The 71678-nt window shown below is 41.2% G+C and overlaps 3 protein-coding genes and 2 long non-coding RNA genes across 7 annotated transcripts; 1 reads left to right on the forward strand and 4 right to left on the reverse strand.

The window, feature by feature from the left end:
- The first annotated feature begins 2634 nt into the window (after positions 1 to 2634).
- Positions 2635 to 3530, forward strand: LOC115197912 (uncharacterized). Its single transcript, XR_003879107.1, has 4 exons — positions 2635 to 2875; positions 3006 to 3239; positions 3366 to 3426; positions 3507 to 3530. It is a non-coding gene; the product is annotated as an uncharacterized LOC115197912 (long non-coding RNA).
- A 3123-nt stretch (positions 3531 to 6653) lies between these two features.
- LOC115198385 (uncharacterized) lies at positions 6654 to 8432 on the reverse strand. The gene is made up of 3 exons (XR_003879221.1): positions 8269 to 8432; positions 7870 to 8149; positions 6654 to 7752 (listed from the first exon to the last, which is right to left on the reverse strand). It is a non-coding gene; the product is annotated as an uncharacterized LOC115198385 (long non-coding RNA).
- Positions 8433 to 9567: 1135 nt separating this feature from the next.
- LOC115198387 (ubiquitin carboxyl-terminal hydrolase 47-like) lies at positions 9568 to 16540 on the reverse strand. Of its 2 annotated transcripts, none has more exons than XM_029760291.1 (12): positions 16414 to 16540; positions 15602 to 15696; positions 14521 to 14617; positions 14280 to 14395; positions 12247 to 12317; positions 11988 to 12119; positions 11787 to 11873; positions 11507 to 11635; positions 11138 to 11266; positions 10931 to 10968; positions 10779 to 10813; positions 9568 to 10090 (listed from the first exon to the last, which is right to left on the reverse strand). In XM_029760291.1, exons 2-12 carry the CDS (start codon positions 15684 to 15686, stop codon positions 9759 to 9761), a joined length of 1251 nt encoding a protein of 416 aa, XP_029616151.1. In that variant the 5' UTR covers positions 15687 to 15696; positions 16414 to 16540; the 3' UTR covers positions 9568 to 9758. The 2 variants fall into 2 exon arrangements, with proteins under 2 accessions (XP_029616151.1, XP_029616150.1); XM_029760290.1 differs by having other exon boundaries at positions 14515 to 14617.
- A 7666-nt stretch (positions 16541 to 24206) lies between these two features.
- Positions 24207 to 30818, reverse strand: LOC115198386 (uncharacterized protein DDB_G0290685). Of its 2 annotated transcripts, XM_029760289.1 has the most exons (13): positions 30667 to 30818; positions 30322 to 30398; positions 28705 to 28816; positions 28308 to 28429; positions 28030 to 28100; positions 27818 to 27946; positions 27340 to 27435; positions 27067 to 27195; positions 26705 to 26833; positions 26560 to 26597; positions 26414 to 26448; positions 25712 to 26251; positions 24207 to 25654 (listed from the first exon to the last, which is right to left on the reverse strand). In XM_029760289.1, exons 2-13 carry the CDS (start codon positions 30377 to 30379, stop codon positions 24522 to 24524), a joined length of 2592 nt encoding a protein of 863 aa, XP_029616149.1. In that variant the 5' UTR covers positions 30380 to 30398; positions 30667 to 30818; the 3' UTR covers positions 24207 to 24521. The 2 variants fall into 2 exon arrangements, with proteins under 2 accessions (XP_029616149.1, XP_029616148.1); XM_029760288.1 differs by having other exon boundaries at positions 24207 to 26251; positions 30667 to 30817.
- Positions 30819 to 47502: 16684 nt separating this feature from the next.
- Positions 47503 to 70865, reverse strand: LOC115198388 (probable E3 ubiquitin-protein ligase ARI5). The gene is made up of 4 exons (XM_029760292.1): positions 70648 to 70865; positions 59274 to 59374; positions 58412 to 58576; positions 47503 to 48411 (listed from the first exon to the last, which is right to left on the reverse strand). Exons 1-4 carry the CDS (start codon positions 70709 to 70711, stop codon positions 47956 to 47958), a joined length of 786 nt encoding a protein of 261 aa, XP_029616152.1. The 5' UTR covers positions 70712 to 70865; the 3' UTR covers positions 47503 to 47955.
- Between the last annotated feature and the right edge of the window lie 813 nt (positions 70866 to 71678).

Below are 71678 nucleotides of genomic sequence, written 5' to 3' on the forward strand. Positions count from 1 at the left end.
GGAAAAAAATGCACTGCGCCAAGCTCTCTCTTTAATCTAACTTTTAATGGTGTAAGGGTGCGTGCTGGTGGCAGGGAAGTCAGGCGCAGGAGATCAAACTTGGTATAAAACGGAGCAGTTTAATAAGTGCTCAAAAACTCAGAAAACCAAAATATACAAAATAATACAAGTGGGTACAAAACCAGTCGCACACCAGAACATATCTTGCACATAGCTTACAAACAAACCCCGACAAGGACAATGAGGGTGAACAGAGGGTTAAATACACAACATATAATTAATGGGATTGGAACCAGGTGTGACACAAGACAAGACCAAAGGAAAATGAAAAGAGGATCAGCGATGGCTAGAAGGTCGGAGACTTCGACCGCCGCCCGAACAAAGAGAGGGACCAACTTCAGCGGAAGTCGTGATAAATGGATGATGCGATGGAAGCTATCAAATCTTTCTGAATTGTTTTCGACATCCCAGAAAACACAGTTGAAAGTTTGATATGTTCAGCAAGTAAAGCATCATAATGCGTAATTACCTCTGCAAGCTCCTTGTAGTTGCCCTTGTTAATGGAACTTTCCCTCTTGTCGTGTCCTCTAAAAGCAAATTCTTGCATGCCCTGCTTTTCTTTTTTCGTTTAGCTGAACAATCAATGTTCTTCAGGGCACTGTACCCATCTTTCGACCAAGGTTCAGACTTTCCAAAAAGCAGGCAAGGCCAGAAATACAGGCGGCCTGATGAAAGGCTCCCTGTTAACCAGCTAACGTTATACTTTTGATACCAGTTGATATTGAAAGCCCTCACCTTTTCATCCTTCTTCATGAAACTCATCTCAGGCAGAGGTCGACCGTCGCTTTTAATTTGCACCTTTTCCTGTAACGGCTGTCTTCGTCGTCAGATGAAACAGAGAAGTCATCGTCGGAAAAGGTGGACCAATACGCAGCGGAGGATGTGTTCATCATTAGAATTTTAATAGAACAACGTGAAAACTGACAGCCAAACAGTCCTGTCAGGTGCAAACACTAACAGAAACAATTACCCACAAAACTCAAAGGGAAAAACATGCTCCTTATGTGTGACTCCCAATCAACAACAACGAACTTCAGCTGTGCCTGATTGGGAGCCACACATGGCCCAAAACAAAGAAATACAAAAACCTAGAAAAAGAACATAGAACGCCCACCCAATGTAACACCCTGGCCTAACCAAAATAAAGAACAAAAAAACCCTCTCTATGGCCAGGGCGTTACAGTACCCCAGAGAATGAAAGGGGTTCTTCAACCAAAAGTCCACAACATTGTCGGCAACGTTGGCCCTTCTACCATTCTGGTGGAGAAAACTGCACACTCGTGCTGGTAGCTAGCTAGCTACTGAAGTTAGCGAGGCGATTTTAAATAAATTGCACTAATTGGACACAAAAATAAAGTTCTAAAACCGAGAGAACAATTCATAATACACCTCCTCTTGTCTCCTGTAATTTGAAAAATAAATAATTGGAATTGAGTAATATCCCAAAAATGCTCAACTATCACTCTTTACTCATAACCTCTATACTACAATGTCACCAAGCCTCTCAACACATATAACCCCCATAATGCTCTGTGGCACAATCACAATACAACTCACTAGGTTCATTCTCTGATCCTAATTCTATGATTGGATGGATAACATGTCAGTTCACACTGCAAAAGCTTTGATTGGTTGGAGGATGTCCTCCGGAAGTGGTCATAATTACCATGTATGTCTATGGAAGGGGGTGAGGCCTACGAGCGAGAAGCACCTGACTGCAGTGTGCAGTTCGGGCTGGGCTCAATGTGGGCGGAGTCAAACGTTTAACCCGAACCCTTCCAGTCTCCTTCAATTTAGCTAGCTAGCTTGCACTTGCTAGCTAATTTGTCCTATTTAGCTAGCTTGCACTTGCTAGCTAATTTGTCCTGGGATATAAACATTGAGTTGTTATTTTACCTGAAATGCACAAGGTCCTCTACTCTGCCAATTAATCCACACATAAAACGGTCAACCGAATCGTTTCTAGTCATCTCTCTTCCTTCCAGGCTTTTTCTTCTCTTGACTTTATATTGCGATTGGCAACTTTCATAAATTAGGTGCATTACTGCCACTGACCTCGTTCGTCTTTCAGTCAACCACGTGGGTATAACCAATGAGGAGATGGCACATGGGTACCTGCTTCTATAAACCAATGAGGAGATAGGAGAGGCAGGACTTGCAGCGCGATCTGCGTCAGAAATAGAATTGACTTCTATTTTAGCCCTTGGCAACGCAGATGCTCGTTGGCGCGAGTGAGCAGTGCGGGTGTAATAATTGAATAACATAGATTTCTAAATTTATTTTGCAAGATACACATGGCGAGTCTACACAGCCTACACATAGTATATACAATAATGAAATGTAATGCCTATTGCTTATTTTATGCCTTTCTATGTCTATGCCTTCATGCCTTTTTATGTCTATGTGTAACCGATGTGAAATGGCTAGCTAGTTAGCGGGGTGCGTGCTAATAGCGTTTCAATCGGTGACGTCACTCGCTCTGAGACCTTGAAGTAGTTGTTCCCCTTGCTCTGCAAGGGCCACAGCTTTTGTGGAGCGATGGGTAACGATGCTTCAAGGGTGGCTGTTGTTGATGTGTGCAGAGGCAAGGAGAGGGACAGAAGGTATTTTTCTTTGATGTATAGAGACACGTTAGTGTGTTATCGGAGGGCGAGAGTCCTAAAATGCAGCAGCAGTCAACTTCATCACTGCCCCTTCTGCACATATAAGGCTGAACAATATATGGTCAACAACCACATCAAAGGTCAACAACCACATCAAAGGTCAACAAAGATCAACAACCACATCAAAGGTCATGCTTCAGTGAGGCACAGAGGTACTATTTCTTTGTTTATTGAATATATTTGACGTTCACGTTTTTTAGATTTGCCCTATTTTTTCAGTTACATCAGTGTATTCAATTACATTTGATAGCTTGTTAATTTACTCTTATTCCTCTCTTTCAGAGTTCACAATCATAAAGTGTGGCTTTAGTTGTAGTAATGTGACACACTTTCATGGTTGCTATTGCACGGCAACAATATCCAACAGAGCACAGTTTCTGAAGCACCTGACATACCATCAGCATCCTAGGTTTTTTGGGATACCCATCCGATTGTGTGATTTTCTTTTTCAAAGGAAAACATGCAGCAAATTAGACGATGGTGGTGCCTAGTTCTCCTGCAGAACTTTCCCTTGCCGTAAGTCTTGAACATTATAAAAATGTTTCATTTGCATCCTTAAAATCACTTGTTTCACTATAGCCAGACTGACCTGAATATGTTTTCATATTGAATGTATGTCATGTATGTCATTCACTCACTAAGGTCTGAAGAAGAGAGGTTGAAAGATCGAAAAAGGTGGCGATAACAACACACGCTACACACGGTAGGAGATGTCATATGATGAGTGGTATAGTCTTAAACCAATGTTTAAAGATTTAACCCCCCCTCTCCAATATATTTCAGGATGATGTAGAAGACGCCCCCCCCCCCCCCCCAGCATCCAGCTCTGCAGGATCAGGTACTGTATAGACTATTAGCTAAAGTAAGGTGCATTCTTGTACACACATCCCTAGAGGTTCCCTTACATTACTTAATGACCACCATCTGTTTTCTTTCTAGACGTTACTGAAAATAAAATGCACGGCCAACTGGGAGCAGTGAACTGGGTATGTAGTCTATAGTCTACTGTGTGTAATGCTGAAGGCTTGATGCATGGTGAACTGGGTATGTAGTCTATAGTCTACTGTGTGTAATGCTGAAGGCTTGATGCATGGTGAACTGGGAGCTGTGAACTGGGTATGTAGTCTATAGTCTACTGTGTGTAATGCTGAAGGCTTGATGCATGGTGAACTGGGAGCAGTGAACTGGGTATGTAGTCTATAGTCTACTGTGTGTAATGCTGAAGGCTTGATGCATGGTGAACTGGGAGCTGTGAACTGGGTATGTAGTCTATAGTCTACTGTGTGTAATGCTGAAGGCTTGATGCATGGTGAACTGGGAGCTGTGAACTGGGTATGTAGTCTATAGTCTACTGTGTGTAATGCTGAAGGCTTGATGCATGGTGAACTGGGAGCAGTGAACTGGGTATGTAGTCTATAGTCTACTGTGTGTAATGCTGAAGGCTTGATGCATGGTGAACTGGGAGCTGTGAACTGGGTATGTAGTCTACTGTGTGTAATGCTGAAGGCTTGATGCATGGTGAACTGGGAGCTGTGAACTGGGTATGTAGTCTACTGTGTAATGCTGAAGGCTTGATGCATGGTGAACTGGGAGCTGTGAACTGGGTATGTAGTCTACTGTGTAATGCTGAAGGCTTGATGCATGGCAAGATATAATAGTTGAGATGACTTGTTGAGTAGTTATAGATATCACTGAAAACCCCTTTAGTAATAGGGGCTTTTGTTTGCATGGTGGTATTGTGAAAGTGGGGTGTAATTTGTCTTGATCACCCAATGAGGCAATACTCTTAATATTTATTCTTCCTTTTTCTTCAAGGAAGCAGATGTTCTTCTTAAGGACACCCTAGAGGCAGCAAGATGGTGTGAACGCCAAACAATTAAAGGCACCGTTTCCCTCCCTAGTGTAATTGGGATGGACGGGGAAGACCGCATTACAACCCTTAAAGAACTACGGTTGTATGATGGCCTGGATGAAGAGGAAAATATTCTCCTCAAGGAACCATTCATGTTCTCGTTCCAGTTACAGAGACATTACAGAGACATTACAGAGACACAGTGTCTTCTGATCCCTCCAGTCTCAGCCTCCAGTATTTATGCTGCAGTAGTTTATGTGTCGGGGGGCTAGGGTCAGTCTGTTACATCTGGAGTATTCTCTTGTCTTATCCGGTGTCCTGTGTGAATTTAAATATGCTCTCTCTAATTCTCTCTTTCTCTCTTTCTTTCTTTCTCTTGGAGGACCTGAGCCCTAGGACCATGCCTCGGGACTACCTGGCATGATGACTCCTTGCTGTCCCCAGTCCACCTGTCCATGCTGCTGCTCCAGTTCCCACTGTTCTGCCTGCGGCTACGGAACCCTGACCTGTTCACCGGGCGTGCTTGTTGCACCCTCGACAACTACTATGATTATTATTATTTGACCATGCTGGTCATTTATGAACATTTTAATATCTTGACCATGTTCTGTTATAATATCCACCCGGCACAGCCAGAAGAGGACTGGCCACCCCTCATAGCCTGGTTCCTCTCTAGGTTTCTTCCTAGGTTTTTGGCCTTTCTAGGGAGTTTTTCCTAGGGAGTTTTTCCTAGCCACCGTGCTTCTTTCACATGCATTGCTTGCTGTTTGGGGTTTTAGGCTGGGTTTCTGTACAGCACTTTGAGATTTCAGCTGATATACGAAGGGCTATATAAATAAATTTGATTTGATTTTGATTTGATTATGAGATGTTCTATGTGGAGGCTGTTGACTACAATAAAATTACTGTCTGCCTCTTTTGAGGAGCAGGAGTGAAGCCATTTTTGAGGAGTGGTCAAACCTTGTTTTTCTCTGCTGTGTTAATTGTTTCAATTGTTAATTGTGTTCTGTTGTTTAGTACAGATGACGTAGAAGTCACCCGAGTCTCTGATCTCTTTACTGGAGCTGGTATAACTTCATGTACAAAGCACATTCAGCTTGTCAGTATGTCTATATGGTATAGTCTGTCTCCATTCTCCATTTTGCTTTATCTTGGCCAGGTCGCAGTTGTAAATGAGAACTTGTCCTCAACTGGCCTACCTGGTTAAATAAAGGTGAAATAAAAAAATAAAAAAATAAATACATTCTCATGAGGAAAGTAAATAGCATTATAAATCAGGATAGGTAGTAACTGTATATATACGCTCAATGAAATAATATAATTACAAAGTTATAACATTTATCAACTCAATTTTAACAGTACATGACATACGTAAGTCTGTTGTGCACTGCAACAATATCAGTAGCTTGTCTCAAATATAGCATGAAACAAAAAGTGTTACAACACATGTGCTGGTACCACTTTATATAATATTTCTTATGATATTCAAAAATGAAATATGTTTGTATTCAACGTGTGCCTTGCACAAACGTGTGTGTTTGTATTCAGTGTGTGACTGTCAAACCTCAGATGGACAAAAAAAAAAACACAGGTGGGCGGGGTCAAACGTGGAAGGAGTCAAATGTTTGACTCCGCCCACATTGAGCCCGGCCCCGAACTGCACACTGCAGTCAGGGGTACTTGCTACGAGGCTTCTAGGTTTTGTTTTGAAGTCAGTGTAGCAAGAGGAGGACGGAAGCTAGCTGTCCTCAGGCTACACCATGGTGCTAACCCAGACAGTGCTGTTGAAGTTACTGTAGACTTTCATTTTAATCAATTATTTGGTGACATATGAATATATTTAGTATAGTTTTATCTATAAAGGATAACTTTTAATGTTTCACTATGTTTATTTTTATGAAATTTCACTGAGGAGGATGGTCCTCCCCTTCCTCCTCTGCGGAGCCTCTACTGCATGGGACATACTTCCCTAGTTAGGTTCTTATTCCACACACACACACACATACACACACACACACACACACACACACACACACACACAGTTAAAACAGGCCTTTACTAATACACGCACAGTTCTATCTTATATGATCTAGTTTCTTTAATAGTTTGTAGTACACAATAGAGCAAAGGCATAAAACGGTGTATCTGGGCAGCTGCTATAGTTAGCCATACCGGCTAAGGAGAACATGTTTTCATTCTGTATTCATTTCAGTTTTTTTCAATTGTTTTAAGCACAATTTTGAAAACAGGGCCCGGTTTGTCAAAACACTACACACAATTAGCACAACCCTACACCAAAGTAGCACAACACTTCAGATCATTTGCAAAATGGAACACTTGTCAAAACTATACACGACTTCATAAGAACAATATTTTGTTACCGTACGAAACACATTTCATATGACTTCAATCTTTTTGAACCAGTTACACACTGCTGTTGCTAACCTAAAACACTTTTAGCAAGTCTAATTGTCAGTGATTAGAGTACTGGAAATGAAGTACACAGAGAAAGTGCAACTATACAAACACTACACAAGACCAATGCTGCAGACTGAGGAAAATATCATTTGGTTCTCTCCATATACCCAAATCAGTCAACATGTCAAGATGGAGAATCACAACAAAACATGTCCCAGTTTTCATGCTACTACAGTAGTGTGCATAACACTTAGCTCAGCAAACAGACAAACGTAAAATACTGTATCCAGTACAGGTTCCAATTACAGTAAATAACAATTACAGTAAATAACAACAACAACAAACATAGAAAATAATCTGAAAAAAACTGACAATATTGTACAGAAAATACTACAGTAAACATACTATACATTATCTCTTCTGGATCTAGCCAGAGAATTTCATCAACATCACAAGCAATGTCCTCATTAGCAAGACAACGCGGGAAGGACCGTCTTGAATGTTGAATCCATCCTTGCACAGCTGCGGCGTGGACTTGGTCACAGGCGTCCTCCATGGCCTGAATGAGGGGTACCTGAGCCTGGGGCTGGAGATCGTAACCCTTCCACCGCCATGCAGAGAAAAACTATTCCATAGGGTTTAGAAACGGAGAGTATGGTGGAAGGTATAGTACTGTCAACTGTGGATGGTGTTGAAACCAGTTCTGGACCAAAGCAGAGCGGTGGAATGACACATTGTCCCAGATGACAGTGTAACTCCCTGAAATACAGTGAAAGACAAGATTGTGTAGTTCAGGATAGGTCTAGTATACAGTCAATGTAAAAAAGTCATGTGTGCAGTATGCAACATCACAGTGCTAAAGTGAACAATACAAACCTCCACATACTCATGCCGCAGCCGTTTGACCCTCTGAATTCCGCTCAAAAGGCACTCGATAAAGTTGTTTCATTTGAACCTGATGTCTTTTCAGGATGCGTGCCAGTGTTGACTGAGAGACCTGATGGACATTACTGAAAATGGCATGGTCACCGATAATGTTGGCTTGTAGTTCTCTGAGCCTGATAGCATTATTGGCCAAAACCATGTTTATTATCTGTCCCTTTGTTCTTGCGTGAATATGGGCCCCCTTCCTCCTTGTCGTTCCCGACCCTCAATCCTATGTAGAGAATAATACATATAACTTACTGTACAACGTCACAGGAAGGGGTATCACAAGTGCTGATATGGTGCATACAATAAGCGGCTGATTACTGTAACTGTAGACAGATCTTTTACCTGTTTTCTTGTTGAAAAGTCCTTATGACAGATGCCACTGTATATCTGCTAAGATTTGGCTGAACTCTCAGTCCAGCCTCCCTCAGCGTCAATCCGTGGTTCACAACATGGTCCACTAGTGTTGCACGAATGTCATTTGATAAGTTTGGTCCTCTTCTTCTTTGTACACGTTCTCCTCCTGCTTCAGGTCTTCCTCGACCTCTGGCTCGGCCTCTGCCTCTTCCTCCTTCTCCTCCTCTGTGTACTCCTCCTCTCTTCCTCACTCTTCTTCTGACTCCTTCCATTTTGGTTGAAGGCAGGTGAACCTACCTGCTGCATTTTTATAGTGCTTAAACCTGATTGGTGTGTCTACAATTTAGCAATCATGTGTTTGTGCACCTGATGGCTGTGTTTAACAGATTGGCTCATAGGTGTGGTAATTTGACAGTCAGTGCTTGGGAATAATCTCTTTAGTCATACACATACCCCCCAACATCCTCTTGAGCGGGCAATCATTGCTAATGGTTTGCTAGGGTGTGCACTAATGAATACACCCCAGAACAAACATTGTACATGGTAAGCCTAAAATAATGGCATTTTTTTAATGTATCAAGTGATAAAGGACTTTTGAAGTTGCCTGTTGTTGGCATTATTTGTATGACTAAAGAGACATAATAAATACAAAATGCAAACGTGTTCTCTTTAGTCGATACGGCTACTGATACAGACTAGGCAGAATGGGCTTGTAGCCTAAAACTAAAAACTATATGTCTAATGACATTGGAACATTAAAAACTTTAAACAAGACCACTGAATAAAACTGGGTACTGGGCCCGCTTTATTTGAAGTGCATCCTATGAAGGCTTCATAAAGCACTACATAGATGCTTCACAAATGATCTATAACCGTACATCATGCTCTATAAAGATGTATAATGTGGCATAGCTGTATGACATAACCATACATTTATTTGTTCACATTGATTACTCTTTTCTAGAGCATGAAATATGGTTATAGAGGATTTGTGGCCCATTTATGTAGTACTTATAAATCCTACAGTATATGATTGCTTTATGAAGCCTTAGCCTTCATAAGATGCACTTCAAATAAAGCGGGACCTAAAACAGAATAGAATTTGTTCCAAGTGTACCTGTTTTATTGCTGAATGATAGGCTAGGCTTAAGCAGAATAGCTGGCTAGTGAAGCTGTTAATTGCCATTGTTGATATCACTTTCCCAGAGACTTTAACTGGCAGTTAGCTTGAAGTGACTTAGCGTCCTCGATGGGACGTAACAGACTCCGTCATATATTCAATTCCTCTTCTACACTCTTCAATTCTCCTTCTATTATTTTTAATTCCTTTTCTATACTCTTCACTTTCTCTTCTATACTCTCCAAATCCTTTTCTATACTTTTCACTTCCTCTTCTATGCTCTTTAAGTCCTCCTCTATGCTTTTCAATCCCTCTTCTACACATTTCAATTTCTTTTGTATTCTTTTCAATTTCTCTTCTATACTCTTCCAACTCCATTTATTCTCTTTTCTTCCTCTTCTATCATCTTCATTGTCTCTCTTGTTGTCATTAATTGTTGAGGAATGTCATCAACGGCTCTTCCATTGTTGTCTACACACGTCTTGAATTCCACATATATTCTCTCCAATTTCAATGCTCTTCTCCGTGATTCCACATTGATTATCCTCTTCAATTCCTCTTTCATTTTCTTCCATTCCTCGTTTAATATCCTCAATTCTTCTTCTATTTTCTTCCATTCCTCTTCCATACACTTTAATTCCTCCTCTTTTTTCTTCATTTCCTCTTCTCTTAGTTCATCCGGAGCATGTGCTTAGAATTACAGAGGGAAAGGCATACGTAAGTTTGACTGTAATTGGTCAAAAAGAGTTTAGATGAAGGAAGCATAGTTCAGTTTAGCCAAGCAGAAGGAACATTTAGGGCCACAAATGTAGATGGATTAAAAAGGAGCTGTTGAATTCAGGATAATTGAAGACATATAGGAGGATCATTTAAGATGTGTGATGCTACTGTAAGGGCTGACTGTATAACAAGTATTTAAAAAATAAAAAATGTTGTTATCGCTCCAATGCAGCCGTTTCTTTCTCAATATCAAATAATTTCTGGGTAACAATTAAGTACCTTACAGTGATTGTTTTAAATTAAAATGGTTAGAAAAAAGAAACAAAAATGGCTTCTTAGCAAAAAGCAATTTCTCAAGCAAGAATTTTCCTAAGACTGTCTGGGAGTGGTCTGAGTGAGGGACCTATTTGGAGAAGCCTATTGGGAGGAAAATGTAACCTTAAAACTAGCTGTTATTGGCAAAGAGTAGGGCAACCTCTCTTTGTTATTGGTCTATTTTTTCAAAACCCCACCCATGCAACACAAGCTAAAATTTCAGGCAGTATTTTCAAACAGCTCTTACATCATTTTCACAATTATTATTCCAACCTAATAGTGTGGAAATATATAGAAAACACAGGAAACATTTTTTTTTTACTGCACTGCCCCTTTAACTTACATTTCTTGTACATAAGCAGATACACACTCTGGGATCTAGTGGAAACAGAAAAATAATATTAAAACTGTAATATTACAAAAAAAGTAGTTTGGCATGATGTTCTCTGGAAAAACACACACAACCTCAAGAGATGGAAAACACTGACATTTTACCTTTCATTATTCATATGACTGATTGATTGTGGATTGGGCTGTAAGAGAGGATGCATTACAAATAGTATAAAAATATATGCAAATCATTGTGTACATCGGCCTACAGTATATTGAGGGTGGTGTCTATTGGTGGTGTTTCAATACATTTTGACGACACATAATATTTCACACTGAAACAATCAATATTCAATTGACAAGAAAACATACCTGTGTGACGTAGCTGTCATCGAACACATACCAGTTGTGATTCTGATAGGACTTGATTTTAGCTGTGTAATGTCCACCTCTTAGACTTCCCACATGGTCCACAACTGCATAGAGCTCATAGTCACAGTCCTGTTCAGAGACATGGAGTAAATCAAAAGGTCTGTCATGAACAGGAAAATACCGCCATCGTTTACATTTACGAAGCTGTTTTCGGTAGGCACCGGTGAAGGACCAATGAGAATGAGAGAACACGTAACCATCTGTTTTCCTTTTATAGTGCTACTGCCTGAATACATATACAAATGTGTCGCCTATAGGAGAAATAGTGTTATAAAGCACCTCTCCTATAAAGAAAGTATCTCTAAATACCTTCGTCCGTAACGTGTGAGGAACATCCACACAGCAGTCATTTTTGACATATGACATCCTGCGGTAGTCGAACTCAAACCTCTTGAGGAGCAGAGTCAGAATCTCTGGGGGATGTTCCATCTTACATGCCTGGAGACACAAAACAAACACACACTATCAGTCTATCAGTATAGCCATTATCTTCCATAGTCTAAAGTGTGTTATCTTTTTGAGAAGCTTTTGGTACCATTACGGATTAAGGATTTTGATATGATTGAATATTCTCAACATCACAACTCACAATGGTTGAATCGGTTTTCTCATTGCATTGGTCACAATACATCCCACCGACAGTTGAAGACTTGAAAAACTCCTCAAAACCTTCCCTCTGTAAACACACACACACACACACACACACACACACCGTTTACAAACAATACTTCCCCGCAAAATCAAAAACCTTTGGAAATGACAAAAAATACTTGAAGAATATTTTCCCTACCACACTGTAGGTTTTGTTAGAGTTTGATGGATTTTCCATTGAGAGCGGGAGAGTCCAGAATGGACCAGTTTCATCATTGGTCACATGACCTTCTGAACATCTCATAGTGTGTCTCAAATGTCCTTTGAAGATCTAAATGCACAAATATGCCATTTAATAATATAGAAGTCTTGTCATGGAAAATATTGTTTTTATACCATGTTCAGTTGCAGGTTTTTTTCTAATAACATGTCAGTATAAATAATAAATAATACTATACCTTAGACACACAAGGACTGACCATGCTTAAAATATTCTCAAAATATTCAGCAGCATCTCGTTGCTCGTATACTGATGGGTAAAAACAACAAGTCAAAACACTCCTGCGGTAGGTCATAATGCAAAAGGATATACTTTTTCATTTATATAAACTAATATCATTTATAATTGTTTACTAATGTATTTTTTACTAACATTATTTATAATTTCATTCATTCAAATGTATTAATATAATTTAACCTTTTACTGCAGTGGGCTAAATCAGGGTCACACACAGTGTTTCTTGGTAGTCTTAAACAAATCTACTTTGAAACCAAAGAATTCCCCTCACACACATGGATATAAGCTTAAAAAAGAATACACCTGTGCCATGTCAGATATAGAATTGAAATGTAGAAAATGTTTAGTTTGCGTCCTAATATTATACTTTACATACATCACAGAAGACTGAAAAAATATATACAGTGCATTTGGAAAGTATTCGAGACCCCTTGACTTTTTCCACATTTTGTTACATTACAGCCTTATTCAACAAAAAATTCTGACAAAGCAAAAATCGGTTTTTAGACATTTTTGCAAATGTATTAAAGGTAACAAACTGAAATATCACATTTACATTAGTATTCAGACTCTTTACTCAGTACTTTGTTGAAGCACATTTGGCAGATATTACAGCCTTGAGTCTTCTTGGGTATGACGCTACAAGCTTGGCACACCTGTATTTGGGGAGTTTCTCCCATTTTTCTCTGCAGATTCTCTCAAGCTCTGTCAGGTTGGATGGGGAGCGCCGCTTCACAGCTATTTTCAGGTCTCTCCAGAAATGTTCGATTGGGTTCAAGTCCGGCCTCTGTGTGGGGCACTCAAGGACATTCAGACTTGTCCCAAAGCCACTCTTGTGTTGTCTAGGCTGTGTGCTTAGGGTTGTTGTCCTGTTGGAAGGTGAACTTTCACCCCAGTCTGAGGTCCTGAGCGCTCTGGATCAGGTTTTCATCAAAGATCTCTCCGTACTTTGCTCTCTCTGTGGGACCTTATGTAGACAGGTGTGTGCCCTTCCCAATCATGTCCAATCAATTTAATTTACCACAGGTGGTCTCCAATCAAGTTATAGAAACATCTCAAGGATGATAAATGGAAACAGGATGCACCTGAGCTCAATTTTGAGTCTCATATCAAAGGGTCTTAATATTTTTGTAACTAAGGAATTTCAGTATTTTATTTTTATTAGATTAGCACTTTGTCATTATGGGGTATTGTGTGTAGATTGAGGAGGAAAATGTTTTATTTAATCCATTTTAGAATAAGGCTGTAACGTAATAAAATGTGGAAAATAGGAAGGGGTCTGAATACTTATTCTTTTTTACGTTATTTGACCCCCTTTTCTACACAATTTCATCATATCCAATTGGTAGTTACAGTCTTGACCCATCTCTGCAACTCCCCTATGGATTCGGGAGAGGCGAAGGTCGAGTGCCGTGCGTCCTCCGAAACACAACCCAGCCAAGCCACACTGCTTCTTGACACAATGCACGCTTAACCTGGTAGCCAGCTCTACCAATGTGTCTGAGGAAACACCGTACACCTGGCAACCATGTCAGCTTGCATGTGCCCGGGCCCGCCACAGGAGTTGGACAAGGATATCCCGGGCGGCCAAACCCTCCCCTAACCCGGACGATGCTGGGCCAATTGTTTGTCGCCTCATGGGTCTCAGCATGAGACCCATGAGGAACTGTAGTAACACGGCTTGCACTGCGATGCAGTGCCTTAGACCACTGCATCACTCGGGAGGTCACTGTATATATATTTGACATAGAAATACCGGATTTTAGGCATTTTCTTTTTTAAATGTTCATTAATAATGAAATTATTAAAAATATTAATACCATTCCACCCATGAGGCCACTAGGTCATTTGACTGCAGGAAAGGGATGTATTATACTTTTTAAAAATATATAATGCTATTAGAGCACTTGTATATATATCAAAGTTAGGTAAAATATATACTCTTTCTCAGCAGGATATCAACATCAAACTCACCATTTCCAATGCCCAGTATGGATAAGATGTCCTTTGTGTGAGTTTCACTTGTCTTTAAAGTCTTAAATAGGCTTTTCAGGTGAAAATCAGCAGTCTTCTGATCTTGACCACAGTGACTGTGGATATAGATGTGATATCTATAGCTTCTCGTATTGCATATTATTATAGTTTAATGTATTGATTTTTAGATTGTAATCATTGTGTTAAGTGGGACTCAATCAGAAAATGTAAATACCCAAACCTTTCCACAGCCTCTCTGAAGTCCTTAGTCATGAAGAGGACCTGCAGAACACTGTTCAAATAACAGGTTGCTCCTTGATTAACTAAGCCATTGTAGTCTAAAATAAAGAAAGAATAATGAATTATTGTAGTACCATAACTGATCCACTTCAGGATGGTAAGTTGGTGGGTGAAGATATCCCTCTAGTGGTGTGGGGGCTGTGCTTTGGCAAAGTGGGTGGGGTTATATTCTGCCTGTTTGGCCCTGTCCGGGGGTATCATCGGATGGGGCCACAGTGTCTCCTGACCGCTCCTGTCTCAGCCTCCAGTATTTATGCTGCAGTAGTTTATGTGTCGGGGGGCTAGGGTCAGCCTGTTATATCTGGAGTATTTATTCAGTGTCCTGTGTGAATTTAAGTATGCTCTCTCTAATTCTCTCTTTCTCTCTTTCTTTCTTTCTCTCTTTCTTTCTTTCTCTCGGGGGACCTGAGCCTTAGGACCATGTCTCAGGACTACCTGGCATGATGACTCCTTGCTGTCCCCAGTCCACCTGGCCGTGCTGCTGCTCCAGTTTCAACTGTTCTGCCTGCGGCTATGGAACCCTGACCTGTTCACCGGACGTGCTACCTGTCCCAGACCTGCTGTTTTCAACCCTCTAGAGACAGCAGGAGCAGTAGAGATACTCTCAATGATCGGCTATGAAAAGCCAACTGACATTTACTCCTGAGGTGCTGACCTGTTGCACCCTCGACAACTACTGTGATTATTATTATTTGACCATGCTGGTCATTTATGAACATTTGAACATCTTGGCCATGTTCTGTTGTAATCTCCACCAGGCACAGCCAGAAGAGGACTGGCCACCCCTCATAGCCTGGTTCCTCTCTAGGTTTCTTCCTAGGTTTTGGCCTTTCTAGGGAGTTTTTCCTTGCCACCGTGCCTCTACACCTGCATTGCTTGCTGTTTGGGGTTTTAGGCTGGGTTTCTGTACAGCACTTTGAGATATCAGCTGATGTAAGAAGGGCTATATAAATACATTTGATTTGATAGTATGTACATCTATAATGGCTTGATCTTGAGACAGAAACATACTTATTGCTTACCAAATATGAGGTCAAGTCTCATTTTAAACTTCTTCAAGATGCCTTTGTCACATTCTTTTTTCTTTGGATTTTCCTTGGAATTCATTTTTTCACGTCTGAATAATCAAAAAACATTATGTTATAGAGAAAACATTAAAGCCATAATCTGTTAGATTTAAATGTATAAACCCCTTGATTTGGAAAAATATATTTAGGCCTACCTTATTGTAAACACATAATAGACTAATAATACGAGTATTATTATAACAACACTATAACAATTATAACATTGTAACAACAATTATATAACTAGAACAATAACAATAATAACCACATTATAAATATAATTCTGAGTATTATCAGGCTAAATCATTTATGAAATAACAATGCGAATGTCGTACCGTATCTGGGCTTCTAGGCTACTTGGAGTTTTAATTTGATTTACAATAATTGTTCAGGCCTTTTTCGATAACCCGGCCCGTCACCCGTAAAAACGCACCATAGTTTCATTTTCGTTTTGAGGTTACTGTTGCAGCAACACTCATTTATGGACAGCGATATGGAAAATGTCGTCTGTAATGAAATCTAATTGTAGACCTCGCATATGGATTCAAATTCCAAATATTTGAAGATTCGCCACAACAATATGCACGCATACATGAATAACTTACTAGTAGCTTCAGCAGTGCTGAAATAAAGCCTGGAAACGGACAGCAGGCGTCTTACAACACCTATATCCCGGTATGATTACTTGACTTGATTACTCTGTTAGTTTCATGTACATTTTAGCACTGTAATAACACTCAAAAAACCGTAGCCTACCAACAACTTACCGATTTCACCGATTTTTCAGCTTCGAGAAAGAGAAGTGCGACATATTTGTTTTTCAAAATTTCAGTTTCGATTTAGATTCGCCTTACCTCGCTTGAAATCTACAGTAATACGCATATGTGGCCAGATGTGGCGTATTGTATCCAGGCAACAAAAAAAAATAAAAAAAATATTGAGAGTTGTTATTAATAATGTGTATCCAAACAGATCCTATTAAATTAGTATTCAAATTCCTGATTCTATGATCCCCTCTCTCACACACAAATACACACATATATATTTTTAATGAAGCACAACGTTTAGGTCAAATAAAACGTCTAAGGGAGATTATAGATGATGTAGCGAATTGTCGATAAAAAAAATCCTGAAAAATAAAACGATAGAAGAGGAGAATAGACATTTCCAATCTTCCTTCTGGATCCCATACAAGGAGAACAGGCATGAGTATTCCAGCTGCTTGTCTGTATGGTACTCCTACTGTTCCCTAAATAAAAAGGTGAGGAGGGTAGAACACATCATAGGATAACTTCACATATCAGCATTATAATCAAGTTCATTTTAATTGATTTCACATTTATTTCCCTCTTATGAAATTATACTCAATACAAGTTTCTTTGTTCAGTGTGTAACCATTAAATTAGCCAACGGTCAATTCTCAGAGTGTGATGTGTGTGTTTGTTTGTGTGGTAGTTTTAACTGCATACCTGAGCTCTGGCATACTTTCTCAGTAGTTTTGAGTTTCTGCTGCAGCACTGTCAATAATGTTAATCTATTTTTCTGTATTTTTTTAATTTTTTATTTCAACTTTATTTAACCAGATAGGCCAGTTGAGAAAAGTTCTCATTTACAACTGCGACCTGGCCAAGATAAAGCAAAGCAGTGCGACAAAAACAACACAGAGTTACACATGGGATAAACAAACGTACAGTCAATAACACAATAGAAAAATCTGTATACTGTCACGATTTTCGTATGATGAAGGAGACCAAGGCACAGCGTGTGTATCGTTCCACATTTTATTATAACTGTGAAACTATGCAAGACATACAAATAAACTACTAAACAAAATAACCAACCGTGACGAAGAGGTGAAACATACACTACCTCAAAATAATCTCCCACAAAACCTAGTGGGAAAAACAACAACTTAAATATGATCCCCAATTAGAGACAACGATGACCAGCTGCCTCTAATTGGAGATCATCCCAAAAAACAACAACATAGAAATACATAAACTAGAACCCCACATAGAAATACATAAACTAGACAAAACCCCTAACATAGAAAAAAGAAACTAGAACCAACATAGACATAAATAAACTAGACAAAACCCCCTGTCACGCCCGGACCTACTCTACCATAGAAAATAAAAGCTTTCTATGGTCAGGACGTGACATATACAGTGTGTGCAAATGTAGTAAGAAGGTAAGGCAAAAAAGAGGCCAATAGTGGCGAAGTAACTACAATTTAGCAATTTACACTGGAGTGATATATGTGTAGATGAGGATGTGCAAGTAGAAATACAGGTGAGCAAAAGAGCAGAAAAACAAAAACAAATATGGGGATGTGGTAGGTAGTTGGTTGGATGGGCTATTTACAGATGGGCTGTGTACAGCTGCAGCGATCGGTAAGCTGCTTTGACAGCTGAAGTTTAAAGTTAGTGAGGGAGATATAAGTCTCCAACTTCAGTGATTTTTGCAATTCGTTCCAGTCATTGGCAGCAGAGAACTGGAAGGAAAGGCTGCTGGAGTGCGTGCTACGGGTCGGTGTTGCTATGGTGACCAGTGAGCTGAGATAAGGCGGAGCTTTACCTAGCAAAGACTTATAGATGACCTGGAGCCAGTGGGTTTGGCGACGAATACGTAGCGAGGACCAGCCAACGAGGGCATACAGGTTGCAGTGGTGGGTAGTATATAGGGCTTTGGTGACAAAACGGATGGCACTATGATAGACCAATTTGCAGAGTAGAGTGTTGGAGGCTATTTTGTAAATTACATTGCCGAAGTCAAGGATCGGTAGGATAGTCAGATTTACGAGGGTATGTTTGGCAGCATGAGTGAACGAGGCTTTGTTGCGAAATAGGAAGCCAATTCTATATTTAACTTATATTATATATTTAGCTCCAGGTCAGTGAAGGAGAGCTCCTTATAGAGGCCGATCGGTTTCAGTTTTACCATTAGATTTTCTGGTGAGAAATCAAACCACTTGTCAATGTATGTAATGACATAGAACTTCACAAAGTCCTGTTGCTGCTTGGACCTTTGTGCTGACAATTGTTTGTCCATCAGCTGCTTGGTCTGGTATCCAAAAAAAGCTGTCCTGTTTCCGCTGAAGCATCTTCATTTTGAACTTTTGGACTTCCTCGTAAACATCTGTGATGCAGAGCGTTGTTTCCTTCAGCTTTTTTACGAGTTGGTCAAAAACACACCCCACGTTGTGGAAAAAGCACAGATAAATGTCAGCAGCTTCCGTTTTTTTCTTCATACTCAAAAATACTCTTCAGTGCCACAGGACAGGTCTCCCCAAGGGACCTGAAGTATGAAGTAAGAGCTGGCCAGCTTTGCAGGAGACGATCGGCAGCTGGATGAAGAGCGAGCCATCGTGTGCAAAAATGTTGCAGAATTTCACACCACTGAATGTCTACAAAGGCAACAAATGCACGCAGTTCCTCTCTTCGGGAAGCAGATACTGAGAAGTGGCTGTAGATCTTTAAAACAATCGTCTCAATATCCACTGACAGCTGATCGCAGGCGTGCTTGCAGGCGTTATGAGCTATGTGAGCTGGGCAATTAGCTTTCAGAATGCGATTGTTGGCACTGCTCAATAACTGGTTAACGGAGTGGTGTTTTCCAAAGTTGACATTGGCATTATCTGCTGCATAGGCTGTGATGTGTCTAATATCCAGTTCATGCTTTTCCAGACAGTTCACCAGAGCTTGATGTATGTCATTTACAGTTTCATCACTGTCTTCATAAAAGTCAAGTAATTTGCACTGCACTCCATCAGACACAGAGAAATATCTCACGCACACTGGAAACATTTTTATTTTTCCCTTGCTGGAGGCATCACTGACAACTGAGAAATACACGGGCTCACCTTCGATCGGGGACAGATCATCCAAATTATCCCCGCACGGTCTTTGGTCCTAAAACATTTATTGTAATCATCTCTGCTTTCGTTCTTCCCAAGTGCATCTTCTTCACAACGTTTGAGTCATGAAACAAAGCACCGTTGAGCTTAACAAGACAGTCGGTGCTGTTGTAGCCGAGTCCGTGTTTAACCGTATGGTACACATAGGAGGCTTCACTTGCCACGATTTTGTCATTTTCCGCAGTAGACGTCACGAAGAATGCACCGATATTGCTAGCACCTTTAGCTAGCGTGGCCTTCTTGTGTATTTCTGTGGATGCATGCTGAGTTAGGTCATTCTCCCCTCCTTGGCCAATTGAGAATTCCCGACGGCATAAAGTACAGAAAGCTTTCGCTGAGTCACCACTGACAGCCTTAACACACGTCTTTTTTGCTTCCCATTGTTTGTTGTAGCTGCACAGTCTTTTCTTTTTGCAGGTTTATCCATATTTCCTTGATATGCCAAACTGACTGAACAACAACAGAAATGACTTTGCAGGAATTGGCGCGTTTACTCTATACTGTGATTGGATGAATATACGGGACAAGGGAGGTCCGGTATGGGACAAACCAATTTAGCCCAATATAAGGGACATCTCGGCTAATACGGGACAGTTGGCAACCCTAGTTAGGGGAAGGGTTAGCTAAATGGATTAAGTTTAGGGTTATGGGAAGGGTTAGCTAACATGCTAAGTAGTTGCAAAGTAGCTAAACAGTAGCAAGTTGTCTATGATGAGAATCAAACTCGCAACCTTTGAGTTGCTAGATGTTTGTGTTCATGCCTTAAATAACCATCTGTCTTATGAAACCATACCAAACATAACATACTGCATCATATTCATTTGTGTGTCCTGGATTTATGTTTACTATGTTACGTCTAGTCTATGAGACCAGGTGTCAACCTGGTACTTTTGTTTTTGCCTTAAGTACACATCTGTCTTATGTAACCATAACAAATTTAACATATCATACTCATTTGAGTGTCCCGGATTTCAATGTACTATGTTACATCAAGTCTATGAGACCAGGTGTCAACAAGATAGGACTGAAACATGGACAGTCTGACATGTGGAGGGGACAGGTGAAGGGAGGGAATTCCAGAGCCTGGGTGTAGCTTTCGAGAACACCCTGTCACCAAAGCAGAGGTTGGACTTCTTGTAAATATAAAGGGGACTTCTTGTAAATGCTAGGTGGAAAGAGAGAAACATTTACTGATGTTGAAAAACGAGGCCAAGGACAATTCCAGGGAGAGCACACCTGCATGCCTGCCTCCCTTACCCATATCTCACAGTCCACCCTGTGTGTTTGACACAGTAACTGAAAGACCGAGAGACGACAGAGAGCAACAAAATGGAGGACGAGAAGAGCTATGACTCCGGAGACAGGACCCTGAAGTTTGTCCACAGACAGGATGATATTAGTAAGAATGATTTATGCCTCTACATGATTTAAAGTAAAACAGGTTATGAGACAATGGTTTAAAACATTTAGTAACTACATAGTCAGCTGTTGTGGCAAGACATTCATATTTTTACATGACGCTCCTGATATTAAACACTATTGAGAGAATCTTGAATTAGGAACATATTGACTTGTCATGTTGATTATTTTCAATATGACATTAAATGAAATTATTAATCTGAAATGGAATCTTTAGAATCATATTCTGTAATTGATTGGTCTCTGTGTTGTAAATAATTTGGCTATTTTCATTGAATCTGGATGCCATGTATGTAGGTTTATTTTGCTTTGTCCCCATGGCATTTGTACATTGACCATGCACCACTTATCCCAAGGATACTTATTTATCACTGTTTTGTTGTTGTTGTGTCTTAGCTCTGGATGATGACCCTGACATCTCGAAGGCAGAGATGTCCTGTGGTCATGCAGTCTCCCCCAGAGTCACTGACTGTATGGTGTAAAAGCCTACTCGCCCTGGTAATTTTCCTGTCTTCCATCACTTTTCAGGATACCTTTTTGTTGTTGTCGGCAATTTCACTTCATTGACAATTGAATTAATTTACTTGCAATATAGGCCTCCTATAAATCATTCAGTTAACAATTTGGAGTACTTTGCATTTCTCATCACTGAAATCAGAAGCGTTATTGTGTATTTCCAAGGGCAGTACAAGTTCATTTCTCCTGCACTCAAGGGCAATCAGAAGTGTGGTGTGGTGTGGTCTTATCAGGAAGTGCATAGGCTGGCTGCTCTGACTGCTGAGGAAATACAGTATTTTGAGGAAACCATTGCAGCTTTGGCTTCCCCCGAGTACTGTGAAACTAAATCTGTGAGTAGTCTTTAATTGGAAGCTGTCGCTGACGTGCATTGACAATATTTCATTATTTTTTAAAGCACCGCTTACAAGGTTTCAAAAACATTTATTTCCTTTCCCCCCCCACCAGCTCCATCTTAAAAAAGTGCCCACGCTGCAATTCACTGTTACTGAGACAGGACACATCCAGTTTAAGACTCCATTGCACAATATGCTCTGAAGACAAAGGCCAGACCTACCAGTTCTGCTGACAATGTCAGAGGCAGTGGAAAAGTCCAGGGCTGGGCTCTGACCGCTGTGGCAACACTGGCTGCTCAAACCTGGAGCTGCAGCTGCTGCGGAAATGTCCTTAATTAGGGATAGGCGTTCTGTCAACGAGACAGTTGTAAATCATGCAGTGCCTTATGTCACGATCGCAGATTTTAGAGAAACAACAAATGCCGGTACATATAAGTGTCATATATCGACTGAAAGCTTAAATTCTTGTTAATATAACTGCACTGTCCAATTTACAGTAGCTATTACTTTTTTACCGCCATAGGTTTGGTAAATTCACCTCTGAAGGTGAAATGTGTACTTACATTCTGAAATCTTGCTCTGATTTATCATCCAAAGGGTCCCAGAGATAACATGAAGTCTTGTTTTGTTCGATAAAATCCTTTTTCATATCCTAAAAATGTCCATGTAGCATGCATGACGATTTTGTATTTCCACTTGTTCAATTTGCAAAGAAAGGAAACTGTGAAAATCTAACCCTAAACGTTGTTTCAACCAGCCAAATCATGTTTGTATGTATTCCTCAGAGATCCTAGAATGTAACCAGACTTCACTATATCATTAGGGGTGTAGTATATCCTATAAGACACCATATTTGGTCAGAGAGCGACGCCTTCATGGCACACCGATGACGCGGGCGGTCTTCACTTGAACGACTCTAACTTTGTCAAATAAGCACCAATCTGGGTCAAACAAAGCTAGCTAGATAGCCAATGAGCTGGGCTCTACGGGAGTATCTGGAAACCCTGTATCTGTCATAAAATGTAGCTACTAACCTTGTGCGACAGCATGCCTTTTCCTTTTGGACAAAAAATATAAGAATATTCAGAGTTATGAAGTTATGAACTTATAATATGGCTACTAATACTGGAGAAGCTAAATCAAAGTTCAAGTATACAGATTTGACGATATTCTTGCAGAAAATGTTAATATGAATGCAAATGTCTACTTCACGATTTGCCGAAATGTACCTGGGTGACTTCACACTTAATGTCATGTAGCTCGCTCATACTTCAAGTTATCCTTCTAAAACTTTGCATGCACACTTCTGCCATCGTGTGGACACCATCGGAATTACAACCAGAGTGATGGCTAAAACTGGGACCTTTCTCTTGCATTTCAAAGACGGTGGTAGAACAGAACCGGTTGTTTTTTTCTTTGTATTTTCTTCTACCAGATCTATTGTGTTATATTCTCCTACATTCAGAGTGTTTGTAGAGTGTTTGTAAGATTCATTGTTACTGTATATTTTATTTTAACCTTAATTTATCTAGACAAGTCAGTTAAGAACAAATTCTTATTTACAGTGACAGCCTACAGGGGAACAGTGGGTTAACTGCCTTGTTCAGGGGCAGAACAACATATTTTTACCTTGTCAGCTCCGGGATTCAATCCAGCAACCTTTACGGTTACTGGCCCAATGCTCTAACCACTAGGCTACCTGCTGCCCCAGGTAGCATGTAAGAGATCTTATTAAAGTAAATAGTAGGCTGTTGTTTGTTATTGGTGAGGCAACTTGTAGACCAACCAGGTAATGTGCAATATTTCTCTTTGATGTGTTTTAATTTGTGTGTGTGTGTATTGTAACACATGATGAGAGGACAAAAGAGGTAGGGTGGAAAGTTAAAGGAGGTCAACTCATAGGGAAGGGAGCATGAGCCAACCAGGGACATTCCAGTTGCACCTGTATATGGCAGGAATTAGGTGTAGTTAATCACATGATCCGAAATTACCTGTTTCTGTTTTTATATGTTCCGATTGTGTGACCTATTGCCATGGTGATAGTCAAAGGAATGAGATCCCAGGTCAGTGTACCTTGGTCTGTGCACTCTGTGATTATGAACACCTAGTCAGCCTGAGAGAATGTGATCAAGGGGCATAAAATAATCCAGCGCTTCAATAAAAGTATAATGTTTTCGAGGTCCAATCATATCTTTGCAGGCAACAGTGATTATGATGAATCTGTATCAGAGATGTTCAAGGATCAATGGCATGAACTGAATTGGTGAACTGAACCGTGACATCGAGCATATGTTATGGAAAGATGGAAAGTGAAAGGTTCTAGGATGTGCGTTGAATTTGAGCAGGTAGTATGAAGCAGGGAGAGACAAAAAGGGTCATTTGAATCCAGTTTTAATTCTATTAAATGTATGGATTACAAAAATGATTCCTTACATTATTCAGATCCGAAGTTAATGCCAATACCATTATTTCATTATCAATACCGGTGCACACTAAAGCTCTGTTTGAATCTATATACACAAGCACAATGCCAAGCCATGTCAGTTTGGCAAAATTAGAAGAGCAATTTATCACAGCTTTCTCACTAATCCTTGTTTGGTTCAGTTGAGAATATCATCAAAGTTCATTACTTAGTTTTAGATAGAACCATTCTCATGATTTTCATTCAATTCTATTTATTAGTATCAATTTAAACTTCAAGGTAACCTTTTCTCTTTCCCACTGGGTTCTTCTTTTTCTCCTTTATTCTCTTTGAGCTTTTCTTTATTTCCTCCTCTTCTCTTTTCTTTCTATTTGCCATTTCCTTCTTTTTCTCTTTTCTACTCTGTCCTCCTAACATACTCTTCTTTTCACCTTCTCTGCTCTCCTCCAATTCCATTTTCTTCCTTTTGTCATGTTCACTGATCTTTTCCCCTCTCTCTCTCGTTCTCTTGAAGCAAAAACATGTTGTTGTTTCCTCTGGGGTGGCTGACAGTCTGTTCTGAAACGTCTTAGCGGAACTGGGAGAGTTACTGTGGTTAGTTTGACTCATCGTTGTCACATCACGATCCTCTCCTAACTGTGCCACTTCAACCTGTATTGTCTTTAGCTCACCACCATTTCTTTTTGCTGTTCTATCATCCCCAGTGTCATCTATTATTCTACCTGGCTTTGTCTTTGCTGCACCATCTCTATTCCCCTTTCTCTCATTATTATCTCTATCTCTGTCCGTCACAACCGCATCCTTTCTACTCATCACATCACCCTCTGTTCCATTTTCCAAGACATTATCTACATCCACAACGACATCCTCCCGTTTCTTTGCCTTATCTCTTTGATTCTGTCCAGCTTCATCCACAACAACATCCTCCCGTTTCTTTGCCTTATCTCTTTGATTCTGTCCAGCTTCATCCACATCAACATCCTCCCCTTTCTTTGCCTTATCTCTTTGATTCTGTCCAGCTTCATCCACAACAACATCCTCCCGTTTCTTTGCCTTATCTCTTTGATTCTGTCCAGCTTCATCCACATGAACATCCTCCCTTTTCTTTGCCTTATCTCTTTGATTCTGTCCAGCTTCATCCACATGAACATCCTCCCTTTTCTTTGCCTTATCTCTTTGATTCTGTCCAGCTTCATCCACAACAACATCCTCCCTTTTCTTTGCCTTATCTCTTTGATTCTGTCCAGCTTCATCCACAACAACATCCTCCCTTTTCTTTGCCTTATCTCTGTGATTCTGTCCAGCTTCATCCACATCAACATCCTCCCTTTTCTTTGCCTTATCTCTTTGATTCTGTCCAGCTTCATCCACATCAACATCCTCCCTTTTCTTTGCCTTATCTCTTTGATTCTGTCCAGCTTCATCCACATCAACATCCTCCCTTTTCTTTGCCTTATCTCTTTGATTCTGTCCAGCTTCATCCACAACATCCACAACAATATGCTCCCTTTTCTTTGCCTTATCTCTTTGATTCTGTCCACCTTCCTCATTTTCTTCCAGTTCTCCTTTTACACCATGACCCTCTTCCCTGCTCCCTTCATCATTCATTTGCATCTCAACATTGGCCACTTCACCTTCCTGTTCTTTTTGTCCAACAACATCATCCTCTACTTCCTGTTCTTTCTCTCCATTAAAAGAATCATCTTTATCATCAGTAGCAGCAACGTTATCCTCTCCACTCATATCTTTTATGTTCATCTCTCTAATCATATCAACAACCTTTCCATCATTTTTCTGTCTTTCCTCTGGGACAACTTCTGTTCTCCCTACCAAGTCAACTGGATTGATAGATTGATTTGATTGAACTTTTCTCTCTTCTTCTTCGCTTGTTCCGCTGGCTCCCGTCTCAATGGAACAGGACGGAGTAGATTGTTGAGAGTCACTGAGTGAACATTTGTGATCGGTTCCATGGTTCTTCTGACGATCTGGAGAATCCACTTAGAAGCAGAGGGAAAATGTGACAGAGTGACAGAGGTAAGTTAGTGTGATGTATCAAACAGAGGAATGTTTGACCTTTATGGAGAAGAAGAATCACATGAATGACACGGATCAAATATAACCACATAGATAAAAAAGATCATTCACATTTGTTAACTTACATTTCCTGTACATCAGCAGGTACGCGCTCTGGGACCTACAGTAATGGAATAATAATTAGTTACTTCAAGGCCTTCCTAATTTGACAATTATACTTCATTAAATGGACACAAGTTTGCAAATAAAGCGCACCCACATCTATATTTACCTAAAACTCTCATCTTGTTGAAATGGTTTTGAATTGAGCTGTAAGACAGGAGCAGCAGTGTTCAACTTTAACTAGGGATGGTATGCACGTTCAGGAAGTAGAAGGGTGGTATATACTAGATTTTAAAAAGCTAAGTATCCCTTACCTGTCTGACGTAGGTGTCATCGAACACATACCAGTTGTGATTCTGATAGGACTTGATTTTAGCTGTGTAATGTCCACCTCTTAGACTTCCCACATGGTCCACAACTGCATAGAGTTCATAGTCACAGTCCTGTTCAGAGACATGGAGTAAATCAAAAGGTCGGCCATGAACAGGAAAATCACTGAGCTTCTTCAGATAGGGCCAAAAGTAGGAAGAGGTACAGAGAGGAGGAGGGCTATAAAGGAACACACTGAAAACACATATTACAATTCTACTCTATTTTTAAAAGCAATTAACATAACTACCTAAGTTATACAACCTAATAAAAATGACCCGTTCAAGGAAGAACGTTTTATAGTTACCTTCGTCTGTAACGTGTGAGGCACCTCCACACAGCTCTCAATTTTGACATATGACATCCTGTTGTAGTCAAACTCAAACCTCTTGAGGAGCAGAGTCAGAATCTCTGGGGGATGTACTATCTTACATGCCTGGAGACACAAAACATACTATCACGCCTCTAGAAGAAGACCCAGTAACATAGTCTTTTTCACAATGTTACCTTTTTAAGAAGCTTTTTATACAATTTTCGATGTAGCATATTGATTGAGTATTGATTGTATACTAATACTCACAAGGATTGCATCTGTTTTCCCATCGCAGTAGTCACAGTACATCTGATTGTCACCACTGACAGTTGAAGACTTGAAAAAATTCTCAAAACCATCTCTCTGAATAAACAAACAAAACTGTATCTTGCACCTCCAACTTCAGCAGCCCAGCGGTACAGTGTTATTCGCCTCAACCAATTTGTCACAAAATATCAAATGTTGGCATTATTATCATACGATATAAGGCAAAATGTAATTAATTTGCTTTTTTCCACAAATTCCAACATACAGTAAATACATTCTCACTGAACGAATATGCTGTTAATTAAAAACATTTAACTAGATGTATATATTTTTTTTACAATACAAAATTTGCACATACCAACTACAATTAAATATCATTAAGACACATTGCATACTACATGGCATTTGAAGTATTAGATAGCCCTGTATGTAGAACATGTGAGAGTTGCTATGATAGGTGAATTAGGCGTTTCCCTACCACACTGTAGTAGTAGTTGTTATCTTCCATTGAGAGTGGCACAGTCCAAAATGGACCAACTTCGTCACTGTTCACATGACGGTTAGATATAGAACAGGTGGCAGTGTGCTTCAAATGTCCTTGAAATATCTAAAAACAAAGTTTTGTCAGTCTTGTAATTTCATAACTTCTACACATTGAATTGCACCTACATTTGTTGAGCGAAGCAGTACCTTAGACACATCCGGATTGACCTTGCTTAAAATCTTCTCAAAATATTCAGCAGCATCACCTTGCTCGAACACTGCATTAGAAGCAATCAAATCAAGTAATGGTACACCAATGACTTCATGAATGGTAGGCCTACACTCATTCAGGCAATGGGTTATACGTCAAAGAATACTCTTTTCAATTGTATCGTCAAATACCGTGCTATTAAAGTGCCTGTACACCTATGCTGATACATTAAATGCAGATTATTTCTCAGCTCTGATACTTTTGCTTGACTTACCCTTTTCAATGCCCAGTTTCGATGTGACATCTTTAGTGTGAGCTTGTTTTTTCTTTAAAGTCTCAAACAAACATTTCAGCTGAAGATCAAAAGTGTTCTGTTCAACATTATCCTGCTCTTGGCTGTAAGGAGACATTTAAGAACTATAAATTGTTATATTTATTAGCAACATCTCTTAATAACTTATTGGAAGTTAAGATTCGTATTATTATTGTCAATAGCCAATAAATTTACTCTTACAGCCACTAGGGAGAGAGGCTACTTGGTTACTGTATATCTCCAAAAGTGCATGGCTTGTTATCAATTTTGAAAAGCTTTTGACAATTGCCAATAAATAGCCTGGCTTTTTTTTGTATTCCCAACAGAAAATGTGACAGAAGAGTAGGAGTACCCAAACCTTTCCACAGCCTCTCTGAAGCCCTTAGTCATGAAGAAGACCTGCAGAACACTGTTCAAATAACAGGTTGCCCCTTGATTGTGCAAACCATAATAGAGTATGGTTTTACTGTCTAAAATAAGGACAGAATATGAATAATTAGTGGCATGATGACTGACAGAGGCAGCTCATACAGTAGCTATATTGTGTTGCGTCGTCTAGGCTAGGCTTAATACTGTATATGTCGCTATGCAATGTTTCGTGTGTGTAGGCCAGTGGTGGAAAAAGTATCCAATTGTCATACTTGAGTAAAAGTAAAGAGACCTTAATATAAAATATCTAAAGTGAAAGTCACCCAGTAAAATACTACTTGAGTAAAAGTAAAAAAGTATTTGTTTTTAAATATACTTAAGTACCAAAAGTAAATGTAATTAATAAAATATACTTTAGTATCAAAAGTAAAAGTAGCAATAATTTCAAATCCCTTATACTTCAGAAAACCAGACGGCACCATTTTCTTGTTTTTTTTATTTACGGATAGCCACGGGCACACTCCAACACTCAGACATCATTTTCCAATGAAGCATTTGTGCTTATTGAGTCCGCCAGATCAGAGGCAGTGTGGATGACCAGGGATGTTCTTTTGATAAGTGCGTGCATTGGACTATTTTCCAGTCCTGCTAAGCATTCAAAATGTAACAAGTACTTTTGGGTGTTAGCGAAAATGTATGGAGTAAAAACTACATTATTTTCTTTATGAATGTAGTGAAGTAAAAGTAAAAGTAGTCAAAAATATAAATAGTAAATTAAAGTACAGATACCCACAAAAACGACATAAGTAGTACTTCAAAGTATTTTTACTTAGTACTTTACACCACTGGTGTAGGCCTATATATGATATAGGCAGTGGCTAAAGTACTTAGGTAAAAATACTTTAAAGTACTACTTAAGTCGTTTTTTGGAGTATCTGTACTTTACTTTATTATTTATATTTTTAACAACTTTCACTTTTACTTCAATACATTCCGAACGAAAATAATTTACTTTTTCTCCATACATTTTCCCTGACACCCAAAATTACTCTTTACATTGTGAATGTTTAGCAGGACAGGAAAATGGTCCAATTCACGCACTTACCAAGAGAACACTGGTCATCCCTGCTTCCTCTGATCTGGCGGAGTCACTAAACACAAATGAATCGTTTGTAAATTATGTGTTGGAGTGCTGGTGTGCCCCATTTTTAAAACAAGAAAATGGCGCCACCTGCTTTGCTTAATATAAGAAATGTGAAATTATTTATACTTTTACTTTTGATACTTAAGTATATTTTAGCAATTACATTTACTTTTGATAGTTAAGTATATTTAGAACCAAATACTTTTAGATTTTTAATCAAGTAGGATTTTACAGGGTGACTTTCACTTTTACTTGAGTAACTTTCTATTGAGGTATTTATACTTTTACGCAAGTATGACAATTGGGTACTCTTTCCACCACTGGATAAAGGTAGCCTACGGTGTCTCTCAAACCCCAATATTTGTATGTGCATGTAAATGTCTATTATTTCAGTTGTATGACTGCCATTTGGAACTAATAAAGTAGAGTTCTTTGTCGAGTTCAAATGTATAATAGGCCTACCTGTGTTCACGTTCTCATTTGGATAATAGTGTTGGTGCATCGTGTCTAAATAATCCATACCCTCGTCCGCTTATGATCTGTTGAACGGAAAACATGGGACTTTGTTAAATTGTTTGATTACATTCGTCCTTCGAATTCACATCTTGAAGGTTTACACGAACGATAGGAGAAACGAGTCTACTACTATTTGATCAATAAATAAACGGACTCAAGTTAAACAGCTGTCATTGGAAAGAAGGAACATTTTGATTCGAGATTGATCTGTTCTGCGTTCTGAGTGTTTCTTTGACAATTTTTACATTGCAAGGTAGCGGAATAGTTTAGTGAAATTGACTTAAAACCTACCAGTATCCTTGAATAGAAACAGCGGCTTAGAATAGATATTATTGGTGCGCTTTGGTCTATGGTTATTTGTTGTCAGCTTCGAAGAAAACGAAAGCTATTTCGTGCAACTGCCATCTCTCCGAGTCCTAAAACATCACTTTCTATTTCAGCTACTCCTTCCTGTCAGTCAACAGAACGATATCATCTGAAGGTGTAACCTATTCTGCGTTGGCCATTTCAATTTATTATATCGCCCTGTCCATTGATATAACTGATAAATGCCTCATTATGTTCAAGATACAACTGTATTATCCATCATCACATGAATAGCCATCAGTGTGTTTGTTTATTTATTTTATTTAACCTTTATTTAACTAGGTAAGACAGTTAAGAACAATGACAACTGCTGTGCAAATGCTGAAGAGATCGTCGGTCAGTCTAGCTGTTTTATCATTGTTTTGACAGGCCTACTTAGTCATAGTGTGAACTTGGCAATCATTCATATCGCACCATGCAAGTCCCTGTTTTGAAAACAGAATATATTTACTGTTGCTATAGCCTACCACTTAATTTATAATGAAAGCAGTGGTGAAAGTTATGAAAGTTCAAGTTTCATGCTCTGTATTTGCTCAGATGTGCTGGCCTAGTTTTTTGGTATGTCCGAGTCATTTTGCATATAATGGAATGTTTGTCAATTATCAATTGATATCTACACAGGATAGGGACTGTTGGGGGCTCATACAGTAAAACATTATGTCACTGGGACTTTTTTTCTGGTAGAAAGATTTATCAGAAACTTCAAAAATATTGTACTCAGACAATAAGAGATTTATTGGACTAAAAAAGGTTGGCATACAATGTTCCATTATCATGGACTACAAAAGAACAAACACGTTGAAATCAAATCAAATCAAATTGTATTATTCACATGCGCCGAATACAACAGGTGTAGACTTTACAGTGAAATGCTTACTTATGAGTCTCTTGCCAACAATGCAGTTCAAAAACAATACGGACAAGAATAAGAAATAAAAGTAACAAGTAATTAAAGAGCAGCAGTGAAATAACAATAACGAGACTATATACAGGGGGTACTGTACAGAGTCTATGTGTGGAGGCACCGGTTAGTTGAGGTAATATGTACATGTAGGTAGAGTTATTAAAGTGACTATACATAGATGATAACAACAGAGAGTAGCAGCGGTGTAAAAGAGGGAGGGGGGCAATGCAAATAGTCTGGGTAGCCATTTGATTAGCTGTTCAGGAGTCTTATGGCTTGGCGATAGAAGCTGTTTAGAAGCCTCTTGGACCTAGACTTGGCGCTCCGTTACCGCTTGCCATGCGATAGCAAAGAGAACAGTCTATGGCTAGGGTGGCTGGAGTCTTTGACAATTTTTAAGGCCTTCCTCTGACACCGCCTGGTATGGAGGTCCTGGATGGCAGGAAGCTTGGCCCCAGTGATGTACTGGGCCGTTCGCACTACCCTCTGCCTTGCGGTCGGAGGCCAAGCAGTTGCCATACCAGGCAGTGATGCAACCAGTCAGGATGCTCTCGATGGTGCAGCTGTAGAACCTTTTGAGGATCTGAGGACCCATACCAAATCTTTTCAGTCTCCTAAGGGGGAATACGTTTTGTCGTGCCCTCTTCACGACTGTCTTGGTGTGCTTGGACCATGTTAGTTTGATGGTGATGTGGACACCAAGGAACTTGAAGCTCTCAACCTGCTCCACTGCAGCCCGGTCGATGAGAATGGGGGGCGTGCTCGGTCCTCTTTTTACTGTAGTCCACAATCATCTCCTTTGTCTTGATCACGTTGAGGGGGAGTTTGTTGTCCTGTCCTGGCACCACACGGCCAGGTCTCTGACCTCCTCCCTATAGGCTGACTCGTCGTTGTCGGTGATCAGGCCTACCACTGTTGTGTCATCGGCAAACTTAATGATGGTGTTGGAGTCGTGCCTGGCAGTGCAGTCATGAGTGAACAGGGGGTACAGGAGGGGACTGTGCACGCACCCCTGAGGGGCCCCCATGTTGAGGATCAGCGTGGCAGATGTGTTGTTACCTACCCTTACCACCTGGGGGCGGCCCATCAGGAAGTCCAGGATCCAGTTGCAGAGGGAGGTGTTTAGTCCCAGGGTCCTTAGCTTATTGATGAGCTTTGAGGGCATTACGGTGTTGAACGCTGAGCTGTAGTCAATGAATAGCATTCTCACATAGGTGTTCCTTTTATCCATGTGGGAAAGGGCAGTGTGGAGTGCAATAGAGATTGCATCCTCTGTGGATCTGTTGTGGCGGTATGCAAATTGGAGTGGGTCTAGGGTTTCTGTGATGATGATGGTGTTGATGTGAGCCATGACCAGCCTTTCGAAGCACTTCATGGCTACAGATGTGAGTGCTACGGATCGGTAGTCATTTAGGCAGGTTACCTTAGTATTCTTGGGCACAGGCACTATGGTGATCTGCTTAAACATGTTGGTATTACAGACTCGGACAGAGAGACGTTGAAAATGTCAGTGAAGACACTTGCAAGTTGGTCAGCGCATGCTCGCAGTACACACCGTGGTAATCCGTCTGGCCCAGTGGCCTTGTGAATGTTGACCTGTTTAAAGGTCTTACTCACATCAGCTGCGGAGAACGTGATCACACAGTCTTCTAGAACAGCTGGTGCTCTCATGCATGTTTCAGTATTATTTGCCTCGAAGCGAGCATAGAAGTAGTTTAGCTCATCTGGTAGGCTCATGTCACTGGGAAGCTCTCAGCTGTGCTTCCCTTTGTAGTCTGTAATGGTTTGCAAGCCCTGCCACATCCGACGAGCGTCGGAGCCGTTGTAGTACGATTCGATCTTAGTCCTGTATTGAAGCTTTGCCTGTTTGATGGTTCGTCAGAGGGCATAGCGGGATCTCTTATAAGCTTCCGGGTTAGAGTCCCATTTCTTGAAAGTGGCAGCTCTAGCCTTTAGCTCAGTGCGGATGTTGCCTGTAATCCATGGCTTCTGGTTGGGGTATGTATGTACCCCAAGTGTTAGTATAGTTTTGTGAGTATAGTTTATTAATAAAGAAGCACAGAAACAACACAATATTAATGAAATTACAAACATGTATTAGATTCATTATTGATATTGATGACATACAGTACAATAATATTGATATGCACAGGGATGAAGGTTTGGTTGTTCACAAATTCATGAGCACAACGATTGCTATAGAATCACATCATTCTCCATTTTGGCTCAATATGATCAGAGCAAGGGTGATTTGTAGAGTGGTTGTAAATAGTATTGTTTGCTATTGGTGTGGCAACTTGCAGCACATGATACATGAGAGGACAAAAGAGGTAGGGTGGAAAGTTAAACTAGGTCAACTCATAGGGAAGGGAGCATAAGCCAACCAGGGACATTCCTGTTACACCTGTATATGGCAGGAATTAGGTGTAGTTAATCACATGATCAGAAATGACCTGTTTCAGAGACTGTTGTACAATCAGTAATTGTTTTCTCTGTAGATTGCCCTTCAGGTTTGATCATGTATTTATATATTTTCCACAAAACAGTTATTCATTTAGTTGTAATGTTTGTTTGTGTTCCTATTTTGTGATATATTGCCACAGTGATAGTCAAAGGAATGAGATCCCAGGTCAGTGTTATTTGCATAGAATTTTTGCATAGAATTAGGAATTAGAAAAGTAGGCTAATTTAATAGGATCTCTATGGCTATTTGTTGTAAGCTTCGAATAAAACATCAATAAAACAATTTAATGTAAAGGTGTAGCCTAATCTGCAATATTTTCTGCTGTTCATTGGTCATTTCAGTTAATGATATAGGCTCACCTACTGTATTGATTCTTGATGAATAGAATTTAAGAACTTATACATTTCTCATTATAATCAAGCTAACTGTATTATCCATCATCATATGAATAACTTACCTGTGCAACTGCTGAAGAGATAGTCAGTACTGTGATATTGAAGGTAGCAGTTTTGTCACTGTTTTGACATGTGGCCAATGTTCCCGTGTTAGCGGAGACTGCATTCATGGTAAACGCTGCATATGTTGGCTCAATCAGAAATTACCAGTCGTGAGAGAAACTAGTCATCGTGCAAGCGGTCAGACAAGTGAAAATTATGGTCAGTAAAGAAAACTTTAAGCTCATTTCTCAATTCAAAAAAATGTGTCAGTACTTTGCCCGTTGATAACCAGCGCACTTCTGTATGTTGTAAAAGCGTTATATGGTCGCTGCCCATATCATTGCATAGTGCAGAAAATACAGAAGAGTTCAGGGGCCTTGCTTTAACAAAGTTAACCCTTTTCATTGTAGTGTCCAAAAAGTCTTTCAAGCTGTCAGGCATTCCTTTGACAGCAAGTGCCCAAGGGGCATTGGGAGCAACTGCTTGCACGCGCGTTACCACTCCACTATGTCACCCTGTCATGGCTTTTGCGCCATCAGTACAGATACCAACACATCTTGACCACCAAAGTCCATTTGATGTCACAAAGCTGTCCAGTACTTTAAAAATATCCTCTCCTGTTGTCCTAGTTTACAGTGGTTTACAGAAGAGGATGTCTTCCTTAATTGACCCCCCCATAAACAAAACGGACATATACCAGGAGCTGTGCCAGGCCCGCCACGTCTGTTGACTCATCCAGCTGTAACGCATAGAATTCACTGGCATGTATGTGAAGCAGCAATTGTTTCAAAACATGTTTCAAAACATCTCCTGATGAAGGCATTGTCTGTATAGTTTTTTTGGCTTTTTCCCCCAGCATTGTCTCAGCCATATCTGCACGAAGAATTAAGTCCTCCACAATGGTATGGGGCTTGCCTGTCCTAGCCACTTGGAAGCTCACCATATAAGATGCTTTTAGCCCCTTCTTATTAATGGTATCTGTTGCTTTTATACATGTCTTACTACTTGAGTCATCTTAATTCTCGCTCAAAAAACTCCCGTGGCTTATTTTTCAAATTGGCATGTTTTGTTTCTAAATGTCTGCGCAAGAGTGAAGGTTTCATCGAGTTGTGAGATAGTACTTTTGCACATATAACACACTGTGGCTGAGGAAAGGCACTACTCCTGTAACGATGTACGCTGAGAGTCGGGAAGATAGTTCAGGGAGTGAATACATTTAATAAATAAATGAACACGAACAAAACAAAAACACGCACAGCGCACCGACATGAAACAGATACAAAAACCATAATGCCTGGGGAAGGAACCAAAGGGAGTGACATAAATAGGGCAGGTAATCAAGGAGGTGATGGAGGCCAGGTGAGTGTCAATAAGCGCTGGTATGCGTGACGATGGTGACAGGTGTGTGTAATAATCAGCAGTCTGTCAGAGAGGGAGTATATGTGACAACTCCCAATATAAGTGAAACCCAAATGTAAGTAAAAAGTAAAATTGAAATATCATATTTATGTAAGTATTCAGAACCTTATCTCAGTATTTTGTTGAAGCATATTTGGCAGCGATTACAGCCTCGAGTCTTCCTGGGTATGATGCTACAAGCTTGGCACACATGTATTTGGGGAGTTTCTCCCATTCTTCTCTGCAGATCCTCTCAAGATCTGTCAGGTTGGATGGGGAGAGTTGCTGCACAGCTATTTTCAGATCTCTCCAGAGATGTTCGATCGGGTTCATGTTCCGGCTCTGGCTGGACCACTCAAGGACATTCAGAGACTTATCCCGAAGCCATTTGTGCGTTGTCTTGACTATGTGCTTAGGATTGTTGTCCTGTTGGAAGGTGAACCTTCGCCCCGGTCTGATGTCCTGAGCGATCTGGAGCAGGCTTTCATCAAGGATCTCTCTGTACTTTGCTCTGTTCATCTTTGCCTTGATCCTGACTAGTCTCCCAGTCCCTACATCCCCACATCATGATGCTGCCATCACCATGCTTCCCCATAGGGATGGTGCCAGGTTTCCTCCAGAATTGACAGTTGGCTTTTCATCAGACCAGATAATCTTGTTTCTCATGATCTGAGAGTCTTTAGGCACCCTTAGGCAAACTCCAAGCGGGCTGTGATGTGCCTTTTAATGAGGAGTGGCTTCCGTCTGGCCACTCAATTTGTAGAAACATCTCAAGGATGATCAATGGAAACAGGATGCACCTGAGCTCAATTTCAAGTCTCATAGCAAAGGGTCTGAAAACGTATAGTGGTTTGCGAAAGTATTTACCCCCTTGGCAATTTTCCTATTTTGTTGCCTTGGAACTAAAATAATTTTTTGGGGGGGTTGTATCATTTGATTTACATAACATGCCTACCACTTTGAAGATGCAAAATATTTTTTATTGTGAAAAAAACAGAATACTTGAGTGTGCATAACTATTCACCCCCCAAAGTCAATATTTTGTAGAGCCACCTTTTGCAGAAATTACAGCTGCAAGTCTCTTGGGGTATGTCTCTATAAGCTTGGCACATCTAGCCACTACCCATTTCTCAAGGCAAAACTGCTCCAGCTCCTTCAAGTTGGATTGGTTCCACTGGTGTACAGCAATCTTTAAGTCATACCACAGATTCTCAATTGAATTGAGGTCTGGGCTTTGACTTGGCCATTCCAAGACATTTAATTGTTTCCCCTTAAACCACTCAAGTGTTGCTTTAGCAGTATGCTAAGGGTCATTGTCCTGCTGGAAGGTGAACCTCCATCCCAGTCTCAAATCTCTGGAAGACTGAAACAGGTTTCCCTCAAGCATTTCCATGTATTAAGCGCAATCCTTCAATTCTGACCAGTTTCCCAGTCCCTGCCGATGAAACATCCCCACAGCATGATGCTGCCACCACCATGCTTCACTGTGGGGAGTGGTGTTATCGGGGTGATGAGAGGTGTTGGGTTTGTGCCAGACATAGAGTTTTCCTTGATGCCAAAAAGCTCAGTTTGAGTCTCATCTGATCAGAGCACCTTCTTCCATATGTTTGGGCAGTCTCCCAAATGCTTTTTGGTTGTTTGCTTATTTTATTCTTTAAGCATTTACTCTGTGGAGTGTGCCGCTTAAAGTGGTTCTATGTACAGATACTCCAATCTCCGCTGTGGAGCTTTGCAACTCCTTCAGGGTTATCTTTGGTCTCTTTGTTGCCTCTCTGATTAATGCCCTCCTTGCCTGGTCTGTGAGTATTGGTGGGCGGCCCTCTCTTGGCAGGTTTGTTGTGGTGCCATATTCTTTCCATTTTTTAATAATGTATTTAACGGTGCTCCGTGGGATGTTCAAAGTTTCTAATATTTTATATTAAAACCTGTTGGGGATAGGGGGCAGTATTTGCACGGCCGGATTATAAACGTACCCGATTTAATCTGGTTACTACTCCTGCCCAGTAACTAGAATATGCACAATTAGTAGATTTGGATAGAAAACACTCTAAAGTTTCTAAAACTGTTTGAATGGTGTCTGTGAGTATAACAGAACTCATATTGCAGTCAAAACCCTGAGACAAATCCTACAAGGAAATGGAAATCTGATGTGTGGAATCACTTCAAACCTTTGCCATTGAAACACACAGGGACTTATTAATCATTTAGCACTTCCTAAGGCTTCCACTAGATGTCGACAGTCTTTACAAAGTGGTTTGAGTCTTCTATGGTAGAAACTGACCCAAAGAGAGGCTTGGGAAGTTGGTCACAGGGGGAGGGCTATTACTACTATGACGCGGGGGCCCATGGGAAACCTTTTGTTCCGAAACGTTTAGTAAGACAATGCAATCGTCCGCCTTGAATATTATTGAAGCTCTGGTTGAAAAAGGCCCTAAAGATTTATGTTATACAACGTTTGACATGTTTGAACAAACGTAAATATATATTTTTTGCACATTCATGACGACAAGTCCCGCGCGCTTCAGTACATTATGAGTAGCCTTCGGAACGCGCTAACAAGAAGGAACTATTGGGACATAAATTATTAACTTTTTCAAACAAAACTACATTTGTTGTGGACCTGGGATCCCTGAAAGTGCCTTCTGATGAAGATAATCAAAGGTAAGGGAATATTTACAATAGTATTTTTGATTTTAGATGGTTCCAAGATGGCGCTAACATGTATCGCCTAGCCTATTTTTCTGAGCATACCACGTCGTTTATTGCAAAGTGTGATTTCCCAGTAAAGTTATTTTTAAATCTGGCAATGCGGTTGCATTCACGAGATGTTAATCTATAATTCTTTGAATGACAATATTACATTTTAACAATGTTTTCGAATAGTAATTTTGTAAATTGTAGCGCTGATTCACCGGAAGCATTTGAGGGAAAATATTTTCTGAACGTCACGCGCCGATGTAAAATGCTGTTTTTTTATATATAAATATGAACTTTATCGAACAAAAAATGCATGTATTGTGTAACATGCAGATTCTGGGGCCTTTCAGAACAGATGTAAAAATACTGAGATCATGTGACAGATCATGTGACACTTAGATTGCACACAGGTGGACTTTTTTTACCCCCAAGCCATAAGACTCCTGAACAGGTAACCAAGTGGTTACCCAGACTATTTGCATTGTGGGCCCCCCAACCCCTCTTTTACGCTGCTGCTACTCTCTGTTTATCATATATGCATAGTCACTTTAACTATACATTCATGTACATACAGCCTCAATTGGCCCGACCAACCAGTGCTCCCTCACATTGGCTAACCGGGCTATCTGCATTGTGTCCCACCACCCACTACCCGCCAACCCCTCTTTTACGCTACTGCTACTCTCTGTTCATCATATATGCATAGTCACTTTAACCATATCTACATGTACATACTACCTCAATAAGCCTGACTAACCGATGTCTGTATATAGCCTTGCTACTGTTATTTTCAAATGTCTTTTTACTGTTATTTTATTTCTTTACTTTACTTTACTTTACTTTACTTTACTTTACTTTACACACACACACACACACACACACACACACACACACACACACACACACACACACACACACCTTTTTTTTCGCACTATTGGTTAGAGCCTGTAAGTAAGCATTTCACTGTAAGGTTGTATTCGGCACACGTGACAAATAAACTTTGATTTGATATTTAACAAATGATGTGACTTCTGAAGGTAATTAGTTTCACCAGATCTTATTTAGGGGCGTCATATCAAAGAGGGTGCATGTACCACTTTTCTGTTTACATTTTTATTATTTTCTTTTTAAACAAGTAATTTTTTAAATTTCACTTCACCAATTTAGACTATTTTGTGTATGTCCATTACATGAAATACAAATAAAAATCAATTTAAATTACAGGTTGTAATGCAACCTGAAAAACACGAAGGGGGATGAATACTTTTGCAAGGCACTGTATGTAAATAAGGTATTTCTGTTTTTTTATTTAATACATTTGCAAACATTTCTAAAAAGCTGTTTTAACTTTGCTTTGTCATTATGGGGTATTGTGTGTAGATTGCTGATGAAAAACAAATTTCATCAATTTTAGAATAAGGCTGTAACGTAACAAAATGTGGAAAAAGTCAAGGGGTCTGAATACTTTTAGAAGGCACTGTATACAGTATATAAACCATATCTAAAGAAGTCCACATACTCTCTCATTGGACACTAGTGTGTGTACTGTCTGTGGTAAAATGTAAATGTGTGTGTGTACAGTTCCTTCAGAAAGTATTCAAACCCCTTGACTTTTTACACAATGTGTTGTTTTACAGCCTGAATTTAAAGTAGATTAAATTGAGATTATGTGTCACTGGCCCACAAACAATACCCCATAATGTCAAAGTGGAATTATGTGTGGAGAAATGTTTACAAATTAATACAAAATCAAAAGCTGAAATGTCTTGAGTCAATAAGTATTTAACCCTTTGTTATGGCAAACCTAAATAAGTTCAGGAGTAAAAATATGCTTAACAAGTCACATATTAAGTTGCATGTGCAATAACTCTGTGTGCAATAATAGTGTGTGATTTTTGAATGACTACTTCATCTCTTTACCCCACACATAGAATTATCTGAAAGGTCCCTCAGTTGAGCAGTGAATTTCAAACACAGATTCAACCACAAAGACCAGGGAGGATTTCCAATGCCTCGCAAAGAAGGGCACCTATTGGTTGACAAAAAAACACAAAAATAAGCAGACATTGCATATCCCTTTAAGCATGGTGAAGTTATTAATTACACTTTGGATGGTGTATCAATACACCCAGTCACTACAAAGATACAAGCGTCCTTCCAAACGCAGTTGCCAGAGAGGAAAGAAATCGCTCAGGAATTTCACCATGAGGCCAATGGTGACTTTAAAACAGTTACAGAGTTTAATGGCTGTGATAGGAGAAAACTGGGTATGAATCACCAACATTGTAGTTACTCCACAATACTAACTTAATTGACAGAGTGAAAAGAAGGAAGCCTTTACAGAATAAAAAATATTCCAAAACATGTGTCCTGTTTGCAATAAGGCACTAAAGTAAAACTGCAAAAAAGGTGTCAAAGAAATTCAATTTATGTCCTGAATACAAAGTGTTATGTTTGGGGCAAATCCAACACAACACATCTCGGAGTACCACTCTTAATGTTTTCGAGCATGTTGGTGGCTGCATCATGTTATGGGTATGTGTAATAATGTGTAAATATTATACAATCCAGGTGTGCAAAGTGCTTAGTGTCAGTGTAGTATGTGTGAGTGTGTGGGTAGAGTCTAGTGAGTGTGCATAGAACCAGTGCAAGGGAGTCAGTGTAAAACAATTAAGTAATAAACAGGGTCAATGTAAATTATCTGGGTAGCCATTTGATAAACTGTTCAGCAGTCTTATCATTTTTACATTTACATTTCAGTATTTTAGCAGACACTCTTATCCAGAGCGACTTACAGTAGTGAGTGCATACATGTTCATACTTTTTTTGATTCCAGTTCTTATGGCTTGGGGCTAGAAACTGTTCAGGTGCCTTTTGGATTTGGCACTTCGGTACCGTTTGCTGTGCAGTAGCAGAGGGAACACTCTATGAATTGGGTGACTGGAGTCTTTGACATTTTTTAGGGCCTTACTCTGACACCGCCTGGTGTAGAAGTCCTGGATGGCAGGGTGTTTGACCCCAGTGATGTACTGGGCCGTACACACTACCCTATGTCTTGAAATTACCTAGTCAAAGCTCAGACCTCAATCCAATTGAGAATCTGTGGTATGACTTATTGATTGCTGTACACCTGTCATGACTTCCGCCGAAGTCGGTTCCTCTCCTTGTTCGGGCGGCGCTCGGTGGTCGACGTCACCGGTCTTCTAGCCATCGCCGATCCACTTTTCATTTTCCATTGGTGTTGTCTTTGTTTCCCACACACCTGGTTTTCATTTGCCAATTACTGGTCATGTATTTAACCCTCTGTTTCCCCCATGTCTTTGTGTGTGATTGTTTATTGTTATGGTCGGTACATTTCCGGCTGTTTTTTTCCGGGTGCTGTTTTCACCCGTGTTATGTGGCGACCGTTATTGTTCGCACATTGGTATTGTTACTTTGTGCTGTTTTCTCAAGTAAAGTGCGTTGTTCACTCATCTCTGCTCTCCTGTGCCTGACTTCATGCACCAGCTACACCCACCACCTGACAACACCAGTGGAACCCATCCAATTGAAGGAGCTGGAGCAGTTTTGCCTTGAAGAATGGGTAAAAATCCCAGTGGCTAGATGTGCCAAGCTTATAGAGACATACCCCAAGAGACTTGCAGCTGTAATTGCTGCAAAAGGTGGCTCTACAAAGTATTGACTTTGGGGGGTGAATAGTTATGCACGCTCAAGTGTTCCGTTTTTTTGTCTTAATTCTTGTTTGTTTCACCAAAAATATTTTGCATCTTCAAAGTGGTAGGCATGTCGTATAAATCATATGATAAAAACCTCCCAAAAATATATTTTAATTCCAGGTTGTAAAGCAACAAAATGGGAAAAATGCCAAGTGGGGTGAATACTTTCGCAAGCCACTATACATGTAGGTAGAGTTAAAGTGACTATGCATAGATAAAAAACAGAGAGTAGCAGCAGCATAAAAGAGGGAGGGGGACAATGCAAATAGTCTGGGTAGTCATTTGATTAGCTGTTCAGGAGTCTTATGGCTTGGCGGTAGAAGCTGTTAAGAAGTCTTTTGGACCAAGACTTGGCGCTCCGGTCCCACTTGGCGTTGTTGGTCAATTTCTTCAACAAATGATCAGGTCTATATAATTATCAAACATATATTAGTAATAGAAAGGAAACATACTCTTTGTTTAAGTATCAAAATGATCCTTTAGTAATACAATTGTAGGCATAAGTTGGTACAGAGTACAGTATATGATAGCTCTCCCCAGGTTCTGCAAAAAGTCTAAGACATCCTATAACTCATATAGCTTCTCCCAGTCCTCCTTGTGTGAGTTTCCCTGGCAACAACATTTGAATAAATCTAACATTCCCCTGTCAGCAGCAACCATCTTCTCAGCAATTAAAAGCTCAGAAGTGGGTTTGACCGAAACTTGACCTTTCATCACAAGCATAGGGTCATAACAAGGTGAACGAGTCCAAGCATCTTCTGACAGGTGGCTGTTTTCATCAGGCCTGCGGCAGCCTTGTGTTCTCAGAAAACCAGTCGTATTCTGAAAACCTCAGATAGCCAGGTGGGGCCCAGACAGGAGGAGTATGTATGAACGTAGGCGGTTTCCGCCTTCTGATAATGTCTGAAGGGCACAACACTCAAAACAGGTGTTAATACACCCACAGAGGTCTCCTAGAATAGGAGACCTGACAGTTTATCATAACACCATTTATTAACCCTTTAAAAGGTATGAGGCCTTGATTTAACCCTCTTCGGCGTGCGGTAGTAGAGAGAACAGTCTATGACTGGGGTGGCTGGAGTCTTTGACAATTTGTAGGGCTTTCCTCTGACACCGCCTGCTATAGATGGAGGGAAGCTTGGCCCCAGTGATGTACTGGGCTGTACGCACTACCCTCTGTAGTGCCTTGCAGTCAGAGGCCAAGCAGTTGCCATACCAGGCAGTGATGCAACCAGTCAGGATGGTCTCAGTGGTGCAGATGTAGAACTTTTTGAGGATCTGAGGACCCATGCCAAATCTTTTCAGCCTCCTGAGGGGGAATAGGCTTTGTTGTGCCCTCTTCACGACTGTCTTGGTGTGTTTGGACCATGATAATTTGTTGGTGAGGTGGACACCAAGGAACATGAAGCTCTGAACCTGCTCCACTGCAGCCCGGTCGATGAAAACGGGGCCTTGCTCGGTCCTACTTTTCCTGTAGTCCACAATCATCTCCTTTGTCTTGATCACGTTGAGGGTGAGGTTGTTGTCCTGACACCACATGGCCAGGTCTCTGACCTCCTTCCTATAGGCTGTCTCATCATTGTCAGTGATCAGGCCTACCACTGTTGTGTCATCGGCAAACGTAATGATGGTGTTGGAGCCGTGCCTGGGCATGCAGTCATGAGTGAACAAGGAGTACAGGAGGGGACTGAGCATGCACCCCTGAGGGACCCCCATGTTGAGGATCAGTGTGGCAGATGTGTTGTTACCTACCCTTACCAACCACACTTTCATGGGACACATTAGCTTGTTAACGTTAGCATTCTACATCTAGCTACATATTCAACTTCCATCCTCTCAGGCAGGGGAACAACAGTGATCCAGAACAGCCGTTGCTCTCATGCATGGTTTAGTGTTGCTTGCCTCGAAGCGAGCATAGAAGGCATTTAGCTCGTCTGGTAGGCTCGCGTCACTGGGCAGCTCTCGGCTCGGTTTCCCTTTGTAATAGTGATAGTTTGCATACCCTGCCACATCCACCGAGCGTCAGAGCCGGTGTAGTAGGATTCGATCTCATTCTTGTTTTGACGATTTGCCTGTTTGATGGTTTGTTGGAGGGCATAGCGGGATTTTTTTATAAGCTTCCGGATTAGTGTCCTGCTCCTTGAAAGTGTCAGCTCTAGCCTTTAGCTCAATGCAGATGTTGCCTGTAATCCATGGCTTCTGTTGGGATATGTATGTATGGTCACTGTGGGGATAACGTCGTGGGATGTGGCAAACTCCTCAATGTCATCAGATGAATCCTGGAACTAATGCCAGTCTGTGCTAGCGAAACAGTCCTGTAAATTAGCATCGGCTTCATCAAGACCACTTCCCTATTGAGCACGTCACTGGTACTTCCTGTTTGAGTTTTTGCTTGTAAGCAGGAATCAGGAGGATAGAGTTCTGGTCCAATTTTCCAAATGGAGGGTCGGGTGAGAGCTTTGTATGCGTCTCTGTGTGTGTAGTAAAGGTGATCCAGAGTTTTTATCCTTCTAGTTGCACAGGTGACAAGCTGGTAGAAATGAGGTTAAACGGATTTCACTTTGTCATTAAGGGTTATTGAGTGTAGATGGGTGAGAAAAATAAATGTTGAATTCAGGCTGTAACACAACAAAATGTGGAATAAGTCAAGGGGTATGAATACTTTCTGAAGACTCTGTATATACATGTGCTTGTGAGAGAGGGCAGAAAGAGGGACAATGCTATAGCATGCCTCACTCTCCATTGACTTGCATTGGATTTGCTTGTACCAGGGATGGACTTTAATGGGGGTGGGGGGTCACAAAAAATCTGAACTCATCATGAGGGTCCGCAGTTGCTCGCAGGTCTGCGTACCCACATCTGACATTGGTTATTTGACTGACAATCAGTGACTGACATAACAAGAGAAAAACTGCTGATGCACAACTAAATGTTTTAATTGCACCTTGTGTATTCTGCTATTCTAATTTGTAAGAGTAAGTTGACACCGCGACTGAGTTATTATTTAAAAAAATGTTTTATTGATCCGAGTGCCTTCAAAAGGGGCGGCAGGTAGCCTAGTGGTTAGAGCGTTGGGCCAGTAACCGAAAGGTTGCTTGATCAAATGCCCTGGCTGACAAGGTAAAAATCTGTTGTTCTCCTCCTGAACAAGGGAGTTAACCCACTGTTCCCTGGTATGCCGTCATTGTAAATAAGAATTTGTCCTTAACTGACTTTCCAAGTTAAGTAAAGGTTAAATTGAATTAAAAAAAAAATTTTTAAAGTGTGTCCGTGGGCTGCAGTGGCCCATCCCTGTCTTATACTGTATATTATAAACTGGGTGGTTCAAGCCCTGAATGCTGATTTGCTTACAGCCGTGGTATACCATGGGTATGACAAAACATTTATTTTTACTGCTCTAATTACGTTGGTATCCAGTTTATAATAGCAATAAGGCACCTCAGGGGTTTGTGGTATATGGCCAATATACCACAGCTAAGGGCTGTATACAGGCACAAGAGTTTAAGAACAGCCCTTAGCCGTAGTACCACACCCCCTCGTGCCTTATTGCTTAAATATACTCTAAGAGTGTGAGTGTGTGTGGAATACTTTAGATAGCCGCAATTTGTCGGGCATGAACTCTACAAGGCATAGAGTTCATAGAAGACCAGCATCCCGGAGTCACCTCTTCACTGTTGATGTTGAGACTGGTGTTTTGCGGGTACTATTTAATGAAGCTGCCAGTTGAGGACTTGTGAGGCGTCTGTTTCTCAAACTAGACACTCTAATGTACTTGTCCTCTTGCTCAGTTGTGCACCGGGGCCTCCCAATCCTCTTTCTATTCTGGTTAGAGCCAGTTTGCGCTGTTCTGTGAAGGGAGTAGTACACATTGCTTCTTGGCAATTTCTCGCATGGACTAGCCTTCATTTCTCAGAACAAGAATAGACTGACGAGTTTCAGAAGGAAGGTCTTTGTTTCTGGCCATTTTGAGCCTGTAATCAAACCCACAAATGCTGATACTCTAGATACTCAAGTAGTCTAAAGACGGCCAGTTTTATTGCTGCTTTAATCAGGACAACAGTTTTCAGCTGTGCTAACATAATTGCAAAAGGGTTTTCTAATGATCAATTAGCCTTTTAAAATTATAAACTTGTATTAGCTAACACAACATGCCATTGGAACACAGGAGTGATGGTTGCTGATAATGGGCCTCTGTACACCTGTGTAGATATTCCATAAAAAAGTCTGCCATTTCCAGCTACAATAGTCATTTAGAACATTAACAATGTCTACACTGTATTTCTGATCAATTTGATGTTATTTTAATGGACAAAAAAATGTGCTTTTCTTCAAAAAACAAGGGCATTTTTAAGTGACCCCAAACTTTGAACTGTAGTGTATATTGGTCTATATACAATTTTTTTAAAGATCTGATCATGTATTCACATGACTTGATTTTTGAAATGTTGTAAAAAAAACAAAAAAAACAATACCCTGTGTCCAAAGACTAGATTTATTATGATACAGAAACATCTGTAGTTCACAAACGATTATGAGTTGAATCATATATTTTGCATGTTTGAGCTTAGAACATGTCAAATAACAATACTATATGTTTTCAAACAATTTAATTCTGAAATGTATTTCAAATGACATATGCCGAAGTGATTTTAATGATTTTCCAACTTTGATTGACACTGAAAGTATGATAGATAATGACACTGTAACGGTTGTCGTCAGGAATAGAGGACCAAAACGCAGCAGGAATGTGGATGCTCATCTTGTTATTTATTTTTAAATAAAGAGAACACCAAAATAACAAAACGAAGAACGCACGAACAACAAAACAGTCTTGTCATGCTTACACAGGCAAAACATGAAACAATCTCCCACAACACCAAACCAAACAATTACCCATATATAGGACTCTCAATCAGAGGCAACGAGAAAGCACCTGCCTCCAATTGAGAGTCCAACCCCCATCAACCTAAACATAGAAATACAACAAACCAGAAAGAACATAGAAATACAAAACATAGAACATAGACCAAAACCCAGAAATAATAAATCAAACACCCTACTACATAAATCACCACCCCGAACCACATAAACAAAATACCCTCTGCCACGTCCTGACCAAACTACAATAACAAATAACCCTTATACTGGTCAGGACGTGACAGACACTCTTAAAATTTCAATGTGGCCTGTCTACACACTTGTGCTAACTATGATGACACCAAATGTCATGCGTTTACATCAAACATAATTTTTTCTGTGCCGCATTTTGATATTGTATAAGGACATAAATGGGTTAATAAAGAAGCATAGAAGCCAAATTATAATAATGAGGTGAAGAAAAAAAACATTGAAACATGAAATTTTCTGTGTACAATTTCTGGGGAAGTTATCATCAAGAGATGAAGAAGAATTATGGGGAAGTTATCATCAAGAGACAAAGAAAATGTATTGGGAAGTTATCATCAATAGACAAAGAAAATACAGGAAAACCAAGTTGTGCATTGTGCAAAAAGCATTGTGTTTGACATAATATAAACAGTCTACAGTAACTCTACAGTATGCGTTCTACCGTGACTGGTATGATAGTTATCTCTTCTCTTAGTTTCTATTCCAGGTGGGTATAGAGGTCTGCCTTGGGGCAACACCAGCAGAGCAGGCTATGAAATATGAGCTGGTCTCCAAGCACTTCTCCTTGAGCTTAAGGCACACAAAGCAGAACTCTTTATTGCACCTTGGACAGAGAATATTCTTACAACCAGTCTTGTCGTGTTCCACCCGTTGGCCACAGGTGGGACAGGCGCGAATGGAGGGGCAGTTGGTGACACCTGCCACCTGAGGGAGAGACGTGGTTTTGCAGTTCTTCAGCAGTTCCAGGTCCTGGTTGATACAGCCATCGTTGTCACAGCGGTCAGAGCGTGGCGCGGGACCTTTCCACTGCTTCAGGCACTGCCAGCAGAACTCATACCTCTGACCTTTGTCTGCAGTGCACACTGTGCAGAGGACACTGAGGTTGGAGAGTTCCTGTCTCTCTACAAAGGTTTTGCAGGCAGGGCACTGTTATATAAAAGGGTACGGTAAGAAAGTAAGAGGAAAGAGGGGGAGATTCATTGTTATCAAATCATGTTGCTGCTGTAACACATTGGCAGGGTATTTAAGGAAAATGCTATGTTTACATGCATAGAGATTCATTAACATGATAATACACTATGAGCCTAATATAAAATTATGAATAATGACTGACCAACACTAGATGTACAGTGAGGGAAAAAAGTATTTAATACCCTGCTGATTTTGTACGTTTGCCCACTGTCAAAGAAATGATCAGTCTATAATTTTAATGGTAGGTTTATTTGAACAGTGAGAGACAGAATAACAACAAAGAAATCCAGAAAAACACATGTAAAAAATGTTATAAAATGATTTGCATTTCAATGAGGGAAATAAGTATTTGACCCCTCTGCAAAACATGACTTGGTGGCAAAACCCTTGTTGGCAATCACAGAGGTCAGACGTTTCTTGTAGTTGGGAACCAGGTTTGCACACATCTCAGGAGGGATTTTGTCCCACTCCTCTTTGCAGATCTTCTCCATGACATTAAGGTTTCGAGGCTGACGTTTGGCAACTCGAACCTTCAGCTCCCTCCACAGATTTTCTATGGGATTAAGGTCTGGAGACTGGCTAGGCCACTCCAGGACCATAATGTGCTTCTTCTTGAGCCACTCCTTTGTTGCCTTGGCCGTGTGTTCTGGGTCATTGTCATGCTGGAATACCCATCCACGACCAATTTTCAATGCCCTGGCTGAGGGAAGGAGGTTCTCACCCAAGATTTGACGGTACATGGCCCTGTCCATCGTCCCTTTGATGCGGTGAAGTTGTCCTGTCCCCTTAGCAGAAAAACACCCCCAAAGCATAATGTTTCTACCGCCATGTTTGACGGTGGAGATGGTGTTCTTGGGGTCATAGGCAGCATTCCTCCTCCTCCAAACACGGCGAGTTGAGTTGAAGCCAAAGAGCTCCATTTTGGTCTCATCTGACCACAACACTTTCACCCAGTTGTCCTCTGAATCATTCAGATGTTCATTGGCAAACTTCAGACAGGCATGTATATGTGCTTTCTTGAGCAGGGGGACCTTGCGGGCACTGCAGGATTTCAGTCCTTCACGGCGTAGTGTGTTACCAATTGTTTTCTTGGTGACTATGGTCCCAGCTGCCTTGAGATAATTGACAAGATCCTCCCGTGTAGTTCTGGGCTGATTCCTCACCATTCTCATGATCATTGCAACTCCATGAGGTGAGATCTTGCATGGAGCCCCAGGCCGAGGGAGATTGACAGTTCTTTTGTGTTTCTTCCATTTGCGAATAATCACACCAACTGTTGTCACCTTCTCACCAAGCTGCTTGCCGATGGTCTTGTAGCCCATTCCAGCCTTGTGTAGGTCTACAATCTTGTCCCTGACATCCTTGGAGAGCTCTTTGGTCTTGGCCATGGTGGAGAGTTTGGAATCTGATTGATTGATTGCTTCTGTGGACAGGTGTCTTTCATACAGGTAACAAACTGAGATTAGGAGCATTCCCTTTAAGAGTGTGCTCCTAATCTCAGCTCGTTACCTGTATAAAAGACACCTGGGAGCCAGAAATCTTTCTGATTGAGAGGGGGTCAAATACTTATTTCCCTCATTAAAATGCAAATAAATTTATAACATTTTTGACATGCGTTTTTCTGGATTTTTTTGTTCATATTCTGTCTCTCCTGTGTTGTCTTGGCTATGTGCTTAGGGTTGTTGTCCTGTTGGAAGGGGAATTTTCACCCCAGTCTGAGGTCCTGAGCATTCTGGAGTAGGTTTTCATCAAGGATCTCTCTGTACTTTGCTCCGTTCATCTTTCACTTGATCCAGACTAGTCTCCCAGTCCCTGCACTGAAACACATCCCCACAGTGTGATGCTGCCACCACCATGCTTCACCGTAGGGATGGTGCCAGGCATTCAAACCAAAGAGTTCATTCTTGGTTTTATCTGACCAGGGAGTCTTGTTTCTCACGGTCTGAAAGTCTTTAGGTGCCTTTTGGCAAACTCCAAGGGGGCTGTCATGTGTCTTTTACTGATGAGTTGCTTCCGTCTGGCCACTCTACCATAAAAGCCTGATTGGTGTAGTGCTGCAGAGATGGTTGTCCTTCTGAAAGGTTCTCCCATCTCCACAGAGGAACTCTGGTCACCTCTCTGACCAATGCCCGTCTCCCCCAATTGCTCAGTTTGGCAAGGCGGCCAACTCTAGGAAGAGTCTTGGTGGTTCCAAACTTCTTCCATTTAAGAATGATAGAGGCCACTATGTTCTTGGGGACCTTCAATGCTGCAGACATTTTTTTGTACCCTTCCCCGGACCTGTGCCTCGACACAATCCTGTCTCGAAGCTCTACGGTTTGGTTTTTGCTCTGATATGCACTGTCAACTGTGGGAACTTATATAGACAGGTGTGTGCCTTTCCAAATCATGTCCAATCAATTGAGTTTACCAAAGGTGGACTCCAATCAAGTTGTAGAAACATCTCAAGGATGATCAATGGAAACAGGATGCACCTGAGCTCAATTTCGAGTCTCATAGCAAAGGGTTTGAATACTCATGTTAATAAGGTATTTCTGTTTTTTATTTTTAATATATTTGCAAACATTTCTTAAAATCTGTTTTCGCTTTGTCATTATGGGGTACTGTGTGTAGATTGCTGAAGATGTTTTTTATTTGATACATTTTAGAATAAGGCTGTAACGTAACAAAATGTGGATGAAGTAAAGGGGTTTGAATATTTTCCGAAGGCACTGTGCCATATGCAGAGGCTGTAAAACAGATTGGTGGAACTACAGTGCGGACTGATGGAGCTTCTATGGTTGCTCCTGTACTCAGTGGATCTACTGTCGGGGCTGGTGCTTCTGCTGGTCCTGGCATGGTTTCGAGACCTGTTCAGAAATCTTGCGATCATGAATGTGCTCTGTCAAAGGACACTTTGATAGTGAATAAAGTTAAATTCATAGCTTTCATTGGTAAGGTTATCAACACGACTCGGGTGGTGGGAAGCAGTAATGCCAAGTTAAAGGTTATCGTGGATACGGCAAAATAGTTATTGGGGGTAACAGATGTTATTGTCGAAATGGTTGTTGACATGCTCAATTATCCTAAAGGTGGATTGTTTCAGCATGATATAGATTAAGTTTAATGGATTGGTGGGGTATTTTTGTTTGTAGTAGTAGTAGTAGTACAGAATTAGGCAGACTATGATTGATCACACACTCCAGCACAGTAGACTGTTATCCACAGTTAGTGCACCTTAAAAGTTTGTTTGCGGACCGCCATAATATCATTGAAGAAGAAGATGAAGAAGAAGAAGTCTACTCAGACCGGTGAGCCAATCAGAGCTACTGTAGGACTATATGCAAATAAACCACTTGCCACATGGGCCTGCCATCGTTCAATTTGAACTGGACTGTGTGTTCACAAGCAGTAGCAACATCGCAACTTCAGATCATTACAACGCATTCGCCAAAAGCTACACCTGAATACCACAGGAGTCCTCTTACATTTGGGAACTTCACAGTCCTATTGACCAAACAACCATGAAAAGGTAGGATCTCTCTCCCTCAGCTCAGTTGCCTATGCACATCAACTCGATCAACAACTAATGCAAGCCAGAGCAAGATAGGCTAAAATCTAACCCTCTCAAACATAAGGTAGTTAGTTGGCAGTCAAAATTGCCCTTAAATGATGGAGAGGGGTGCTGTAATTTGTGAACCGTTCCAAAAGGAACCTGTTCCAAAAACAAAAACAAGTAAAGTACAAGGAGGTTGCCCGTGGGGAGTACCCTGCTCATCCTTCTGCAGGCAGCTTGCATGCTTGTCCCCACGTTTTGACAACTGAATGAGAACATGCCTGCCTGCCAGCACATTTGATCAAGGCCAAAATACATTTCATTGACAACTAAGAGATACGCTAACTGTGGATAACAGTCTAGCTGTAGCCGCCAAAAAACAATGAGGGGAAAAAGTCAGTCACTCATCCAATTTTGTATTTTTATTTAACCAGGCAAGTCAGTTAAGAACCATTTCTTATTTACAATGACGGCCTACACTGGGAAAATTGTGCACCACCCTATGGGATTCCCAATCACAGCCAAATGTGACTCAGCCTGGATTTGAACCAGGGACTATAGTGTTACCCCTTGCACTGAGATGCAGTGCCTTAGACCGCTGCGCCACTTGGGAGCCCCCAATGACATGACATACTCCCAGAGGCTAGCTAGCTAACATTAGGCTCAGTTTTTTTATCATGCCAATTAACGTTAAATAGCTAGTTACATAAATAGATACGATTGCCCAGGGGTGTCGAAATCAATTAGCGCACATATTGAAAAAAACACAACAAATTCGTGGGCTAAACATACTATATTTTTTGTTTTTACAAAAAATGTGCACCTGTGAAAAAATATGGCCCTTTATAATGTCCATTTATTTACATAGGATGCTGTAATTACCATTTTAACACATTAAAACAAAAGAGAGAAATAGTATTTGTCAATCCTTTGCTGCTGTGCTTGCAGATCTGCATAATATACTGCGAACCTAATCAAAAAGTATTTAATAACTCCAAATAACATAATCATAGCTATAGGTTTATTGTAACATTTACATTTTTTGCACTGCATGGATCACCGGTACAGTTGAATGCAGCCTTGCTATATGGGGCACTCAATGTATTATAGCTGAGTAGCCAGCCTAGGCTACTGCTCAAATGTTGCTGTTATAGGCCAACATGTTTCTCCTTTACATGTTGTTTTCTTGCAGGTTGTGTTTTTTGTTATTCAAGCTTTTAAAAAATGAAGCCAGACTGCGACATTTTAGTACACTTTCCCTTAGCTGCACGATGTAAACGGGACACATGAAAGGAGTGCAATTGAAGTTGAATTCATAGATGAGAGCGCATTAGGCTGTAATTTCATAAAGTAGATGACTCAACTGTTGACTTGTTTGTGAGTCTTAATCAGCCCCAGAACCTTGTTTGACACATATGCTAGCCTATTAGCCATGTTAGCAATAGTTTTTTGGGCTACCAAGAAATGTATTTGGGAATTATATATAAAATGCATTGAACTGCATCCATCTATTCTGCCAACAATGCCTTACTGTACATCATGGATTTCTGAGTCAAATATAACATATTTTTAAAGCCTCTTATAAAGTTGGGAAATTAATATTGTTGAGTGATATTATGATTGTCAGTTTGTTTCATATCTGCGAAGTAGTTAATGCTGTCAGTTTAAAGACATGCAGTACATGACCAAAAGTATGTGGACACCTGCTCGTCAAACATCTCATTCCAAAATCATGGGCATTAATATGAAGTCCCCCCCACTAGATGTTGGAACATTTCTGTGGTGGCTTGCTTCCATTCAGCCACAAGAGCATTAGTGAGATTGGGCACTCATGTTGGGGGATTAGGCCTGGCTCTCAGTCGGTGTTCAGTTCATCCCAAAGGTGTTCAATGGGGTTGAGGTCAGGGCTCTGAGCAGGCCAGTCAAGTTCTTCCACGCCGATCTCGACAAACCCTTTCTGTATGGACCTCTCTTTGTGCACGGGGGCATTGTCAGGCTGAAACAGGAAAGGGCCTTCCCCAAACTAGTACAGAATCATCTAGAATCTTCTAGAAAATTGCAACAGAAATGGCGCTACACCAAACTGGAAGTCTTCCGACTAGCTTGGAAAGACAGTACCGTGCAGTATTAAAGAACCCTCATTGCTGCTCGATCATCCCATTTTTCCAACTTATTTGAGGAAAATAAGTACAATCCAAAATGTATTTTTGATACTGTCGCAAAGCTAACTAAAAATCAGCATTCCCCAAGAGAGGATGGCTTTCACTTCAGCAGTGATAAATTCATGAACTTCTTTGAGGAAAAGATCATGATCATCAGAAAGCAAATTACGGACTCCTCTTTAAATCTGCGTATTCCTCCAATGCTCAGTTGTCCTCAGAGTCTGCACAACTCTGCCAGGACCTAGGATCAATGGAGACACTCAAGTTTTTTAGTACTACGTCTCTTGACAAATTGATGAAAATAATCGTGGCCTCTAAACCTTCAAGCTGCATACTGGACCCTATTCCAACTAAACTACTGCTGCTTCCTGTGCTTGGCCCTCCTATGTTGAGCATAATAAATGGCTCTATCCACCGGATGTGTACCAAACTCACTAAAAGTGGCAGTAATAAAGCCTCTCTTGAAAAAGCCAAACCTTGACCCAGAAAAAATATAAAAAACTATCGGCCTATATCGAATCTCCCATTCCTCTCAACATTTTTTTAAAAAGCTGTTGCGTAGCAACTCACTGCCTTCCAGAAGACAAACAATGTATATGAAACGCTTCAGTCTGGTTTTAGACCCCATCATAGCACTGAGAATGCACTTGTGAAGGTGGTAAATGACCTTTTAATGGCGTCAGACCGAGGCTCTGCATCTGTCCTTGTGCTCCTAGACCTTAGTGCTGCTTTTGATACCATCGATCAACACATTCTTTTGGAGAGATTGGAAACCCAAATTGGTCTACACGGACAAGTTCTGGCCTGGTTTAGATCTTATCTGTCGGAAAGATATCAGTTTGTCTCTGTGGATGGTTTGTCATCTGACAAATCAACTGTAAATTTCAGTGATCCTCAAGGCTCTGTTTTAGGACCACTATTGTTTTCACTATATACTACATGTACCTCTTGGTGATGTCATTCGGAAACATAATGTTAACTTTCACTGCTATGCGGATGACACACAGCTGTACATTTCGATGAAACATGGTGAAGCCCCAAAATTGCCCTCCCTGGAAGTCTGTGTTTCAGACATAAGGAAGTGGATGGCGGCAAATGTTCTACTTTTAAACTCGGACAAAACAGAGATGCTTGTTCTAGGTCCCAAGAAACAAAGAAATCTTTTGTTGAATCTGACCATTAATCTTGATGGTTGTACAGTCGCCTCAAAAAAAACTGAAGGAAATCAGCGTTACTCTGGACTCTGATCTCTCTTTTGACGAACATATCAAGACTGTTTCAAGACTGTTTCCATCTACGTAACATTGCAAAAATCTAAACTTTCTGTCCAAAAATTATGCAGAAAGTTTATCCATGCTTTTGTCACTTCTAGGTTAGACTACTTCAATGCTCTACTTTCCGGCTACCCGGATAAAGCACTAAATCAACTTCAGTTAGTGCTAAACACCGCTGATAGAATCTTGACTAGAACCAAAACATTTGATCATATTACTCCAGTGCTAGCCTCTCTACACTGGCTTCCTGTTAAGGCAAGGGCTGATTTCAAGGTTTTACTGCTAACCTACGAAGCATTACATGGGCTTGCACCTACCTATCTTTCCGATTTGGTCCTGCCGTACATACCTACACGTACACTACGGTCACAAGACGCAGGCCTCCTTACTGTCCCTAGAATTTCTCAGCAAACAGCTGGAGGCAGGGCTTTCTCCTATATAGCTCCATTTTTTATGGAATGGTCTGCCTATCCATGTGAGAGACGCAGACTCGGTCTCAACCTTTAAGTCTTTATTGAAGACTCATCTCTTCAGTAGGTCCTATGATTGAGTGTAGTCTGGCCCAGGAGTGTAAAGGTGAACAGAAAGGCACTGGAGCAACGAACCGCCCTTGCTGTCTCTGCCTGGCCAGTTCTCCTCTCTCCACTGGGATTCTCTGCCTCCAACCCTATTACAGGGGCTGAGTCACTGGCGTACTGGTGCTCTTCCATACCATCCCTAGGAGGGGTGCGTCACTTGAGTGGGTTGAGTCACTGACATGACCTTCCTGTCCGGGTTGGCGCCCCCCCCCCCCCCCCCCCCCCCCTGGGTTGTGCTGTGGGGGAGATCTTCGTGGGCTATACTCGGCCTTGTCTCAGGATGGTAAGTTGGTGGTTGAAGTTATCCCTCTAGTGGTGTGGGGGCTGTGCTTTGGCAAAGTGCAGATGGGGTTATATCCTGCCTGTTTGGCCTTGTCTGGAGGTATCGTCGGACGGGGCCACAGTGTCTCCCAACCCCTCCTGTCTCAGCCTCCAGTATTTATGCTGCAGTAGTTTGTGTCGGGGGGCTAGGGTCAGTCTGTTATATCTGGAGTATTTCTCCTGTCTTATCCAGTGTCCTGTGTGAATTTAAGTATGCTCTCTCTAATTCTCTCTCTCTTTTTCTCTTTTTCTCGCTTTCTTTCTTTCTTTCTCTCTCTCGGAGGACCTGAGCCCTAGGACCATGCCTCAGGACTACCTGGCCTGATGACTCCTTGCTGTCCCCAGTCCACTTGGTTGTGCTGCTGCTCCAGTTTCAACTGTTCTGCCTGCGGATATGGAACCCTGACCTGTTCACTGGACGTGCTACCTGTCCCAGACCTGCTGTTTTCAACTCTCTAGAGACAGCAGAAACGTTAGAGATACTCTGAATGATCGGCTATGAAAAGCCAACTTACATTTACTCCTGAGGTGCTGACCTGTTGCACCCTCGACAACCACTGTGATTATTATTATTTGACCCTGTTGGTCATCTATGAACATTTGAACATCTTTGCCATGTTCTGTTATAAATCTCCACCCGGCACAGCCAGAAGAGGACTGGCCACCCCTCATAGCCTGGTTCCTCTCTAGGTTTCTTCCTAGGTTCTGGCCTTTCTAGGGAGTTTTTCCTAGCCACCGTGCTTCTAAACCTGCATTACTTGCTGTTTGGGGTTTTAGGCTGGGTTTCTGTACAGCACTTTGTGACATCAGCTGATGTAAGAAGGGCTTTATAAATCAATTTGATTGATTGAATGTCATTGTATGCTGTAGCCTTAAGATTTCCCTTCACTGGAACTAAGGGGCTTGTCGTGAACAATGACAAACAGCCCCAGACCATTATTCCTCTTCACCAAAATGTACAGTTGGCCCTATGCATTGGGGCAGGTAGCGTTCTCCTGGCATCCGCCAAACCCAGATTCGTCAGTCAGACTACCAGATGGTGAGGTGTGATTCATCACTCCAGAGAACGCGTTTCCACTGCTCCAGAGTCGAATGGCAGCAAGCTTTACACCACTCCATCCGACGCTTGGCATTAAGCATGGTGATCTTAGGCTTGTCTGCGGCTGCTCGGCCATGGAAATCCATTTCATGAAGCTCCCGACAAATAGTTTTTGTGCTGACGTTGCTTCCAGAGGCAGTTTGGAACTCGTTAGTGAGTGTTACAACCGAGGACTGACAATTTTTACGCACTTCAGCACTCATCTGTACCGTTCTGTGAGCTTGTGTGGCCTACCACTAGGAGTTGTTGCTCCTAGACGTTAACACTTCACAATAACAGCACTTACAGTTGACCGGGGCAGCCCTAGCAGGGCAGAAATTTGACAAACTGACTTGTTGGAAAGGTGGCATCATATAACGATGCCACGTTGAGTCACTGAGCTCTTCAGTAAGGCCATTCTACAGCCAATGTTTGTCTATGGAGATTTCATGACTGTGTGCTCGATTTTATACACCTTTCAGCAAAGGGTGTGGCTGAAATAGCCGAATCCACTAATTTCAAGGGGTGTCCACATACTTTTGTATATGTAGTGTATATGTAGTGTACATTCCATTCTCAGCATCAACAAAACTCTCTGTCCTCTATCTATCTTGTTAAGTGTTCTGGCCACTGCTTGTTTCCTTTGAAATGGGGTATGTTTGAATAGCTTTTGTTTGAGTTAAAACAAATGGTATGCTTGTTCCATCCTGGTGGTGCAGTGGTTTAATCCCATGGATTAGGAACTGAAGATCATAGGTTCAAAAAAATCAGTGTTACCATTGCGGAAACTTATGGCTTCTTTCCCAGAACCAATAGAAACCAAAAACGTACGTTCCCTCAACTTCTAAGGAAGCAAATGTGCTAGCTGGGAGGTGATCTGTATATCTATTGTCTCTTAAAAAAGTACAGGGTACTTATTCATAGCTCCAGTTTATACACTTTACAGCAGTGAGAACATACCATTAATCATAAAGAATGCAGATGAATTTGAACAATGAAACACTCACTGATTTGTATTTACAGTATATGGCAGCAGCCAAGGTCTTCTCAAAGTGCTGCATCTCTTCAGGGGTGAGCGCAGCCAGTCTACGTACCTCCTGGTAAGACCACTCAGCACCACACTTTTGCAAAGTGCCATTCTTAAGTGCAGGACACATGAACTTGTACTGACCCTGGGACAACAATAACAACACATGTTGTGGAGAACCTTGGAGGGCAAAATGATTGGATTTTGTTTAAATGATTTTCAATAAAATAGAATTGAAATGCAAGAATACATAGAATAACAGAATAATGTGTTAGTATTTACTGTGTTTTTTTGGTCCACATTTACACTGAGTGTACAAAACAATAGGGACCTTAATATTGAGTTGTTCCCCTTTTGCCCTCAGAACAACCTCAATTCTTTGGGGCATGGACTCTACAAGTTGTCGAAAGTGTTCCACAGGTATGCTGGCCCATGTTGACTCCAATGCTTCCCACAGTTGTGTCAAGTTGGCTGGATGTCCTTTGGGTGGTGGACCATTCTTGATAAACACAGGAAACTGTTGAGCATGAAAAACCCAACAGCGTTGCAGTTCTTGACACAAGCCAGTGTGCCTAGCATCTACTACCATACCCTGTTCAAAGGCACTTAAATATTTTGGCTCGCCCACTCAGCATCTGAATGGCCTCAACTGTCTCAAGGCTTAAAAAACCTTCTTTAACCTGTCTCATCCCCTTCATTGACTCTGATTGAAATGGATTTATCAATGGATCATAGCTTTCACTTGGTCAGTCTATGTCATGGAAAGAGCAGGTGTTCATGATGTTTTGTACACTGAGTTTATAAATGTATATGTAATTGATTGACTGATGAAATGTGAGTACCTGGTCCAGTAGGCTGCGGCACCATCCGGTCAGGGACTGTGGGGTGACTGCGTGACCACAGGACATCTCCGCCCTTAGAGACACAAGGTCATCATCCAGGGCTGAGTCAAAACAAGAAATGTAATAATGAACACATCTTGAAATTGTAATGACGCAAGTACAAGTTGGTCTTAAGTTAACAGTCAACTCTCAACAGCTGAATTCAAGTGTGATAATTTAGTTATTACCCCGGCTATGGACTGTGGGGCAGGTAGATCATATATATAATCATAAATGCAGTAACTACACCAAGATGACTACACTTTTATTCATAAGCAGGGTAGGGTAGGTTACTTTCTAAATGTAATCTGTTACAGTTACTAAAATAAACAGCAACGTAAATGTTAGATTACCCCAACTCAGTAACGTAATGAAATTACTTTACCCTTAAGAGGGATTAGAAGACAAAAAGGAATATTAACAATTGTAGGACATCTATCGCGGGATAAATCAATGTTAGAGTTTACATAGCTGGCCATAAATGGATGTTGCATTTACTTTATGGCTTGGTTATGTAGGCTTATTCTAACCCATGGCAATCTACATTAACACCAATGATGATAATAATATGATTAGGCTATATCCTTACATTTAAAAAAGTCTCAGATTTCCAGTCATTCCAATTAATTTAATACCCCTAGGACTTGGAAATATGGAACAAGAAAAATGTATCGCATATGCTGTATTTGCTATAGGCCTATTGTTTATGCTTCTATTTGTGACACCTTGCTTTCAAAAGTGTGCGAGTTTGAGCATGTGTCTATTAGGCCTATGGACATCTTTTTCAACACAAATTAGATTGAGCAATAAAAGCCCCACAAACTGTAACGAGCGTCATATAGAGGAGACCAAGGCGCAGCGTGTTGAGTGCTCATCGTTATATTTGAATGAAAACGAACACTAGACAAAATACACAAAATGACAGCCAACAGTTCTGTCAGGTAAATACAACGAAACAGAAAACAACTACCCACGAAAACCAAGTGGGAAAAGGCTGCCTAAGTATGGCTTCCAATCAGAGACAACGATAGACAGCTGCCTCTGATTGGAAACCATACCCGGCCAAAACATAGAAACAAAAAACATAGAATGCCCACCCCATATCAGACCCTGACCTAACTAAACAGAGATAAAACAGCTCTCTTAGGTCAGAGCGTGACACAAAATTATATTCCATAGGCTGCAATCCGCACTACGCAGCTGTTGCAAGAGGGCATCTTTTTAGCTTGCCATTGGTCGCAAAAACAATATGCAGCTTAAATGTCTTCAATTGAATCTTTTATTGGGTTAAAATACACACATACAGTGCATTCAGAAAGTATTCAGACCCCTTGACTTTTTCCACATTTGTTTTGCATTACAGCCTTATTCTAAAATGTATTAAATTGTTTTTCCCCCCTCATCAAACTACCCACAATACTCCATAATGACAAAGCAAAAACAGGTTTTTAGAATTTTTCCACATTTCTTAAAAATAAAAACCAAAAATACCAAAGGTGTTTCAACAAAGTACTGAGTACAGCGGTCTGAATACTTTCCGAATGCTCTGTATAGCGTGCATTATAGGGAAATAATGCACGCTCTAGAATGCTTCAAGCCAGTCAGAAACGAGTATACAACAATGCCATGGTATAAATTAAAATATCTGGTCTGATGACTTTGATGGACTACTATGTCAACATTATTACTTTGGAGTGTGGGGCAGTTAAGTCACATATTTCATCACAAATTACTACATTCAGACTACCACCACAGAATTTGTAAACTGTAATAATAGAGTACAGAAGATAAGGAGGCATAAGTGGGAAGTCTGAACAACAGCAGCATGTTCACGATTTCCTCCCTGGACTGAAGGGAGATACTGTAAGTGGGAAGAGGCCAGAGAAGGGCACCCCTTCCCTCTGAGCAGTTCTGCCCCCAAGGGGAAACACAGTCAACAGAGCATAACATACATCTAAGTTTCATTAATTCAAATACAAATTTGTGATTTTTTTCTGTAGACCATCAAAATGTAATTATGCTTTCACAACACACTGAATTCTCCTCCTGGTAATCTTCACTGCCCCAGAAATCTCTGCAGCAGTCGCCTTTAAACCTTTCATTCAACCTTTCGGTTGAAAGAGATCTGTGTAGCCTGTTCAGTTTAGTCAGTATGTCTTTCTTTACTCCACAGAAAGAAAGTTTGTTATGATTTCTACTTCCATGTTCTAGTCGAGGAATTTTTGAAAATTCCTAGGTTCTAGTGTGTGGCGAGCACAGAATTGCACATCAGCGCTGCCAGCTGGATCGAGGTTTACTATTGTGCAAGGCAGCCTACAGACCAGTACTAAAGGTAAACGATAACTACATGTAGATAAACAGTGGTAGGTTAGTTTACTGGGTTGGAGTGTCTTATGTGCTCCCCCATTGTTATAATTCGAAAGTTCTGAAAAGTTCCATGGCAGTTAATTCAACAGTGGTAAGTTGGCAAAATGATGTGATGCGGTTACTCAAACAGCTGTGATTTGGTAGTAGATAATTCTAATTGGTAGTAGATAATTCTGATTGGTAGTAGATCATTCTGATTGGTAGTAGATAATTCTGATTGGTAGTAGATAATTCTGATTGGTAGTAGATAATTCTGTTCGGATTCCATATTCAAATGGCATAATAGTAGACCAAGATAAGGGAAAGGGGGATATCTAGTCAGTTGCACAACAGAACAAATTCAATGAAAATGTTTCTTCTACATTTAACCCAACTGATCTGACGTGCAGGGAGCTACCTTAATCGACTTCCACGGCACAGCAACTTTTCAGTTACTTTTCCCACTGCTCTTAACTGCTAGGCTACCTGCACCCTTTTCACACTTTATACCTTTTTTATCTAAAGTTCTGGGTAAGTGGTAAAAATGTCAGTTTCTATAAGTGGAGACAAAAAGTAGTTGATGCAGTTACTAAAACAGCTGCCATTTTTGATTGGGAGAAGATGATTCTGTTCTGACTCCAGACTCCCAAGTTTTTGTCTAAAGTTCTGGGAAAGGTGTCAAAATGTCAGTTGTTTGTACAAAGTTTTTTATGTTAATGCAGTTACTGAAACAACTGTAACATTTGATTGGTATCAGATTTGTTTTCAGATTTCAGATTTGAATCCACAAATGGCACCAGAGGGTAGGGCTGCCGTCTTATCGGCGCTCAACCAATCATGCTATTTTGTTTGTTTTTTTGCATTGTTCGTAACTTGTTTTGTACATAATGTTGCTGCTACCATCTGTTATGACCGAAAAGAGCTTCTGGACATCCGATTGGACAGGGATTATTCACCTCAAATTGGAAGAGGAGTTCTTCTTCAATGAGTCGGACGCAAAGGATATACTGCAGACACCCGACCAGGCCCCGATCCCCGTGATTCACTGGAGAAGGAAATGGAGATTTTGAGGCAAAAGATTAGGGTGCCTTGCGGGGATCAGGCGACGAGTGGCTAATCTGCCCTTGCCTTCCATCCTGCTAGCTAACATTCAATCGCTGTAAAATAAATGGGATGAACTGAAAGCACGTATATCCTACCAACGGGACATTAAAAACTGTAATATTTTATGTTTCACCGAGTCGTGGCTGAACGACGACATTAAGAACATACAGCTGGTGGATTATACACTATCAGCAAGACAGAACAGCAGCCTCTGGTAAGACACGGGGCGTGGGCCTATCCATTTATGTAATCAACAGCTGGTGCATGATATCTAAGGATGTCTCAAAGTTTTGCTCACCTGAGTTAGAGTATCTCATGATAAGCTGTAGACCATACTATCTACCTAGAGTTTTCATTAGTATTTTTTGTAGCTGTCTACATACCAGCACAGAGCGAGGTTGGCACTAAAACTGCACTAAATTAGATGTATTCCGCCATAAGCAAACAGGAAAACGCTCATCCAGAGGCGGCGCTCCTAGTGACCGGTGACTTTAATGCAGGGAAACTTAAATCAGTTTTACCGAAATTCTATCAACATGTTAAATGTGCAGCCAGAGGGAAAACAATTCTAGACCACCTTTACTCCACACACAGAGACACGTACAAAGCTCTCCCTTGCCCTCCATTGGGCAAATCTGACCATAACTCTATCCTCCTGATTCCTGCTTACAAGCAAAAATGAAAGCAGTAGGCACCAGTGACTCGGTCTACAAAAAAGTGGTCAGATGAAGCAGATGCTAAACTACAGGACTGTTTTGCTAGCACAGACTGGAATATGTTCCGGGATTCTTCCGATGGCATTGAGGAGTACACCACATCAGTCACTGGCTTTATCAATAAGTGCATCGTGGACTGTACTTACATACTAGAGGTTAACCGATTAATCAGTATGGCCGATTAATTAGGGACGATTTCAAGTTAGGGACGATTTCAAGTTTTCATAACAATCGGTGATCGGTATTTTTGGACGCCGATTATGGCCGATTACATTGCACTCCACGAGGAGACTGCATGGCAGGCTGACCACCTGTTACGCGAGTTCAGCAAGGAGCCAAGGTAAGTTGCTAGCTAGCATTAAACTTATCTTATAAACAATAATTAATCTTAACATAATCACTAGTTAACTACACATAGTTGGTGATATTACTAGTTTAACTAGCTTGTCCTGCGTTGCATATAATCAATGCGGTGCCTGTTCATTTATCATCGAATCACAGCCTACTTCGCCAAACGGGTGATGATTTATTAACAAGCGCATTCGTGAAAAAAGCACTGTCGTTGCACCAATGTACCTACCCATAAACATCAATTCCTTTCTTAAAATCAATACACAAGTATATATTTTTAAACCTGCATATTTAGTTAAAAATACATTAATATTAGCAGGCAATATTAACTTCTATGGGCTAGCGTCCCACCTGCGGGACACAGCCAGTGAAATATCAGGGCGGCAAATTCAAAAACAACAAAATGTCATAATTCAACTTTCTCAAACATACAACTATTTTACACCATTTTAAAGATACACTTCTCCTTGATGTAACCTCATTGTCCGATTTCAAAAAGGCTTTACAGCGAAAGCAAAACATTAGATTATGTTAGGAGAGTACATAGACAAAAATAATCACACAGCCATTTTCCAAGCAAGGACATGTGTCAATAAAACCCAAAACACAGCTAAATGAAGCACTAACCTTTGACGATCTTCATCAGATGACACTCCTAGGACATTATGTTATACAATACATGTGTCACACCCTGACCAGGTGAACTCTGCTATTTTGGTCAGGGTGTGGCATTTCTATGGTTTATTTTCTATGTTTTGGTTATAGCCTTTCTTTGTGTTTTATTTCTATGTTGGGCTCGGGGTGATTTCCCAATCAGACAGCTGTCGCTTGTGAAGTCTGATTGGGAATCACATTTAAGTTCCTTTTCCCCCACGATGTTTGTGGGTTGTTGTCTCTTTTGTTTGAGCAAGTTAACGTTTCGTCTATTCTTTGTCTGTTTTGGTAACGTGTTTATTTGTGTCTAAATAAACATGTGTTCGCTCCCAGCTGCGCTTTGGTCCGCTTCCTTATCACCCGACGACGAGCGTTACAGAACAACCCACCAAACCAGGACCAAGCAGCGGGAGGAAAAGGAGCGCGAGAGATGGGCTCGCGAGGGGAAGGAGTTCTGGACCTGGGAGGAGATCATGTCGGGGAAAGGACCCTGGCGGAAGGATTCCCAGGTCGAGGAGGTAAAGCCAGCCGGTAGACGGAGTCGCAGGCGGCGGTCGAGGAGGCCCGGAAAACACCCCCAAGAACATTTTTTGGGGGGGCTAATGGGGTGGTCCGGAAGGGCAGAGGAAGAGCCCAGACCACTGCTCTCGTGGGGGATGACGGCGGAGGAAGAGACGGAGATGATGAGGCAGTTGATTGAGGACCTGCAGAGGGAAGATCTGGAGGAGGAGCCATGGTATGCGGAGTTGCGCGCTGTGTCGCCAGTGCGCCCGCACAGCCCGGTGCGTCCGGTGGACATGCCCAGCACATGCTGTGCTAGGATGGGCATCCAGCCAGGACGAGTGGCTAAACCGGCTCCACGCTTCAGGTCACTAGTGCGTGTTCACAGTCCTGTCTGGCCCGTTCCTGTTCCCCGCACCAAGCCCACGGTGCGTGTCCACAGTCCTGCCCGGCCCGTCCCTGCTCCCCGCACCAAGCCATGGGAAGCGGAGTTGCGCGCTGTGTCGCCAGTGCGCCCGCACAGCCCGGTGCGTCCGGTGGACATGCCCAGCACATGCCGTGCTAGGATGGGCATCCAGCCAGGACGAGTGGCTAAACCGGCTCCACGCTTCAGGTCACCAGTACGTGTTCACAGTCCTGTCTGGCCCGTCCCTACTCCCCGCACCAGGTTAGTGGTGCGTGTCCCCAGTCCTGTCCGGCCCGTCCCTGCTCCCCGCACCAGGTTAGTGGTGCGTGTCCCCAGTCCTGTCCGGCCCGTCCCTGCTCCCCGCACCAGGTTAGTGGTGCGTGTCCCCAGTCCTGTCCGGCCCGTCCCTGCTCCCCGCACCAGGTTAGTGGTGCGTGTCCCCAGTCCTGTCCGGCCCGTCCCTGCTCCCCGCACCAAGTCAGTGGTGCGTGTCCCCAGTCCTGTCCGGCCCGTCCCTGCTCCCCGCACCAGGTTAGTGGTGCGTGTCCCCAGTCCTGTCCGGCCCGTCCCTGCTCCCCGCACCAGGTTAATGGTGCGTGTCCCCAGTCCGGCCCGGCCCGTCCCTGCTCCCCGCACCAGGTTAGTGGTGCGTGTCCCCAGTCCTGTCCGGCCCGTCCCTGCTCCCCGCACCAGGTTAGTGGTGCGTGTCCCCAGTCCTGTCCGGCCCATCCCTGTTCCCCGCACCAAGCCCACGGTGCGTGTCCACAGTCCTGTCCGGCCCGTCCCTGTTCCCCGCACCAAGCCCACGGTGCGTGTCCACAGTCCGGCACGGCCCGTGTCTGGTCCACCGGTGCCCAATCCTGTTCCGGTCGACGGCTCCGCTCCGGAGCCTGAGCATGCCGCTCCACAGTGGTCCAGTCCGGGCCAGAGGGGTAGGGCTAGGGTGGAGGCAGGGGGAGAAACACACCCGGGGCCAGAGCCTCCACTGAGGGTGAGGCGCCCACCCGGGTCCCCCCCCTAATAGACTTTAGGTTGGTGCGCCGGGAGTACGCACCGTTGGAGGGGGGGTACTGTCACGCCCTGACCAGGTGAACTCTGCTATTTTGGTCAGGGTGTGGCATTTCTATGGTTTATTTTCTATGTTTTGGTTATAGCCTTTCTTTGTGTTTTATTTCTATGTTGGGCTCGGGGGTGATTTCCCAATCAGACAGCTGTCGCTTGTGAAGTCTGATTGGGAATCACATTTAAGTTCCTTTTCCCCCACGATGTTTGTGGGTTGTTGTCTCTTTTGTTTGAGCAAGTTAACGTTTCGTCTATTCTTTGTCTGTTTTGGTAACGTGTTTATTTGTGTCTAAATAAACATGTGTTCGCTCCCAGCTGCGCTTTGGTCCGCTTCCTTATCACCCGACGACGAGCGTTACAACATGTATGTTTTGTTCGATAAAGTTCATATTTATATCCAAAAAAAGCATTTTACATTGGCGCGTGATGTTCAGAAAATGTATTCCCACCAAAACTCCCGATGAACGTGCACATCAATTTACAAAAATACTCATCATAAACGTTGACAAAATATATAACAATTATTTAAAGAATTATAGATAGACTACTCCTGGATGCAACCGCTTTGTCAGATTTTAAAATAGCTTTACGGAGAAAGCACATTTTTCAATATTCTGAGTACATAGCTCAGCCATCACAGAGAGCTATACAGACACCCGCCAAGTTCGGGGCAACCTAAACTCAGAATTAGTATTAGAAATATTCTCTTACCTTTGCTGATCTTCGTCAGAATGCACTCCCAGGACTGCTACTTCCACAAGAAATGTTGTTTTTGTTCGAAATAATCCATATTTATGTACAAATACCTCCATTTTGTTTGTGCGTACAGATCACTTATCCAAAGGCATAATGCGCGAGCGCGGAACCAGAGACGAAAAGTCAAAATGTTCCATTACCGTACTTAGATACATGTAAAACGCTGTTTAAAATCAATCTTTATGGTATTTTTTACGTAAAATTTCGATAATATTCCAACCGGACAATAGCATATTCATTCAAGAAGAAAAAGAAGGAACGTCGCACTCGCGTAACCACGCATATCCAATCCCTTTGTTGCCAGGCAGACCACTCAGTAACTGAGCTCCTATACTCTGCCCAGTGACAGGAGAATGCTCAAACCACTTTCTGAAGGCTCTTGACAGCCAATGGAAGCCTTAGGAAGTGCAACGTAACCCCACAGATACTGTAGTTTTGAAAGGGACTAGAAAGAAGAACTACAATTCTCAGATGCTCCACTTCCTGGTTGACTTTTTCTCAGGTTTTTGCCTGCCATATGAGTTCTGTTATACTCACAGACACCATTCAAACAGTTTTAGAAACTTCAGAGTGTTTTCTATCCAAATCTACTAATTATATGCATATTCTAGTTTCTGGGCCAGAGTAGTAACCTGTTTAAATTGGGTACGTTTTTCATCCGGCCGTGAAAATACCGCCCCCTAGCCCAGACAGGTTAACTAGGGAAATTGTGTCACTTCTCTTGCGTTTAGTGCAAGCAGAGTTAGGGTATATGCAGCATTTTGGGCCGCCTGGGTCGTTGCGAACTGTGTGAAGACCATTTCTTCTTAACAAAGACCGTAATTAATTTGACAGAATTTGACATAATTATTACATAACATTGAAGGTTGTGCAATGTAACAGCAATATTTCGACTTAGGGATGCCATCCGTTCGATAAAATACGGGACGGTTCCATATTTCCATATTACGTTTTGTTTTCTAAATGATAGTTTCAGGTTTTGACCATATGAATGACCTAAGGCTCATATTTCTGTGTGTTTATTATATTATAATTAAGTCTATGATTTGATATTTGATAGAGCAGTCTGACTGAGCGGTGGTAGGCAGCAGCAGGCTCGTAAGCATTCATTCAAACAGCACTTTCCTGCACTTGCCAGCAGCTCTTCGCAATGCTTGAAGCACAGCGCTGTTTATGACTTCAAGCCTATCAACTCCCGAGATTAGGCTGGCAATACTGAAGTGCCTATAAGAACATCCAATAGTCAAAGCTATATGAAATACAAATCGTATAGAGAAATAGTCCTAGAATTCCTATAATAACTACAACCTAAAACTTCTTAACTGGGAATATTGAAGACTCATGTTAAAAGAAACCACCAAATCAAATCAAAGTTTATTTGTCACGTGCGCCAAATACAACAGGTGTAGACCTTACAGTGAAACGCTTACTTACAGGCTCTAACCAATAGTGAAAAAAATGTATTAGGTGAACAATAGGTAAGAAAATAAATAAAAACAACAGTAAAAAGACAGTGAAAAAGAATAGTAGCAAGGCTATAAAAGTAGCGAGGCTACATACAGACACCGGTTAGTCGGGCTTTCATATGTTCTCATGTTCTGAGCAAGGAACTTAAACGTTAGCTTTTTTACATGGCACATATTGCACTTTTACTTTCTTCTCCAACACTGTGTTTTTGCATTATTTAAACCAAATTGAACATGTTTCATTATTTATTTGAGACTAAGTTGATTTTATTTATGTATTATATTAAGTTAAAATAAGTGTTAATTCACTATTGTTGTCATTGTCATTATTACAAATATATATATATAAAAACTGGCCGATTAATCAGTATCGCCTTTTTTTGGTCCTCCAATAATTGGTATCGACATTGAAAAATCATAATCGGTCAACCTCTAGTACATACCCCAATCAGAAGCCATGGATTACAGGCAACATCCGCACTGCCGCTTTCAAGGAGCGGGACTCTAACCCGGAAGCGTATAAGAAATCCCCTATGCCCTCCAATTAACCATCAAACAGGCAAAGCATCAATACAGGACGAAGATCGAACCGTACTACACCAGCTCCAATGCTCATTGGCCCAAGAGGCTTCTAAACAGCTTCTTCCCCAAGCCATAAGACTCCTGAACATCCTGAACAAATGGCTACCCGGACTATTTGCATCCCCCCCTTTTACGCTGCTACTACTTTCTGTTGTTATCTATGCATAGCCACTTTAATAACCCTACCAGCATGTACATAATTACCTCGACACCGGTGGCCCTGCACATTGACCCCTGTATATAGCCCCGCTTTTGTTATTTACTGCTGCTCTTTAATTATTTGTTTTTCTTATCTCTTACTTTTTTGGGGGGGTATTTTCTCAAAACAGCATTGATGGTTAAGGGCTTGTAAGTAAGCATTTCACTGTAACCTCTTGTATTCGGCGCATGTGACAAATAAAATTAGAATAGTGGTGAAATAGGCAAAGACGTCATACCCTTTATGTCACGTCCTGACCAGTATAAGGGGTTATTTGTTATTGTAGTATGGTCAGGACGTGGCAGGGGTGTGTTTGTTTTGTGTTGTCGGGGTTTTTGGGTAGTGTTCTATGTTTTGTAATTCTATGTTCTATTTTCTAGTTATTCTATTTCTATGTTTAGTTTATTGTTTTTACCTTCAATTGGAGGCAGCTGTTCCTCGTTGCCTCTAATTGAAGGTCCTATTTAGTAGGGGTGTTTTTCTATGGGTTTGGTGGGTAGTTGTTTCTTGTTTAGCTGTGTGCCTGACAGGACTCTTTCGTCGTTCTTTTTGTTCAGTGTTCATTTATTTAATAAAGAAGAAAATGAGCATACACATTCCCGCTGCATTTTGGTCCAATCACTACGACGGCCGTGACACTTCAACTGTTGGTCTAACTTGTTGGGAAACTGGTCAAAATGTCTGTTGTTTATAAAAAGTTTGAGAAAATGTTGTTGATGCAGTAACTTAAAGAGTGGTAACGTTTGATCGGTACCAGATAATTATTTTCTCATTCCAGATTTGAATAGCAGGGAAGTAGACCAAGATGCCATACCCTCTAACTTTGTTGAACTTGTTGGGAAAGTGGTCAAAGTAGCTGATGTGTAAAAAGTTGCATTGCTTTTAGTGAATAGACTAGAATGTTGGAAGTCATGATGTCACGATGGGACCTTTAGAATGTTGATGGAGGACAAAAAGTTGAATCGTTTAAAAGGTATAAAAGATATCAAAAAGTTGTATGCAAGCAACTTAATCCTGATCACATTTTAATGGTTGAATGGCGTTTCTAGCTTAAATGGTTTAAGAAGAGTAGTGTGCTAAAGGATGATGATGATTATAATAATAATAATATCATCAATAATAAAAAGTCTGAAATAATTCATACATTAAAGTGTGGCTGCTTTCACAAGCCATACTAATAATAATTACTTACGATCTAAATCATCCTGTCTGTTGACAAATTTGAGAGTGGAGTCTCCCGGGTCATATCTCTTCATATTGTTGCTTTCTGTCTTCTCTCTGTCTTTCAGTTACTTCCTCACACACAGGGCAGATTGTGAGATATGACTAAGGGAGGCAGGCAGGTGTGCTCTCCCTAGAATTTTCCTTGGCTTTGTTTTTCAACATCACTACATTTTACTTTCTCTTTCCACATACAGTAGCAGTTACAAGAAGTCACATGATAACAAGGAAGTAAAGAAATACTTTATAATGATATTGATGTTGTCACATCCTGACCACTATAAGGGTTATTTGTTATTGTAGTTTGGTCAGGACGTGGCAGAGGGTATTTTGTTTATGTGGTTCGGGGTGGTGATTTTTGTAGTAGGGTGTGTGATTTATTATTTCCGGGTTTTTGGTCTATGTTTGGTCTATGTATCTCTATGTTCTTTCTGGTTTGTGGTATTTCTATGTGTAGATTTATGGGGGGTTGGACTCTCAATTGGAGGCAGGTGCTTTCTCGTTGCCTCTGATTGAGAGTCCTATATATGGGTAATTGTTTGGTGTAGTGGTGTGGGAGATTGTTTCTTGTTTTGCATGTGTGAGCCTGACAAGACTGTTTTGTTGTTCGTGAGTTCTTCGTTTTTGTTATTTTGGTGTTCTCTTTATTTTAAAAATAAATACAAGATGAGCATCCACATTCCTGCTGCGTTTTGGTCCTCTATTCCCGACGACAACCGTTACAGTTGTCAATTCTTGAAGGACTACTTCTAAATTCTTGAAATGTAACTACTTGGGCTACTGAAAAGTACATACTCATTCTGGTTAGGAACTTCGCATACAGAAAACATGACTATGCTCACCAGTGTTATTTCATTTTCAATGCTTTTGAAAAACAAAATCCATCTGAAGATAATGCTTTTGGAAGATTAATCTTCCATAAAGCATTGTAATGACAATACCTTTCCCTCATAGTTTCCTATAACCATATGGCTACAATATGCTCCAATCCTGCCTTTTCTA

The sequence above is a fragment of the Salmo trutta genome, chromosome 8 (genome assembly GCF_901001165.1).
Source record: "Salmo trutta chromosome 8, fSalTru1.1, whole genome shotgun sequence".
In the NCBI taxonomy this organism is placed as follows: domain Eukaryota; kingdom Metazoa; phylum Chordata; class Actinopteri; order Salmoniformes; family Salmonidae; genus Salmo; species Salmo trutta.

Coding starts and splice junctions, on each gene's coding strand:
- LOC115198388 (XM_029760292.1), bottom strand. CDS start 70,711: ATGAAGAGATATGACCCGGGAGACTCCACTCTCAAATTTGTCAACAGA. Junction 59,375..70,647: donor CAGACAGGATGATTTAGATC/GTAAGTAATTAT, acceptor GTTTTGACTCAG/CCCTGGATGATGACCTTGTG. Junction 48,412..58,411: donor TATACTGTAAATACAAATCA/GTGAGTGTTTCA, acceptor TTTATATAACAG/TGCCCTGCCTGCAAAACCTT.
- LOC115198386 (XM_029760288.1), bottom strand. CDS start 30,379: ATGGATTATTTAGACACGATGCACCAACACTATTATCCAAATGAGAAC. Junction 28,430..28,704: donor TTCAGAGAGGCTGTGGAAAG/GTTTGGGTACTC, acceptor GTCTCCTTACAG/CCAAGAGCAGGATAATGTTG. Junction 26,598..26,704: donor ATGACACCTACGTCAGACAG/GTAAGGGATACT, acceptor CCTGTCTTACAG/CTCAATTCAAAACCATTTCA.
- LOC115198387 (XM_029760290.1), bottom strand. CDS start 15,686: ATGAATTCCAAGGAAAATCCAAAGAAAAAAGAATGTGACAAAGGCATC. Junction 11,267..11,506: donor CTCACACGTTACGGACGAAG/GTATTTAGAGAT, acceptor GTCTCTGAACAG/GACTGTGACTATGAGCTCTA. Junction 10,091..10,778: donor TCTGCTTATGTACAAGAAAT/GTAAGTTAAAGG, acceptor TGTAATTCTAAG/CACATGCTCCGGATGAACTA.